Consider the following 72,089-nt stretch of genomic DNA (forward strand, 5'->3'; position numbering starts at 1 on the left):
TTGAGATGGTCATTGCCTGGCACTTATGTGGCATGAATGTTACTGCCACTCATCAGCCCAAGCCTGGATGTTGACCAGGTCTTGCTGCATCTGATCATGGGCTATCTGAGGAGTCACGAATGGTGCTGAACATTGTGAATATCGCCACTTCTGGCCTTGTGATGGAGGGAAGGTCATTGCTGAAGCAGCTGAAGATGGTTGGGCCTAGAACACTAGCCTGAGGAACTCCAGCAGTAATGTGCTGTGACTGAGATGATTGACCTGAACAACCACAGCCATCTTCCTTTGTGCTAGGTCTGACTCCAACCAGCGGAGAGTTTTACTCCTGATTCCCATTTACTCTAGTTTTGCTCGGGCTCCATGGTACCATACACGGTCAAAGGCTGCCTTGATGTCAAAGGCAGTCACTCTCACCTCACAATGCAGTGTTGCTTTAACCCTAAAACAAAAGCAAAATTCTGCAGCTGCTGGAAATTTGAAAAAAAAAACAAAAATGCTGCAAATACTCAGCCCTTCAGGCAGCAAATGTGGAGAGTGAAACACAATTAAGGTTTCAGGTCTGTGTCCTTTCATCTTACGATATGTTTTATGTCCTGGTATGTAAGGTCAGGTGATAGGCGGAGTATAAAGAGTGGTGAGCCGAGGCCCGAGACCAGAAGCAGTGACAGTGTCGGTGGCGAGAGGAGCTGGGGTATAAAGAGCAGTGAGCCAAGGCCCGAGACCAGAAGCAGTGTCAGTGTCGGTGGCGAGAGGAGCTGGGGTATAAAGAGCAGTGAGCCGAGGCCCGAGACCAGAAGCAGTGACAGTGTCGGTGGCGAGAGGAGCTGGGGTATAAAGAGCGGTGAGCCGAGGCCCGAGACCAGAAGCAGTGACAGTGTCGGTGGCGAGAGGAGCTGGGGTATAAAGAGCAGTGAGCCGAGGCCCGAGACCAGAAGCAGTGACAGTGTCGGTGGCGAGAGGAGCTGGGGTATAAAGAGCAGTGAGCCGAGGCCCGAGACCAGAAGCAGTGACAGTGTCGGTGCGAGAGGAGCTGGGGTATAAAGAGCAGTGAGCCGAGGCCCGAGACCAGAAGCAGTGACAGTGTCGGTGGCGAGAGGAGCTGGGGTCTAAAGAGCAGTGAGCCGAGGCCCGAGACCAGAAGCAGTGACAGTGTCGGTGCGAGAGGAGCTGGGGTATAAAGAGCAGTGAGCCGAGGCCCGAGACCAGAAGCAGTGACAGTGTCGGTGGCGAGAGGAGCTGGGGTATAAAGAGCAGTGAGCCGAGGCCCGAGACCAGAAGCAGTGACAGTGTCGGTGGCGAGAGGAGCTGGGGTATAAAGAGCAGTGAGCCGAGGCCCGAGACCAGAAGCAGTGACAGTGTCGGTGGCGAGAGGAGCTGGGGTATAAAGAGCAGCGAGCCGAAGCCCGAGACCAGAAGCAGTGACAGTGTCGGTGGCGAGAGGAGCTGGGGTATAAAGAGCAGCGAGCCGAGGCCCGAGACCAGAAGCAGTGACAGTGTCGGTGGCGAGAGCTCTGTTCAGTTCTGTGGACTTGCTTGACCAGCAATAATTGAAGTGTGACATCACAGGAGAGCCGGTAAGTGATTGGTGGGTATTTCTTCCATGTCTCTGTTTTTTTTTAGATTAGAGATACAGCACTGAAACAGGCCCTTCGGCCCACCAAGTCTGTGCCGAACATCAACCACCCATTTATACTAATCCTACACTAATCCCATATTCCCAACAAACATCCCCACCTGTCCCTATATTACCCTACCCCCTACCTATACTGGTGACAATTTATAATGGCCAATTTACCTATCAACCTGCAAGTCTTTTGGCTTGTGGGAGGAAACCGGAGCAAACCCACGCAGACACAGGGAGAACTTGCAAACTCCACACAGGCAGTACCCGGAAGCGAACCCGGGTCCCTGGAGCTGTGAGGCTGCGGTGCTAACCACTGCGCCACCCTTTTGGCCAAGTGATTTAAATCAGGAGATGTCATTACAGGTTAAGATTACACTTAAATGTTTTTTTTTAAATACTGCAATCCAAATTAATTCATTAAATAGAATAGAGATGGCTGGGCAGGCGATGTGTTACAGCTGTAGTATGTGGGAGCTGGTGGACGCCGATGCAATCCACGGTGACCACATCTGCAGCAAGTGTTAGCTGATTGAGGAACTTCGGCTCAGAGTTGATGAGCTGGAGTCCAAGCTGTGGACACTGCGACGCATCAGGGAGGGGGAAAGCTACCTGGACACTGTTTCAGGAGACAGTCACACCCCTTAGATTAATTACATCCAATTTGGACCATGGTCAGGGACAGGAGGGTGTGACTGCGAGTGAGGCAGGTATGGGGATCCAGAATTTAGCTTTGGAGGAGCCTCAGCCAGTGCCCTTATCCAATAGGTACGAGATTTTTGCTTCCAATGTGGATAAGGGCACAGGCTGCAGGGAGGATGAGTGAACTGACCACCCTGGTTCAGAGCACCATTCAAGTGGGGGAAGAAAAGAGGAATATTGCAGTCATAGTGGGTAGCATAGTTAGGGGAATAGATACTGTTCTCCACAGCAAAGATATAGAGAGTCCCGAAGATTGTGTTGCCTACCTGGTGCCAAGGTTAAGGATATCTCTTCCGGGCTAGAGAGGAATTTGGAGTGGGAAGGAAAGGATCCAGTTGTTGTGATCCACGTAGATACCAATAACATAGGTCGGACTAGAAAAGAGGTTCTGCTGAGGGACTATGAGCAGCTCGAGGCTAAATTAAAAAGCAGAACCACAAAGGTAATAATCTCCGGATTACTATCTGAGCCACGTGCAAATTGGCACAGGGTAAATAAGATTAGAGAGGTAAATGCGTGGCTCAAAGATTGGTGTGGGAGAAATGAGTTCTGATTCATGGGACACTGGCACCAGTACTGGAGAAAGAGAGAGCTGTTCCATTGGGATGGGCTGCACTTGAACCATGCTGGGACCAGTGTCCTGGCGAATCGTACAACTAGGCTTGTAGATAAGGCTTTAAACTAAATAGTGGGGGGGAGGGTTCAATTGAAGGGAGGTTTATAAAGTTGAAAAGTAACGAGAGAACAGAGGTGCAGGGTAGTGAAGGGGCATACATTAATCAGAGTGTGACCGGTAGGAACAGAGAATACAAGCATAAGAGTACAGCAGAAATTAGAACTAGAATAGGTAAAAATGGGAATAAGTCATAGCCTTAGGCTCTTTATCTGAATGCACATCGCATTTGTAACAAGATAGATGAGCTGACGGCACAGAGAGAAATAAATGAATATGATTTGATAGCTATCACTGAGACGTGGTTGCAGGATGACCAGGACTGGAATCTCAATGTTCAAGGATATTCGACGTTCCGGAAGAATAGGCAGAAAGGAAAAGGAGGTGGGGTAGCTTTGTTGTTAAAGGAAGGGATCAGTGTTGTTGTGAGGAATGATATAGGTGTAATAGATGGTGATGTAGAATCAGTTTGGGTGGAAATAAGGAATAGCAAGGGGAAGAAATCACGGATGGGAATGGTCTAGAGGCCCCTGAGGAGTTGCGCCTCTGTAGGACAAAATATTAATCAGGAAATAATGGAGGCGTGTAAGAAGAACACTGCAATTATCGTGGGTGATTTTAATCTTCATATAGACTGGACAAATCAAATTGGCAAGGGTAGCATGGAAGACGAATTTGTAGAGTGCATCAGGGATTGTTTCTTAGAACAATACATTGCAGAACCTACCCGGGAACAGGCTATTTTAGACTTGGTAATGTGTAATGAGGTAGGATTAATAAGATATCTCGTAGTTAAGGATCCTCTAGGGGGAAGTGATCATAACATGGTAGAATTTCAAATTCAGTTTGAGGGTGAGCAACTGGGGTCTCAAACCAATGTCTTCAACTTAAACAAGGGCAATTACAGAGATAGGAAGAATGAGTTGTCTAAAGCAGGCTGGGAAAATAGACTACGAGGGAAGTCAGTCGATGAGCAGTGGCAGACTTTTAAGCAGATATTTCATAACACTCAGCAAACATTTATTCCGGTCAGAAGGAAGGACTCGAGGAAAACGATGAACCATCCGTGGATAACAAAGCAAGTTAAGGAGAGTATCAAATCAAAAGCAAAGGCATACAAAGCAGCAAAAGCTAGTACTAGGCCAGAGGAATGGGAATTTTTTAGAAACCAGCAGTGCATGACTAAAAAACGAATAAAGAGAGAAAATTGATTGAGAGTAAATTGGCAAGAAATATAAAAACAAACAGCAAGAGCTCGGGGGCCGATAGACCACTCCAATGCGTGATTTCTTTCCCTTGCTATTCCTTATTTCCACCCAAACTGATTTTACATCACCATCTATTACACCGATATCATTACTCACAACTGCACTGATCCCTTCCTTTAATAACAAAGCTACCCCACCTCCTTTTCCTTTCTCCCTATTCTTCCGGAATATCGAATATCCTTGAACATAAAAAGGAAAAGTACATGTGGGACCCTTAGAGGATGAGACTGGGGAATAAATAACATGGAACAGGGGAATGGCAGATAATTTAAGCCAATATTTTGCATCGGTCTTCACGGTGGAAGACACTATAAACATCCCAACAATAATAGATGAGCAAGGTGTAAATGGGAGGGAGGAACTTGTAACAATCTCTATCACGAGGGAAAAGGTGCTGGACAAACTGATGGGACTAAAGACAGACAAGTCGCCAAGACCTGATGGCCTCCATCCAAGGGTTTTAAAAGAAGTGGCTGCAGAGATAGTAGGGGCATTGGTCATAATATACCAAAATTCACTGGATTCCAGTAGGGTGTCAGCGGATTGGAAAACCGCTAATGTGACGCCCTTATTCAAGAAAGGAGGGAGACAGAAGGCAGGAAACGATAGACCAATTAGCTTAACATCTGTCATTGGGAAAATGCTAGAGTCCAATATTGAGGAAGAAATAGCAGGACATTTAGAAAAACATAATGCAATCAAACAGAGTCAACATGGTTTTATGAAAGGGAAATCATGTTTGATAAACTTGTTAGAGCTTTTTGAGGATATAACAAGCAGAGTGGATAAAGGGGAACCAGTAGATGTAGTGTATTTGGATTTTCAGAAGGCGTTCACTAAGGTGCCACATAAAAGGTTATTGCACAAAATAGGAGCTCAGGGTATTGGGGGTAATGTGTTAGCATGGATTGAGGATTGGCTAACACACAGAAGGCAGAGTGTCGGGATTAATGGGTCTTTTTCAGGTTGGAAAGCCGTATTTAGTGGGGTGCCACAAGGATCAGTCCTCGGGCCTCAACTATTTACTATCTATATTAATGACTTGGAGGAAGGGACAGAGTGTAGAGTATCCAAATTTGCTGACGATACAAAAATAGGTGGAAAGGCATGTTGTGATGATGACACAAAGAAACTGTAAAGGGATATGTTAAGTGAGTGGGCAAAAACTTGGCAGATGGAGTTCAATGTGGGAAAGTGTGAGGTAATCCACTTTGGCAGGAAGAACAAAAAGGCAGATTATTATTTAGATGGAGAAAAACTACAAAATTCAAAATGCAGTTCAGAGGGATCTGGGTGTTCTTCTGCAGGAAACACAAAGTTAGCATGCAGGTGTAGCAAATAATTAGGAAGGCAAATGGAATTTTGGCCTTTATTGCTAGCGGGTGAGAGTTTAAAAATAGGAAAGTCTTATTACAACTGTACAGGGTGTTGGTGAGGCCACACGTGGAGTACTGCGTACAGTTTTGGTCACTGCATTTAAGGAAGGATATCCTAGCATTGGAGGCAGTTCAGAAAAGGTTCACTAGGCTGATTCCTGGAATGCAGGGGTTGTCTTATCAAGAACAGAATGAGAGGTGATCTTATTGAAACAAATAAGATTCTAAGGGGGCTTGACAGGGTAGATGTTGAGAATATATTTCCACTGGTGGGGGAATCTCGAACTAGGGGACATTGTTACAGAATAAGGGGGCACACATTTAAAACTGAGATGTGTATGAATTTTTTCTCTGAGGGTGGTGAATCTCTGGAATTCTCTACCTCAGAGAGTTGTGGAGGCTAGGTCACTAAATGTATTTAAGGAGGTGGTAGATAGATTTTTGAAATCTCAGGGAGTGGAGGGTTAAGCGGAGCAGGCCCAAAAGAGGAGTTGAGGCATGGGAGAGATCAACCATGATCTTATTGAATGGCGGGCCAGGCTTGAGGGGCTGAATGGCCTACTCCTCCTCCTACTTGTGCTCAGTTTGCAGTAATGGAAGACTATGTCTTCCATTTTTACCATTTATGAGTTTTGTGGAGTAGTGTGTAACATGTAGCTCAGTCTGCAGTCTTACATTATTGAGATTAATTCTGTACTTTACAATCAGGTCCTGTTTGTCTTTCCCATCTGACATAGAATTTGAAGTTCAGGCTGCACTCTTGTGAGAATGACACAGTGCCTTGCAATCTGATAGTGGGTGTGATTTTGTGCGGAGATTGATGTATCTACCTGGGACAGAGTTGGGGTGAAATGGAAACAACCTCAGTCTGTCCTGCGTGACTGTTGGATTGAATAAATGTGTCTGGAACTTGGGATCAGTGCCGGTCTGACTACGTTTGCTGTCGGTGATTGTGGAACTGATGTCTCTGCTCTCTGTGAGTTGATACTGTACTGACTGTGTGTGAGGAGCTGGCTGCACTTCCCCTTGTGTCGAGGAATCACTACACTTATTCTACTTCCTTCAAGTATTTGGCTGTAGAAAGGAAAATATTTATTATAATTCAGGAAGATGTGTGGTAGAAGATACAAATGTGACCAAAACAATTTTTCAATTAATAATCATTATGAACAATCACAAAGGAAACCCAGCAATGTAAACAGAGTCAGTGTCTGATTCCACTGCAGTCCTGCAGCCCCCAGCTACTGCATACCAGGGGCTTTGGCCATTTTACAACAATTAAATGACATCCAGAAACAATCCACTGGGCCATGAATGGGACTGACCGACGGAGCAGGGACTTTTACACAGGTCAGATTTCCAGTTCCCGCTCCCATGGTCTAACCGTTCAAGCGAAACCAAACAGCCGCTGTTTAAAATGTGTCCTTCACACTTCTCACCTGGTGCCTATAATAGATTCTCTTTGTGTAACTCCCCACATCCCACTGTCCAATAACAAACTATGGGATTAGACTGGATTGCTGCCTTTGCATTGGTGTGGATACGATGGGCCAAATGGCCTAATTCTGTGCTGGAACTTTTTGATGTTTCTGTTTGGTGAATTCTTGCAGAAATCTGCGCCTGCGCTCCCCTCCCCCATCTACCTGTCATGGGGCAGTGCAATGGTTAAAGAATGGAGGGTTTCACCAACTGGATGGTGACGTATATTTAATATAACAGTGACGTGCTGTCTACTACACCACAGAGCCATTCACAGACAAAGCCCAACCACCAGCTCCTTCTCTCACACAGGACGTACATTATCACACACACAGCGCAGAGACACAGACAGGTTATCAGTTCCACAGTCTCAGACAGCAGAAATCGTTCCAGAGACACATTTTCAATCCATCAATCAAACAGAGCAGGAGAGACAGACGTTGTTTCCATGTCACCACAACTCAGTACCACTGACAGGTAGATACATAAATCCCAGTCCAAATTCTCTATCAAATTATCAGTGTGTCAATCCCACAATATTGCAAGCGAATAATGCAAGGCTGGATTTCATCTATTTTAACGCAAGGCGTCTTACAAGTAAGGCAGATGAATTGAGGGATAAAAACAAGAAATGCTCAAAATACTCAGCAGGTCTGGCAGCATCTGTGGAGAGAGAAGCAGAGTTACCATTTCAGGGCATTTGGGGCAGCACAGTGGTTAGCACCGCAGCCTCACAGCTCCAGCGACCCGGGTTCAATTCTGGGTGCTGCCTGTGTGGAGTTTGCAAGTTCTCCCTGTGTCTGCGTGGGTTTTCTCCGGGTGCTCCGGTTTCCTCCCACATGCCAAAGACTTGCAGGTTGATAGGTAAAATTGGCCATTATAAATTGCCCCTCGTATAGGTAGGTGGTAGGGAAATATAGGGACAGGTGGGGATGTGGTAGGAATATGGAATTAGTGTAGGATTAGTATAAATGGGTGGTTGATGGTCGGCACAGACTCGGTGGGCCGAAGGGCCTGTTTCAGTGCTGTATCTCTAAATAAAAAAATAAAAGGTCAGTGACCATTCTTCGGAACTCCGAAGATGAATTGAGGGCGTTGATTAACACATGGCAATATGATATTGCTATCACAGAAACATGGTTGAGGGAAGGGCAGGACTGACAGCTCAATATTCCAGGGTATAGAATCTTCAGGTGTGACAAGGACTGGAGTGGGGGCGAGGGCGAGGGGGTGGGGGGAATGTCAAAGAGGAGGTGGCATTGCACTATTGACCAAGGAATCATTTACTGCAGTAAGGAAGGATGATATCTTAAAAGGTTCTTTAAATGAGGCCATATGGTTAGAACTTAAAAACAAAAAGGGGGCAAGCACTTGGCTGGGAGTGTACTACAGGCCTCCAAACAGTCAGGGAGAGATAGAGGAGCAGATATGTAGGCAAATCTAAGAGGGGTGTAAAAATAATAGGGTAATAAGAGGGAATTTCAACTTCCCCAATATTAACTGGGATAGTCGTAGTGCAAAAGATTAAAGGGGGTGGAATTCTGAAAGTGCATTCGGGAGAGCTTTTTGACCAAGCACGTACAGAGTCCTGCAAGAGAAAGTGGTACTGGACCACATCTCGGGGAATGAAGCCGAACAAGTGGTAGAAGTGTCAGTGGGGGAGCATTTCATGGATAGTGACCATAACTCTAAGATTTAAGGCAGTTATGGAAAAGGACAAAAATGAACTGGAAATAAAGGTACTGTTTTGGGGGAAGGTCAATTTCAATATGATAAAACAGGATCTGGCCAAAGTGGACTGGGAGCAGCTACTTCTAGGAAAGTCTACATCAGACCAGTGGGAGTCATTTATAAAGGAGATAGTGAGAGTTCAGGGCCCACATGTTCCCGTAAAGATGAAGGGTAGGACCAACAAGTTCAGGGAACCCTGAATGTCAAGGGATAGCGAGGATTGAATAAGGAAAAAAAAAAAAGGCTTATGGCAGATTCAGAGAGCTGAAAACAGCAAAGGCCCTAGAGGAGTATAGAAAGTGCAGGTGGGGGGGGGGTACAGTAAAAAAAAAGTAATTAAGAGAGCGAAGAGGGGGCATGAAAAAACACTGGTGGGCAAGATAAAGGAAAATCCCAAGGCATTTTATAAGTATATTAAGGACAAGACGATAACCAGGGAAAGAGTAGGGCCCATTAGGGACCAACGTGGCAATCTGTATGTGGAGTCGGAGGATGTAAGCGAGGTTTTGGTTGGTTACTTTTCGTCTGTGTTCACTATAGAGAAGGACGGTGTTGGTGTAGAGATCAGGGAGGGGGATTGTGATATACGTGAACAAATTAGCATTGAAAGGGAGGAGGTGTTAGCGGTTTTAGCGGGCTCAAAAGTGGATAAATCATCAGGCCCAGATGAGATGTATTCCAGGCTGCTATGTGTGGCAAGGGAGGAGATTGCATGGTCTCTGACACAAATTTTCAAATCCTCTCTGGCCACAGGAGAGGTGCCAGAGGACTGGAGGACAGTGAATGTGGTACCATTATTCAAGAAGGGTAGCAGGGATAAACCAGGTAATTACAGGCCAGTGAGTCTAACATCAGTGGTAAGAAAACTATTGGAAAAAATTCTGAGGGACAGGATTAATCTCCATTTGGAGAGGCAGGGATCAATCAGGGATAGTCAGTATGGCTTTGTCAGGGGGAGATCGTGTCTAACAAATTTGATTGAATTTTGTGAGGTGGTGATTAGGCATGTAGATGAGGTTAAAGCAGTTGATGGAGTCTACATGGACTTCAGTAAGGCTTTTGATAAGGTCCCACATGGGAGATTGGTCAAGAAGGTAAGAGTCCATGGGATCCAGGCCAATTTGGCAAATTGGATCCAAAATTGGCTTATTGGCAGGAGGCAGAGGGTGATGGTCGAGGGTTGTTTTTGCGATTGAAAGCCTGTGACCAGTGGTGTACGCAGGGATTGGTGCAGGGACCCTTGCTGTTTGCAGTGTACATTAATGATTTTGATGTGAATATAGGTGATATGATCAGTAAGTTCGCAGATGACATGAAAATTGGTGGGTGTCGTAAATAGTGAGGAGGAAAGCCTTAGATTACGGATGATGTGGATGGGTTGGTAAGGTGGGCAGAGCAGTGGCAGATAAAATTCAATTCTGAGAAGTGTGAGGTGATGCATTTTGGGAGGACTAACAAGGCAAGAGAATATACAATAGATGAAAGGACCACAGGAAGTACAGAGGGACATTGGTATACTTGTCCATTGAACACCGAAGGCAGCAGCACAGGTGGAAAAGGTGGTTAGGAAGACATATGGGATAGTTGCCTTTATTAGCCGAGGCATAGAATATAAGAGCAGGGAGGTTATGATGGAGTTGTATAAAATGCTAGTTCGGCCACAGCTGGAGTACTGTGTACAGTTCTGGTCGCCACACTAGAGGAAGGATGTGATTGCACTGGAGAGGTTGTAGAGGAGATTCACCAGGATGTTGCCTGAGCTGGAACATTTCAGCTGTGAAGAGAGACTGGATAGACCATGGTTGTTTTCCTTAGAACAGAGAAGGCCGAGGGGGGACTTGATTGAGGTATAAAAAATTATGAGTGGCATAGATACGGTAGATAGGAAGAAACTTTTTTTCCCTTAGCAGAGGTGTCAATAACCAGGGGGCATGGATTTAAGGTAAGGGGCAAGAGGTTGAGCGGGGAATTGAGGAAAAACCTTTTCTCCCAGAGAGTGGTTGGAATCTGGAACACACTGCTTGAAGGGGCAGTAGAGGCAGGAACCCTCAACATTTAAGAATAATTTAGATAAGCACTTGAAATGCCATAGCATACAAGGCTACAGGCCAAGTGCTAGAAAATAGGATTAGAATAGATAGGTCCTTGATGGCTGACATGGACACGATGGGCTGAAGGGCCTGTTTCTATGCTGTATAACTCTGACTCTATGACTAACCTCAGCTACAATTTAAATACATATAGAACTGGCACGTGGTTCCCGTTTCAAAGTTACAGAATTAACCTCAATAATGTACTCTGAGATTCAGGTTAAATACCAGCTAAATATTTACACGTTATGAGTTTAGAAGTTGCAGTATTAATTCCCATAATGTATTTATTTTTATTTAGAGATACAGCATTGAAACAGGCCTATCGGCCCACCGGGTCTGTGCCGACCAACAACCACCCATTTATATTAACCCTACATTAATCCCATACTCCCTACCACATCCCCACCATTCTCCTACCACCTACCTACACTAGGGGAAATTTACAATGGCCAATTTACTGATCAACCTGCAAGTCTTTGGCTGTGGGAGGAAACCGGAGCACTCGGCGGAAACCCACGCGGTCACAGGGAGAACTTGCAAACTCCACACAGGCAGTACCCAGAACTGGACCCGGGTCACTGGAGCTGTGAGGCTGCGGTGCTAACCACTGCATCACCCACATTTGGACACTAGTCCATATCTCAACTGCATAATCAGATTGAGAGATTATGAAAAACAGTATAACCTGAGATACAAACTCATATTCCAGTTTAAAACTTATCTGGATTGTGGAACTAAAAGATACAATATAAATTTGATTTGTCTAGTGAGCTATAAGTTTTCTACCAGTCCAAAAACCACATATAGTGTCAGATGGAAGATACTGTACAGTTCCAGACTGAGCTCATTTTACATGCAAGTCCAAAATTATCACTGTCCGACTGAATGGCACTGATCAAATTGCTTCGTACAGTCTGAGTTACACTTGCCCACCAATCCGGTATTAGATTGGAGGATACATTATCTTCCACTATTGTGTTCACAGTGACAGATATTTAATACTAGGCAAAACCTCAAACGTATTGTCTGCTTAAAACCAACCACATCAGTGGCCTGTTGCTGTGCTGACATTTTATGTAGAATGAATCCAGACTTGCAAACAGTCCCAGGGACAGAAGATTATATAATGAATCCCATACTCATACAGAGTACCAGACACTGCCAGATAGAGAGTGATGCTGAAACACATGCTCAGTGCCAGGTGCTGAAAGGCATCAGTTGATGACTGCACTCACTCACAATTCCTCAGCCTGAGTCATCTAAAGCAATCTAACACACAAATAGTAGCACTGAGAGATTGAGAAAGAGTCCAAAACTCACATGGAGCACTCGATGCTGACAGATACAAACTGAAGACTATACACTCATGGATCTAGGATTAGCTAACTCACAGGAAACAGAGAGTGGGGATAAATTGGGCATTTACATTTTCGCAATTTGTAACTAATGGAGTGCCACAGTGATCAGTGCTGGTGCCTCAACTATGTATGGTCTATATTAATAACTTACATGAAGCGATCAAGTGTATTGTTGCCAAATTTATGGATGTGACAAAGATCGATAGGAAAGCAAGTTATGAGGAGGATAAAGTGTCTGCAAAGAGATATAGATAGGTTAAGTCAATGGGCAAAGGTTTGGCAGCTGGAGTATAATGTGGGAAAATGTGAGGTTGTCTAATTTGACAGGAAGAATAGAAAAACAGAATATTACTTACATAGAGAGAGAGACTGCAGAATGCTGCTGTACCGAGGGATCTGGGTGTCCAGGTACATGAATTACAAAAAGTTAGCATGAAGGTATAGCAAGTAATTAGGAAGGAAAATGGAATGTTGGCATTTTTAGCAAGGGGAATGGAGTATAAAAGTAGGGAAGTTTTACTATAACTGTCTAGGGCATTAGTGACAACCCAACTAAAGGACTCCATACAGTTTTGGTCTCCTTACTTAAGGAGGGATATACTTGCATTGGAATCAATTCAGAGAAGGTTCACTAGGCTGATTTCTGTGATGAAGGATTGCCTTATGAGACAATGTTGAGCAGGTTGGGCCTATACCCACTGTAGTTATAAGATTGAGAGGTGATCTTATTGAAACCTATAAGATTCTCAGTGGGCTGGACAGGTAGATGCTGAGAGGATGTTTCTCCTTGTGGGGGAATGTAGGGGCGAGAGTTTCAAGCTAAGTGGTCTTCCATTCAAGAAGGAGATGAAGAGGAATTTCTTCTCTCAGAGGGTTGTTCATCTTTGGAATTCTGTTCCCCAGAGGACTGTGGAGGCTGAGTCATTGAATCAAGGCTCTGTTAGACAAATTTTTGATCTACATGGAAATCAATGGTTGGGAATCAATGGTTATGGGCGCAGGCAGGAAGGTGAAATTAAGGTCACAATCAGAAGAGCCATGATCTTATCGAATGGCAGAGCAGGCTTGGTGGGTCAAATGGCCTATTTCTGCTCCTATTTCGGATGTTATTATATTCTTACACACACACACATACACACACAACCAGTGTGTGGCAGATCTAGAATTCATCTCACTTTCATACACAATACCAGTGACTGAAAGGTACAAAATCAATCCCACAGATGCATACAGTACCACCGACAAGTACAGGATGAATCCCATGCTCACACACACCACTAGGTATCGAAAGATACATGTGATTCCCACTCGCACATGACAATATGAGACGGAGTTACAGAATGATTTCCACATTCACATAGAGCACCACTGACTGCTGATCAATTCATCCCACAATCTCACACACTACCAGAGGCTGAGAGATACAAAATTAATCCCACACTCCGATGTAGTAGCAAAGACTGACACATACAAAATCAATCACAAACACTCCTACAGTACCACTGGCAGATTCAGTAACTGCCAAAATTACCAGAGACTGACAAATAAATCGTGAACTCCTACATATTGTGAGGTGCTGACACAGATAGCTTGAATTCCACACATACAGAACCACTGACAGATTCAGAGCAAGTCCCAAATTCACGTACCATCCCAGAGACCGACAGATACAGAATGGATGTCATACTCAAACACAGCACCAGAGTCTGACAGATAGAGAAGGAATCCATACAGCACCAGAGACCGAGAGCTACCGAATTACATAACATGTGCAAACACAGTACCACAGACTAAAAGCAGTGGAATTAATTACACATTCACATGCAATAGCAGAGACACAACGACACTGAATCTTCAATAAGTGTCCTCCCACCAACAGCCAGGACATTTCCAGGGAGCTGTACACAGGGAGCGGCTCTTTCAATATCAACTGGGGCCGGAGAATCTTCGTGAAATATCCTTCCTGATTGCAGGAAGGGTGTTTGTGATTGGTTGCAAATATTTATTCTGATTGGATGGGGAAAAACACCAATTAGAGAATTACAGTAAAAAAACCTTTATGACATCACTCCCAATCACCCAATCACAATCTTTACTTTCCCCCCATCCCTCATTAGCATAGAGCTGTGGGATTGTCTATTTAATCGGCACTCGGAAGGGGTTTGGTTTATTTCTGTGTCTGAAATTGAATCTGAAGATGGTTGAGGAGAAGAAGAAGAAAACAGCTGCTAAGAAGGGCGCCAAGAAAACTGTGAGTAAACCGTCAGCAAAGGGCGGCAAGAGGCGGAGAAAGTCGAGGAAGGAGAGTTACTCCATCTACATCTACAAAGTGATGAAGCAGGTTCACCCCGACACCGGCATCTCCTCCAAGGCCATGAGCATCATGAACTCGTTTGTGAACGATATTTTCGAGCGCATCGCGGGTGAGGCTTCCCGCCTGGCCCATTACAACAAGCGCAGAACCATCAGCTCCCGGGAGATCCAGACCGCCGTGCGCCTGCTGCTGCCCGGGGAGCTGGCCAAGCACGCCGTGTCGGAAGGGACAAAGGCGGTGACCAAGTACACCAGCTCCAAGTAAAACTGCACAATGGACTGAAAAACAGATCAAACACAACGGCTCTTTTAAGAGCCACCCACAATCTCTCTGAAAAAGCTGCATCCGACATCTCCATTAAATTATTTTAAAACCATGTATAACATAATAACGTTCCCACTGCTGTTCCTGTGTCTCCTGTCCCATAAACTGTACACGGACACATAATCCGGTCGTCCGCCTTCGCTTTTTTGCTTAAAGCTGTTATTATGGCACAGCTCCTGAATGACTGCATTAACAGCTGTTTTTAGCTGCAACGGTCAGACCTTAGTCCCTTCACTCTTTTCCTGAAATGTGAACTGATTCATCGTTTTATTCACAGCAACTCGCCGGAACAGGAACAGAGCAGATTAAGCAGATCCGGCTTCCTCTTTTCAGAGAAGGACACTGGGCTCTGATTGAAGACTAAACTGAGTGTTTTCCTTCAGGGAAATGCTGTGAACAGGGATTTATTCCCACCTGGAACAGTTTGTAAACGATTGTGGAATGAACCACAATTTAAACAACATTTTTAAACCGCGCTTGTGATTGGTGACGGAAAGAATAGAATAAAACAAAAAAAAGAGAAGGGATTTGAAATCTTTGACTAAGGATGACATTTATTTTAATCCGCTCTTTTCCGGAAATGAAATTGGCGGGCTTTGTGAAATTGACAAATTCTCTGCTTCTGGTCGTGTGGCGGGTAAATCCCGCCCTCTTCTGTTTGTGTCCTGATTGGTGAAGAATATAGGCAAATGAGGTGAATTAAGTACCGACCAATGAGATGAGTTCTCAGTCTATAAGTACAGGAAATGCTGCAGAAAATAACCATTCTTTGTGAAAGTATTTGTGAGATTGTGAAAATGACTGGAAGAGGAAAGACCAGCGGGAAAGCTCGGGCCAAGGCCAAGTCTCGCTCCTCCCGGGCTGGACTGCAGTTCCCGGTGGGCCGGGTTCACAGGCTCCTGAGAAAGGGTAACTATGCTGAGCGTGTGGGTGCCGGAGCCCCGGTCTATTTGGCTGCTGTGCTCGAGTATCTGACCGCTGAAATCCTCGAGCTGGCCGGTAACGCGGCCCGGGACAACAAGAAGAGCCGCATCATCCCCAGACACCTGCAGCTGGCCGTCCGCAACGACGAGGAGCTCAACAAGCTGCTGGGAGGAGTGACCATCGCTCAGGGCGGGGTGCTGCCTAATATCCAGGCCGTGCTGCTGCCTAAGAAAACCAGCGCTCAGAGCTCCCAGAAAAAGTAAAGCGGCCATAATGTCATCCAATAAACCAAAGGCTCTTTTCAGAGCCACCCACAGTCTCTGTGAAAGGGCTGGTTACTGTCAGGAGGGAATCAGAGATGGAGTTATTGTAACAGTGGATTGACCTGTTTCGCATACAGACAGTTTGAATTCTGTTTTTTTTCTCTCTCCGGCTTCTCAATGAGAATTTGCTCCCGGAACAGAGTAAATGCAGGAAGGAAGAGGCCATTCTCGGGCTGTGTGTTTCTCTCCTAACCTGATCTGTTTAGACCGCACTGTTCCCAGAGGACGGAATCTGAGAGTTGCTCACACACGGGAGCTGAGTCCATTGCAGCGCTTTAATATGTGCCTTCCCCCCGGCCCTCCGTATTCTCCGGACACAAAGCTGTCTAATCCCCCGGCGGCGGGAGAGTCGGGGATTCTCTCCCCGCAGTGTCAGGGTTTGCAACCCTGGGCAACTGGCGGTTCGAGTCAGTGACCGAGCTGCCTCACCTGTCCTGTGTACCGATTTCCAAGGGATTCAACTATTAGCGAACTCATTGGGTAATGTTTGTAAATAACCCTCATGTGAACGGAGCTGGCTCCATTAATTCCTTCCAAATAAAACTGGGATCTATTTATTTTCCCCAAATGTCAGCTAACGGATCCCAGGAGCAAGGTTGAGATTGTGCTGAACAGCAATGAGTCTCCGGTAATGCTGCTTTCTAAATTCCAGATCAGCTCTCAGTCTTCCAGGCCTTTACCAGAAACCATGTGGCCGCCCCTCCAATCTAATGGGTTTGATGATGAACAGAGATGGCAGCTCTTTCCTTTGCTGATTTGGTGGCTCTGAAAAGAGCCCTTGTTACACTTGTTACTGAAGCCGGGTTTTAGGCGCGTTCCCCGCGGATGCGGCGGGCCAGCTGGATGTCTTTGGGCATGATGGTGACTCGCTTGGCGTGGATGGCGCACAGGTTGGTGTCCTCAAAGAGCCCCACCAGGTAAGACTCGCTGGCCTCCTGCAAGGCCATGACGGCCGAGCTCTGGAAGCGCAGGTCTGTCTTAAAGTCCTGAGCGATCTCTCTGACCAGGCGCTGGAAGGGCAGTTTGCGGATGAGCAGCTCAGTGGATTTCTGGTAGCGGCGGATCTCCCTCAGAGCCACAGTGCCGGGTCTGTAGCGATGAGGCTTCTTTACTCCACCCGTGGCTGGAGCGCTCTTCCGGGCCGCTTTGGTAGCCAGCTGTTTGCGAGGAGCTTTCCCTCCGGTCGATTTACGCGCTGTCTGCTTTGTCCGGGCCATTTTCTCAACGGATTCTGCACAATCTGAGACACACAGACTGTTAATACTGATTCTGCTTCACATCCACCTTTTTAAACTCTGTGAGGAACCGCCCTGAGCAGTAATTGGCTGGAACCCGACACCCAGTCAGTTTAAACCAAACTCCGATAATGAACAGAAACACAGGAAACTGTTGGCTCCGATTGGCCGATTATTACTGATACATCAATTTTTTAAAAACCGCCAATATCAGTGCCGGAAACAACGGTTTTGACAAAGGAAAAATTTGCTTTAATTCATCTTATGAACATGATCAGAACATTTCAAAGATATTTGTCAGCAAAGATCTTTTACAGCAAAGATTTTAAACTCTTTCTCTTGTATTATTCTACACTTTGTCACAAGTTCCAGACACACATTTCCAATCCGGTATCTATTCGGGTTTATTCTCCGTCCTTTTTGAAACAGTCTGTAAGCGGAGGCAGAAAGTCTCATTCACAGCATTCTGCAAGCGGATACATTTCAGATCAATCTTTGTCAAGATACCGCATCACTGATTCTAGATTGAACCTATTTGTGGGAGACAAAAGCGGAGAGAAGATTTTTACTGTCAGGTGTTGAAATGTGAGACTGAGGGTTCCTACAACAGCGGGGTTTCCAGATAATGTACTTATTAATTATTGAGGCCAAGCTTGAACAAGGGAAACAAGTGACTGAGAACTGATGTGTCAGCTTTTATTAACGGAATACAGGAAAGGGGCCGAATATGAACGCGTCCGAAATCAAAGCGCACTTGGGTCAGTGGTCAGTAATTAATTTACACAGCATTATTAAGTAGAGACACAAAGATCTCACAGACAGTGAAAGTGAATTACTCACATATAGCTGGGATAAAACAGATCACAAAGGCAATTAGAAAGTTCCAGACTTTTCATATATAAAAAACAAAACAACCCGATACCATAGAGATGAAGTTGTAGCTTTTTCAGAGAGATTGTGGGTGGCTCTTAAAAGAGCCGTTGTGTTTGGGATGTTTTTCAGTCCATTGTGCAGTTTTACTTGGAGCTGGTGTACTTGGTCACCGCCTTTGTCCCTTCCGACACGGCGTGCTTGGCCAGCTCCCCGGGCAGCAGCAGGCGCACGGCGGTCTGGATCTCCCGGGAGCTGATGGTGCTGCGCTTGTTGTAATGGGCCAGGCGGGAAGCCTCACCCGCGATGCGCTCGAAAATATCGTTCACAAACGAGTTCATGATGCTCATGGCCTTGGAGGAGATGCCGGTGTCGGGGTGAACCTGCTTCATCACTTTGTAGATGTAGATGGAGTAACTCTCCTTCCTCGACTTTCTCCGCTTCTTGCCGCCCTTTGCTGACGGTTTACTCACAGTTTTCTTGGCGCCCTTCTTAGCAGCTGCTTTCTTCTTCTCCTCAACCATCTTCAGTTTCAATTTCAGACACAGAAATAAACCAAACCCCTTCCGAGTGCGGATTAAATAGACAATCCCACAGCTCTATGCTAATGAGGGATGGGGGAAAGTAAAGATTGTGATTGGATGATTGGGAGTGATGTCATAAAGGTTTTTTTACTGTAATTCTCTAATTGGTGTTTTTCCCCATCCAATCAGAATAAATATTTGCAACCAATCACAAACACCCTTCCTGCAATCAGGAAGGATATTTCATAAAGACTCTCTCCAAACCCAGTTTATATTGAAAGAGCCGCTGCCCGTGTACACCTCCCTAGAAATGTCCTGGTGTTGTTGGGAGGACACTTACGTGTCCTTGTGTCTCTGCTATTGCATGTGAGTGTGCAATTAATTCAATTATTTTACTCTCTTTTGTGTTTGAGTGTGTTCTGTCATTCGGTAGCTCTCAGTGTCTGGTGCTGTATGGATTCATTCTGTATCCTCAGACTCTGGTACTGTGTGTGAGTTTGACATCCATTCTATATCTGTCAGACTCTGGTACTGTGCTTGAGTGTGACATCTATTCTGTCTCTCAGTCTCTGGTAATGTGAGTGTGAGGAGATGAGGTGGAGTGTTGTGGCGAGGATGATAGAAAAGAGCATTGGTGTGATGACACAGCCTTGCTTGAGCCCAGTTTATATTAGCATTGGTTCAGTGGTAGGGCTGTTGGGAAGGATTACAGCTTGCATGTCCTCATGCAGTCATCGGAGGATGGTGACGAATTTCTCCAGGCAGCCAAATTTGAGGAGGACGTTCCATAATCCCTCTCGGTTGGTAGAGTCGAAGGCCTTTGTCAGGACAGAGAAGGCCATTTATAAAGGTTGTTGCTGCTCCCTACATTTTCTTGAAGTTGTCTTGCTGTGAAGATTATGTCCACTGTGTCTGTTGATGGACAGAATCCACATTGTGATTCCAGTAGGAGGTCTTCAGCCATGGGGAGGAGGCAGTTGATAAGGACTCTTGTGATGACCTTCCCTGTGGTGGACAGCAGGGATACCCCTCTGTAGTTACCACAGTCTGTCTTGTCACCTTTTTTTGAAGATGATCACAATTACGGCATCTCAGAGATCCCCTGTCATGCTCTCTTCCTTCCAGATGAGAGAAATGAGACCATGTATTTGTGTCAAGAGTGCTTCTCTGCCATATTTTAGAATTTCAGTGGGAATTCCATATACGCAAGCGGCCTTATGGATTTTTAGCTGTCAGTTTGCCTTTTCAGTCTCTGTCAGTCTGGAATTGTGCTGACAGCACGGTGGGTACCATGCATTGGAATGTAGTCAAGGACGGGGGCCCGTCATTTTACTTATATTTTTAGTTCTTTTTTACATATTTTACAATTTTTTTTCTTTTGTTCATTTCATTTCATTTCATTGTAGTTTGTTCAGTTTGCTTACCCACTGATTTTTTTTCATGTTTGTACTTGCTGCTGTTCAATCGTCAGTTCGTTAATACCCTATCTGTACTAATGCTTTGTCTTTCAACACACCATTAACATATTGTTTGCCTTTGCTCCATGACCTCTTGGTCAGCTATGTGGCCTTGTCCAATCTACTCTTTCTCCTTTGTTATCTCTTGCCCCACCCCCGGCTTACTTGCTTATAACCTTTGACATTTCTAATATTTGCCAGTTCCGAAGAAGGGTCACTGACCTGAAACGTTAACTCTGCTTCTCTTTCCACAGATGCTGCCAGACCTGCTGGGAAACTGTTTAACCTATGTTGCCTCCAGTCCAGATGCAAGGCTATTCCAACCTCTGTCATCGAGCTGCAGTATGCTGATGACGCTGGCATATGCACACCCTCAGAGGGCAAGCTTCAAACCCTTATCGATGCATTCACAGAGGCATATGAAATAATTGGCCTTAAGCTAAAGATCCAGAAGACAAAGGTCCTCTACCAACCTGCTCCCTGATACTGCCCCCCGACTATCAAGATCCACGGCGAACCACTGGACAATGTGGATCACTGCTCATATCTTGGGAACCTCCTGTCACCAAGGACAGATATCGACGATGACACTCAGCATCGCCTCCAGTGTGTCAGCGCAGATTTCAGTCATCTGAAGAAAAGAATGTTTGATGACAAAGACCTCAAATCAGACACCAAGCTCTTGGTTGACATGGCTGCAGTGTTACCTGCCCTCCTGTATGTGTCAGAAACATAGATACTGTACAGCAGACATCCCAAAGCCCTGGAGAGATATCACCAGTGGTGCCTCCGCAAGATCCTGCAAATTCAGTTGCAGGACAGGCGCTCCAATATCAGTGTCCTCTCTCAGGCCAACATCCTCAGTATCCAGACACTGGTCATGGTGAGTCAGTTATGTTGGGCAGGCTACATTATTCGCATGCCCGACACCAGAGTCCCAAAACAAGCTTTCTACTCTGAGCTCCGTCAGGGCAAGAGGCTACTAGGAGGGCAGAGCAAACGTTACAAGAATTTCCTTTCAACACTCCCTGAAAAAACGTGACATCTGCACTGATTCATGGGCATCTCTTGCCTGAGACCACCCAAAATGGAGAAGAAGCATCCGCGAAGGTGCCAGCCAGTTCAAAATTCATCGACATGCCCAGTAAGCAACCAAATGCAAACAGTGGAAGGAGTACTTGGAAATTGGAGAATCCCATTATCCCACCTCACCAAGCACCATCTGCCCCACCTGTGGCCGAGTGTCTGGATCCAGAATTGGACTATTCAGTTACCTAAGGACCCACAAACCCTGGAGTGGAAGGAAGTCATCCTCCTTACCGAGGGACTGCCTAAGAAGAAGTTTAGTGTGACATCCATTCTGCATCTGTCAGTCTCTGGTATTGAGTATGAGTGTGGGATTCATTCATTATCTGTCGGTATCTGGTACTGTGTTTGAGTGCAGTTTTCAGGCTGTATCTATTGGTATCTTGTGTGTGAGTTTTGTATTCATCTGTATCTTTTAGCCTCTAACACATTATTTGAGTTTTGCAGTTATTCTGAACTAACCCTTGGTAATGTATGTGTGTTTGAGATTGACGGTTTACCTGTTAATCTGTTGTACTGCACATGAGTGTGAGATTCATTCTGTATAACTCTATCTCTGTTCCTGTTACGTGTGTGTGATTCATTTTGTATGCTCCATCTCTGGTATCACATATGTGTGTGGTATCAATTCCATTTCTGTTATTTCTGGTACTGTATGTGAGTGTTTATTTCATTCTGTAACTATCAGTCTCTGGCACTGTCTGCACGTTCTGGATCCATTTTGTAACGATCAGTCTCTCGCAGAGTGTGAATGTGGAATTAATTTTGTATCTCTCCATCTCTAGTGTCATGTGCAAATTTGGAATTCTTTCTGAATTGGTCATTGGCACTGGATCTGCCATTCTCTAGTACAGTTTGTGAATTTGGGATTCATTCTGTACCTGTCACTCACTAGTACTTTGTGAAAGTGAGCGATACATTCTGTATCTGCCAGCCTCTGGTAGTGTGTGTGATTGTGGGATGAATTAATTAGCAGTCAGTGGTGCTCTATGTGAATGTGGAAATCATTCTGTAACTCAGTCTGATATTGTTCTGTGAGGGTGGGAATCACATGTATCTTTCAATTCCTGATGCTGTGTGTGAGCATGGGATTCATTCTGTCCCTGTCGGTGGCACTGTATATAGCTGTGGGATTAATTCTGTACCTTTCAGTCTCTGGTATTTTGTACGAAAGTGGGATTAATTCTAGATCCGCCACACACTGGTTGAGTGTGTGTGTGTAAGAAGATAATAAGAGACAAAATAGGAGCAGGAGAAGGCCATTTGGCCCATCGAGCCTGCTCCGCCATTCAATAAGATCATAGCTGTTCTGATTGTGGCCTTAATTCCACTTTCCTGCCTGCGCCCATGACCATTGACTCCCTTGTAGGTCAAAAATCTATCTATCACAGCCTTGAATATATTCAATGACCCAGCCTCCACAATCCTCTGGAGAGCAGAATTCCAAAGATGAACAACCCTCTGAGAGAAGAAATTCCTCCTCATCTCCTTCTTGAATGGGAGACCACTTATCTTGAAACTGTGGCCCCTAATTCTACATTCCCCCACAAGGAGAAACATCCTCTCAGCATCTACCTGTCCATCAACTGAGAATCTTATAGGTTTCAATAAGATCACCTCTCAATCTTCTAAACTCCAGTGAGTATAGGCCCAACCTGCTCAACCTTTTCACATAAGACGGCACAGTGGCGGCGCAGTGGCCCAACCTGCTCAACCTTTTCACATAAGACGGCACAGCGGCATATAGGGTGGCACAGTGGCGCAGTGGTTTGCACCGCAGCCTCACAGCTCCAGCGACCCGGGTTCAATTCTGGGTACTGCCTGTGTGGAGTTTGCAAGTTCTCCCTGTGTCTGCGTGGGTTTCCTCCCACATGCCAAAGACTTGCAGGTTGATAGGTAAATTGGCTGTTAAAAATTGCCCCTAGTATAGGTATGTGGTAGGGAAATATAGCGACAGGTGGGGATGTGGTAGGAATATGGAATTAGTGTAGGATTAGTATGGATGGGTGGTTAATGGTCGGCACAGACTCGGTGGGCCGAAGGGCCTGTTTCAGTGCTGTATCTCTAAACTAAACTAAAAATGCCACTCAGCATCACCTCCAGTGTGTCAGCACAGCCTTCAGTTGTCTGAGGAAAAGAATGTTTGATGACAAAGGCCTCAAATCAGACACAAACGCATGGTTGACATGGCTGCATTGTAACCTGCCCTCCTGTATGTGTCGGAAACACCAACACTGTTCAGCAGACATCTCAAAGCCCTGGAGAGATATCACCAGCGGTGCTTCCGCAAGATCCTGCAAATTCAGTGGCAGGACAGGCGCTTCCAATATCAGTGTCCTCTCTCAGGCCAACAACCCCAGTATCGAGACACTGTTCATGGCTAGTCAGTTATGTTGGGTGGGCCACATTATCCGCATGCCTGACACCAGACTTCCAAATCAAGCTTTTTACTCTGAGGTCCGTCAGGGCAAGAGACTACCAGGAGGGCAGAGGAAACGTTACAAGAATTTCCTTAAAGACTCCCTGAAAAAAAAGTAACATCTCCACTGATTCGTGGACATCTCTTACCTGAGACCACCCAAAATGGTGAAGAAGCAACCGTGAAGGTGCCAGCCAATTTGAACAAGGTCGGCATGCCCAGGTAGCAACCAAACGCAAACAGTGGAAGGAGTATTTGGAAATTCAAGTATCCCATTCATCCACCTCACCAAACACCATCTGCCCCACCTGTAGCCGAGTGTGTGGATCAAGAATTGGACTATTCAGTTACTTAAGGACCCACAACCCTGTAGTGGAAGAAAGTCATCCTTGTTCCCAAGGGACTGCCTAAGAAGAAGTTTGAGTGTGACATTCATTCTGCATCTGTCAGTCTCTGGTATTGAGTATGAGTGTGGGATTCATTCTATATTGTCAGTCTCTGGAATTATGTGCGAGTGTGGGATTCATTCTGTATCTGTCGGTCTCCAGTACTGTGTTTGAGTGTGGCTTTCAGGCTGTATCTTGTGTTTGAGCTTTGTATTCATCTGTATCTTTCAGCCTCCAACACATTAATTGAGTTTGTTAGTCATTCTGAACTGACCCTTGGTAATGTATATGTGTTTGAGGTTGATATTTTACCTGTTAATCTGTTGTACTGTACATGAGTGTGAGATTCATACTGTATAACTATCTCTGTTCCAGAATGTGATTCATTCTGTATGCTCCATCGCTGGTATCACATATGTGTGTGTTATCAATTCCATTTCAGTCATCTCTGGTACTGTATGAGAGTGTTTAATTCATTCTGTAATTGTCAGTCTCAGGCACTGTCTGCAAGTTCTGGATCCACTTTGTAACTATCAGTCTCTCGCGGAGTGTGAATGTGGAATTAATTTTGTATCGGTCCATCTCGAATTTCATGTGTAAATTTGGGATTAATTCTGAATTGTCATTGGTACTGTATCTGTCATTCTCTAGGACAGTTTATGAATTTGGGATTCATTCTGTACCTGTCACTCAATTTGTGAAAGTGTGAGATAGATTCTGTATCTGTCAGCCTCTGTAGTGTGTATGATTGTGGGATGAATTAATTAGCCGTCAGTGGTGCTCTATGTGAATGTGGAAATCATTCTGTAACTCAGTCTGATATTTTTTTTAGATTAGAGATACAGCACTGAAACAGGCCCTTCGGCCCACCGAGTCTGTGCTGACCAGCAGCCACCCATGTATACTAATCCTACACTAATCCCATATTCCTACCAAACATCCCCATCTGTCCCTATATTTCCCTACCACCTACCTATACTAGTGACAATTTATAATGGCCAATTTACCTACCAACCTGCAAGTCTTTTGGCTTATGGGAGGAAACCGGAGCACCCGGAGAAAACCCACGCAGACACAGGGAGAACTTGCAAACTCCACACAGGCAGTACCCAGAATCGAACCCGGGTCCCTGGAGCTGTGAGGCTGCAGTGCTAACCACTGCGCCACTGTGCCGCCCTAATTGTTCTGTGAGGGTGGGAATCACATGTTTTTTTCAATCCCTGGTGCTGTGTGTGAGCATGGGATTCATTCTGTACCTGTCACTGGTACTGCGTGCATCTGTGGGATTAATTCTATACCTTTCAGTCACTGCAATTGTGGATGAAAGTGGGATTCATTCTAGGTCCACCACACACTGGTTGAATGTGTGTGTGCAAGAAGATAAGAAGATACAAAATAGGAGCAGGAGAAGACCATTTGGCCCATCGAGCCTGCTCCGCCATTCAATAAGATCATAGCTGTTCTGATTGTGGCCTTAATTCCACTTTCCTGCCTGCGCCCAAAACCATTGACTCCCTTGTAGATCAAAAATCTGTCTGTCACAGCCTTGAATATATTCAATGACCCAGCCTCCACAGTCCTCTGGGGAACAGAATTCCAAACATGAACAACCCTCTGAGAGAAGAAATTCCTCCTCATCTCCTTCTTGAATGGGAGACCACTTATCCTGAAACTGTGGTCCCTAATTCTACTTTTCCCCACAAGTAGAAATATCTTCTCAGCATCTCCCCGGCCAGCAACTGAGAATCTTGTAGGTTTCCAGAAGATCAACTCTCAATGTTCTAAACTCCAGTGAGTATAGGCCCAACTTGCTCAACTTTTTCTCATATGACAATCCAACATCCCAGGAATCAGCCTAGTGAACCTTCTCTGAACTGATTCCAATGCAAGTATATCCCTCCTTAAGTAAGGAGACCAAAACTGTGTGGAGTTGGGATGTCACTAATGCCCTGTAAAGTTATAGCAAAACTTCCTTACTTTGATACTCCGTTCCCCTTGCTAAAAATACCAACATTCCATTTGCCTTCCTAATTACTTGCTCTACCTTCATGCTAACTTTTTTGTAATTCATGTACCTGGACACCCAGATTCCTTGGTACAGCAGCATTCTGCAGTCTGTCACTGTGTAAATAATATTCTGTTTTTCTATTCTACCTGCCTAAGTAGACAATCTCACATTTTCCCATATTATACTCCATCTGCCAAACGTTTGCCCGCTGACTTAACCTATCTATATCTCTTTGCAGACACATTGTGTCCTCCTCACAACTTGTTTTCCTACCTATCTTTGTACCATCCATAAATTTGGCAACAGTACACTCAGTCCCTTCATGCAAGTTATTAATATAGACCATAAATAGTTGAGGCCCCAGCACTGATCCCTGTGACATTCCATTAGTTACAGTTTGCCAATCTGAAAATGCTCCATTTATCCCCACTCTGTTTTCTGTGAGTTAGCCATTCCCATATCCATGTGCGTGTAGTTTTCAGTTTGTATCTGTCAGTGCCTGGTACTCTATGTGAGTTTTGGACTCATTCTCAATGTCTCACTGCAACTATTTGTGTGTTAGGTTGCTTTAGATGACTCAGGCTGCGATACTGTGAGTGAGTGCAGTAATCAACCTATAACTTTCAGCATCTGGCACTGAGCATGTGTATCAGAATCACTCTGTATCTGTCAGTATCTGGTACTCTGTGTGAGTGGGGGATTCATGATATAACCTTCCGTCCCTGGGACTGTTTGCAAGTCTGGATTCATTCTACATAAAATGTCAGCAATGCAACAGGCCACAGATGTGATAGGTTTTAAGCAGACAATATGTTTGAGGTTTTACCTGATATTAAATATCTGTCACTGTGAACACAATAGTGAAAGATAATGTATCCTTCAATCTGATACAGGATTGGTGTGCAAGTGTAACTCAGGCTGTACTAATCAATTTGATCAGTGCCATTCAGTCTGACTGTGAGTGAGAATCTTGGACTTGCATGTAAAATGAACTCAATCTGGAATTGTACAGTATCTTCCAACTGACACAGTATGAGGTTTTCGGACTGGTATGTTATTTATAGCTCAGACTACACAAATCAAATTTATATTGTAACTTTTATTTTCATAATCCAGATGAGTTTTAATGTATATGTCTGGACACATTATGGCAATTAATACTGATAAACTCAGAACGTGTTGGGCTGGTATTTAACTTGAATCTCAGAGTATATTTTTATATTATTTAGAGATACAGCATTGAAACAGGCCCTTCGGCCCACTGAGTCTGTGCCAACCAACAACCACCCATTTATCCTAATCCTACATTAATCCCATATTCTCTCCCACATCCCCACCATTCTCCTACCACCTACCTACACTGGGGGCAATTTACAATGGCCAATTAATCTATCAACCTGCAAGTCTTTGGAGGTGGGAGGAAACCGGAGCAGCCGGCGGAAACCCACGCAGACACAGGGAGAACTCGCAAACTCCGCACAGGCAGTACCCAGAACTGAACCCGGGGGTCGCTGGAACTGTGAGGCTGCGGTGATAACCACTGTGCCGCCCATAAACACACATAATGCCTCCATTATTGAGGTTAATTCTGTAACTTTGAAACGGGAACCATAATTTGTAGCTGAGGTTGCACTATCGTGGGATTGGCACAGTGATAATTTGATAGTCGGTGAGAATTTGGACTGGGATTTATGAATCTACCTGTCAGTGGTACTGAGTTGGGGTGACATGGAAACAACGTCTGTCTCTCCTGCTCTGTTTGATTGAGGGATTGAAAATGTGTCTCTGGATCTATTTCTGCTGTCTGAGACTGTGGAACTGATGACCTGTCTGTGTCTCTGCGCTCTGTGAGTGATAATGTACGGACTGTGTGTGAGAAGGAGCTGGTGACACTCTTCCTTGTAACTTGGGTGGAGGAAACATCACATTTATTCTGGTTCATTCAATTATTTGCCTGTTTGAACAAAAGTATGTTTATAACTGAAATACAGGGAAGGTAGAACATGCAGGATTTTAAAGAATTTAATCTCTCAAATAATAATGATGAACGCCCGCAAAGGAAGCCCAGCCATACAAATATTATCATTGTTTGACTGCACTGCAGTAACAGGTTCTTCCCATTCCGTCTCCTTTCCCTGTCCACACACAGCCCGAGAATGGCCTCTCCCTTCCCCCACTCACTCCATGTTCCGGGACCTGTTCCTGCTCCATTCCACCTCTTACAAACAGCCCCCGCCTCCCCCTGAACTTGCCCCGGACTCGATGCTGATCTCTGAGTCCATCTGCGGACACGCTCCCAAAGCGATGTGCTGCTGGAAGGAGGCTGCTGTTTGCTCCCTTTCCCCGGGACTGGGATCTCTCCATTCGCGGCTGTTTTAAACCATCTCCTTCCGCTCACAGGCGGTGCTGGGGGAGGGGAGCGCAGGCGCAGATTTCTGCAACAATTCAGCAAACAGAAACATGGAAAATTTCCGGCGCAGAATGAGGCCATTCGGCCTATCGTGTCCGCGCCAGCGCAAAGAGAGCGATTCAGCCTCATCCCACAGTTTCTTGTTATTGGACAGTGAAGTGTGGAAACAGAAGCGGACAGTCAGGATGTGGGGAGTTACACAAAGAGAATCTATTATAGGCACCAGGTGAGAAGTGTGAAGGACACATTTTAAACAGCGGCTGTTTGGTTTCGCTTGAACGGTTAGACCATGGGAGCGGGAACTGGAAATCTGACCTGTGTAAAAGTCCCTGTTCCGTCGGTCAGTCCCATTCATGGCCCAGTGGATTGTTTCTGGATGTCATTTAATTGTTGTAAAATGGCCAAAGCCCCTGGTATGCAGTAGCTGGGGGCTGCAGGACTGCAGTGGAATCAGACACTGACTCTGTTTGTGTTGCTGGGTTTCCTTTGTGATTGTTCACAATGATTATTCATTGAAAAATTGTTTTGGTCACTTTTGTATCTTCTACTACATCTCTTCCTGAATTATAATAAATACTTTTTTCTTTCCATAGGCAAATACTTGAAGGAAGCAGAATAAATGTAGTGATTCCTCGACACAAGGGGAAGTGAAGCCAGCTCCTCACACACAGTAAGTACAGTATCAACTCACAGAGAGCAGAGACATCAGTTCCACAATTACCGACAGCAGAAGTAGTCAGACCGGCATTGATCCCAAGTTCCAGAAACATTTATTCAATCCAACAGTCACTCAGAGCAGGAAAGACTGAAGTTGTCTCCATTTCACCCCAACTGACCAGTAGATACATCAATCCCAGTCCAAAATCACACCCACTATCAGATTGCAAGGCACTGTGTCACTCTCACAAGTGTGCAGCCTGAACTACAAATTCAATGTCAGATACAGCAGACAAACAGAACCTGATTGTAAAGTACAGAATTTATCCCAATAATGTACCCAGACTGCAGACTGAGCTCCATGTTACACACCACTCCACAAATCTCACAAATAGTCAGAGTGGAAGACACAGTATTAATTCCATTACTGCAAACTGAATGAACCTGACCATTACATACCAGGACATAAAACATATTGTAAGATGAAAGGACACAGACGTGAAATGTTAATTCTGTTTCTCTCTCCACATACGCTGCCTGAACTGCTAAGTATTTCCAGCAATTTTGTTTTTTTTAATTTCAGATTTGCAGCATCTGCAGAATTTTGCTTTTATTTTAGAGTTAAAGAAACATTGCCTTGTGAGGTGAGAGTGACTGCCCTTGATATCAAGGCAGCTATTGACCATGTATGGCATCAAGGAGCCCAAGCAAAACTGGAGTAAATGGGAATCGGGCAAAACTCTCTGCTGGTTGGAGTCATGCCTAGCACAAAGGAAGATGGCTGTGGTTGTTCAGGTCAATCATCTCAGTCTCAGGACATTACAGCTGGAATTCCTCAGGCTCATGTTCTAGGCCCAACCATCTTCAGCTGCTTCATCAATGACCTTCCCTCCATCACAAGGCTGAAAGTGGAGATGTTCACTGATGATTGTGCAATGTTCAGCACCATTCATGACTCCTCAGATACTGAAGCAGCCCGTGCCCAGATGCAGCAAGACCTGGACAACATCCAGGCTTAGGCTGATAAGTGGCAAGTAACATTCACGTCACATAACAAATGAAAAAAGTGAGGAAATACTGAAGGGCTTTTATGGAATACACGGAGACATGTTTCCACTTGTGGTGGTGTCTGAAACAAGAGCCAAAAATATAAAATCATCATTCCTAAAGCCAATGAGGAATTCATGAAAATTGTATTTACGCAGTGAATGGATAGAATCTGGAATTTTCTATCACATGGAGAGATTGAGGTGATGCACTTAAGGGGAGGTGGAACAAGTGAGCAAGTGTATGGGGAGAAATGAATTGAGCAATATACATATCAGGCTTTATTTTTCTTTATTTGTGCAAATGATGCAGGATGGCTGGAAATATTGTGTAGAGCATAGAGCAGTTGGGACGATCCCAGTGCAGTGTTTTGTCTGGATGGATCTGCCCAGAATACATGTGATGCAGGAGCTGGGAGCTTCAGTACTTCAGTGGAGGCAGATACTGACACGGGTTTTCAATTGTGTGTGTTCTTAATAATTATTAATTCAGAAAGTAAATTCACATCTTTGATATTTTGCACCTCACCTGTTCTTGAGTTATGAGATGTATTTTTTCTTCATACAGGCAAATACTTGAAGATATTGTGATGAATGTGATGGTTGCTGCACTCGAGGCACAAGGAACAGTGCAGCCAGCTCCTCTCACACACAGTAGGTACATTATCACTCAGAGTACAGAGGTACAGATGGTTCATCAATTCCCTAGTCTCAGACTGTAGAAGTAGTCAGGCCCACATGGATCCCAAGTTCCAGAAACACATTTTCAATCCAACAATCAAACAAAGCAGGAGAGAAAGAAGTTGTTTCCATTTCGCCCCAATTCAGTCCCACTGATAGTCAGATACATCAATCCCAGGTCAAAATCACACCCACTAGCAGATTGAAATACAATGTGTCAATCTAAATATAATGCAGACTTAGCTAGCAATTAAATATCAGATAGAATTGGTACACGTTACTGTTTGTTATTGATTCCATCAATATCGGCGACCACACTCTGGAAGTGGTTCAAGAGTTCACCTACCTAGGCTCAACTATCACTAGTAACCTATCTCTCGATGCAGAAATCAACAAGCGCATGGGAAAGGCATCTGCTGCTATATCCAGACTGGCCAAGAGGGTGTGGGAAAATGATGCACTGACACGGAACACAAAAGTCCAAGTTTATCAAGCCTGTGTCCTCAGTACCTTGCTCTACAGCAGCAAGGCTAGACAACGTACATCAGCCAAGAGTGACATCTCAACTCATTCCATATTTGCTGCCACCGTAGAATCCTTGGCATCAGGTGGCAGGACTGTATCTCCAATGCAGAAGTCCTCGTGACGGTCAGCATTCCCAGCATATACACCCTACTGAGCCAGCGGCGCTTGAGATGGCTTGGCCATGTGAGCCACATGGAAGATGACAGGATCCCCATCTCGCATTGTGCAGGAACTCGTCACTGGTATCAGACCCACCGGCCATCCATGTCTCCGCTTTAAGGACGTGTGCAAACGCGACATGAAGTCCTGTGACACTGACCACAAGTCATGGGAGTCAGTTGCCAGAGATTGCCAGAGCTGGCGGGCAGCCATAAAAGCGGGGCTAAAGAGTGGCGAGTCGAAGAGATTTAGCAGATGGCAGGAAAAAAGACAGAAGCACAAGGAGAGAGCCAACTGTGTAACAGCCCCGACAACCAATTTTATCTGCAGTGCCTGTGGAAGAGTTTGTCACTCTAGAATTGGCCTTTCTAGCCACTCCAGGCGCTGCTTCACAAACCACTGACCGCCTCTAGGCACTTACCCATTGTCTCTCGAGACAACGAGGCCAAAGAAGAAGAAGACTGATTGATTGGCACAGAATCTAACCGAATGATGTACCCTGAGATTTAAATTAAATACCATACCCAAAGCTCACACCCATTGATTATAAAGGATGTTGAAACATCCCCATGGTGTACCCTGAGATACAAGTCCAACATTCATTACAGTGAAAGTTTCAAAGGTGCTGAAAGATATTGTAAGCTGAGACACAAATTAGATACCAGTTCAGAACTCACCCACACTGTGAAATGGAAAGATACAGAATCAATTCCATTAGTGTAGATTGGTCTAAACATTATATACCATTCTAAAAACTCATACAATACCAAACTGAAATACAGTATCAATACTATTCATGTAGATTGATCTGAACATTGTATATCATTCTAAAAACTCATACAGTATCAATTCCATGAGTGCAGATTGATCTAAACATTACATACCATTCTAAAAACTGATACAATATCAAACTGAAATACAGTATCAATTCCATTACTGTAAATTTATCTAAACATTGCCAGTCCAAAAATCACATACAGTATCAGACTGAGCAATGCTGATACGAAGTGTAAACTGTGATGTAAATTAGATGCCTGGGTAGAACTCACCCAGACTGCAGAATTGAAAAATACAGTTGACTGTGATCCACATTATTTACCAGCCAAAAACATCTCATACATGATCAGAGTGAAATAGATTATCAATTCCATTTGTGTAGACTGAACTCCACATTACAAACCAGTAAAAACTCTCATACAGAGGTATGGTGATTTTGTGGTTACATTAAAGGACGAGTAATCCAAAAGTCTCCACTAATGGTCCAGAGACATGAGTTCAAATTCCACTGCAGCAGCTGGATAATTTATAGAATCAAAGCAAGTTTATGGCACAGCAAGAGGCCATTTGGCCCATCATGTCTGTGCCAGATGAAAAACTTTCCACCCATTCTAATCCCACATTTCAGCATTTGGTCGGTACCCCTGCAGATTACGGCATTTGAGGTGTATATCCTTTTGAATGAGCTGAGGGTTTCTGCCTCAACTACCCTTTCAGGCAGTGAGTTCCAGACACCCACCACCCTCTGGCTGAAAAAATGTTTTCCTCATCTCCCCTGTAATCTTTCTGCCAATCACTTTAAATCTATTCCCCGAGTCACTGATTTCTTTGCTAAGGTAAACAGGCCCTTCACTTCAACTCTATCCAGACTCCACAAAATTTTGTACATTTCAGTCAGATCTCCCCTCAGCCTTCTCTGTGCCAAGGAGAACAGCCCCAGCCTATCCAATCTTTCCTCACAGCTGCATTGTTCCAGTCCCAGCAACATCCTCGTAAATCTCCTCTGTACTCTCTCTAGGGCAATTACATCCTTTCTGTAATGAGGTGCTCAGAACTGCACACAGTACTCAAGTTGTGGCCTGACTAATGATTTATACGGTTCCAGCATAACCTCTCTGCTCTTATATCTATCCCTCGGCTAATAAAGGAAAGGATTCCATATGCCTTCTTACCACCTTATCGACCTGTCCTGCTACCTTCAGGGATCTGTGGACATTTACCCCAAGGTCCCTCACTTTCTCTACACCTTTCAGCATTTTCCTATTAATTGTGTATTCCTTTGCCTTGTTTGACCTCCCCAAATGCATCACCTCACACTTCTCTGGATTGAATTCCATTTGCCATTTTTCTGCCCATCTGGCCAAACCATGAAGATCTTCCTGCAGCCTACAGTTATCCTCCTTGCTATTTACCACATGGCCAATCTTTGTGTCATCTGCAAACTTCTTGATCATGCCTCCTACATTTAAGTGCATGTAGACTACATCAGCTGCACTGCCCTCAACTATCTTCCTTTTTAATTCTTCAAAATTTTGATCAAGTTGGTCAGACAAGATCTTCCCTTAACAAATCCATGCTGACTATCCTTGATTAATCTGTGCCTTTCTGAGTGACATTTTATCCTGTCTCTCTGAATAGATTCCAATAATTTTCCCACTACTGAGGTCAGACTGACTGTCCTGGAATTATTCGGTCTAGCCCTCACTCCCTTTTTAAACAGAGGTACAATTTTAGCAGTCCTCCAATCCTCCAGCACAACACCTGTATCCAGTGAGGTCTGAAAAACGATGGTCAGACCTTCCGCTATTTCCTCTCTTGCTTTTGAAGAGCCTGGGGTTCATTTCATCCGGCCCTGGTGATTTATCAATTTTCAAATAAGCTAATTCCATTAATATGTCCTCTCTCCCTCTGTTGATCACATCTAATACTTCACACCCCTCTTCGTTATCTACAGTATCTGCATCATCCCCCTCTTTTGTGAAGACAGATGCAAATTATTCATTAAGAACAATGCCAGCATCTTCTGCCTCTACACATAGGTTGCCTTTTTGGTCTTTTCTGTGCCCAACTCTTTCCTTAGTTCTCCTTTTACTCTTACTGCATTGATAAAACATTTTTGTGTTCACCTTGATTTTGATTGCCAATATTCTTCCATGCCCGCTCTTAGTTTCCCTAATTTCGATGTTGATTCCGCATCCCCATTCCCCCCCCCCCGCTCCACTCCACATTCTATACCCCTCTCGGCTTACTGTAGTATTGAGTTCTCTATGTCGGGCATAATTTTTCCTTTACTGTCTTATCATACCCATAAGCTCCTTGACATCCATGGGGCTCTAGATTTGGCCGTCCCACCCTTTTTCTTTGAGGGAACATGTTGACTCCGAACCCCTTGAATCTCCCCTTTGAATTCTTCCCACTGCTCTGACACTGATTTACCTTCAAGTACCTGTTTCCAGTCCACTTTTGCTAAATCACTCTTCAGCTTAGTAAAGTTGGCCTTGCCCCAACTGAGAACTTTAACTCCTGTTCTATCCTTGTCCTTTAATAATTATGTTAACTCTGACTGAATTATGATCACTCCCACCAAAATGCTCTCCCACTGCCACTCCTTCCACCTGCCCATCTTCATTTCCTAAAACTACATCTAAAACTTCACCCTCTCTTGTTGCACTTGCTACATATTGGCTAAAAAAAAGTTCTCCTGAATGCATCACAAGAATTCTGCTCCCTCAATTCCTTTCACACTAAAAGTATCCCAGTTCATGTTGGGGTGGTTAAAATCCCCTACTGTTATTGCCCTATTGTTCTTGCACTTCTTAGAGATTTGCCAACATATCTGCTCTTCTATCTCCCTCTGACTGTTTGGGGGTCTTTAGTACACTCCCAGCAGTGTGATAGCACCGTTTTTTTTCCTTCGCTCAATCTATACGGCCTCATTTGATAAACCTTCCAACATATCATTCCTTCTCACAGCTGTATTAGTTTCTTTGACCAAAATTGCCACTCCCCCTCCTTTCTTATCCTCCTCCCTATCGTGTCTGAAAACCCTGTAACCAGTAATGTTGAGCTGCCATTCCTGTCCCTCCTTAAGCCATGTTTCTATAATAGCTATGATATCATACTGCTACGTGTCTATCTGTGCCCTCAGCTCATCTGCTTCGTTTTCTATACTCCTTGCGTTGAACTTGATACTCTTGAGCACTGCCAAACTTTAAAAAAATTTTCTAACCTTTGTTTCCTCTGTCTTCCAGACTCATCCATTAATTTTCTGCCTTCCATTTTCATTTTTAATTTTGTCCCATCTGAGTCTACCTTCCAGTCCCCACCCCCCTGCCAAATGAGTTTAAACCCTCCCCAACAGGACTGGAAAATGTCCCACAAGGAACTCCATCCAGGCTCTGTTCAGGTGTAACCCATCCGAGCTGTCCCAAGAATCTAAAGCCCTCCCTCCTGCACCATCTTTCCAGCCAGGCATTTATCTGTCTTATCCTTCTATTCCTGTACTCATTTTTGCCTGGCACTGGGAGTAATCCGGAGAATACTGCTTTTGATGCTAATTTCTTACCTAGCTCCCTAAATTCTGACTGGAGGACAACATCCTTCTTTCAACTTTGTCATTGGTTCCGATGTGGACCACAACTGCTGGCTGTTCACCCTCCCCCTTTAGGATGCTCTGTAACTGCTTAATGACATCCTTGACCCTGGCAGCAGGGAGGCACCACAGTTTTCTGGGATTCACGTCTACAGCCACAGAAATGCCTGATTGTTCCCTTGACTATTGAATCATCTATCACTATGGCTTTTCCAGTCTGTACTCCCCTTTGCAGCTGAGCCACCCGTGGTGCCATGGATTTGGCTCTGGCTGCACTCCCCAACTGAAGCATCACTGTCCTCTGTATTCAGAACCTGTTGGAGAGTGTGATGCACTCAGGGTGTCCTGCACTACCTGCCTGATTCTCTTTGACTGCCTAGTGGTCACCCATTCCCTCTCTCCCTGCATACTCTTAATCTGTGGGGTGACCACATCTATAAACATGCTATCCATATAACTCACTTCTCACGAATGCACCGCAGTTTCACCAGCTGCCGCTTAAGTTCCAAACCCAGAGCTTAAGCAGCTGCAATTGACAATACTTCCTGGCACAAATGGTTCTCCAGGATACGGGAAGCATCCTGGAGCTCCCACATAGCACAAGAGGTGCATTCTCGAGGTTGAAGCACCCCTGCCATTCCTTTATGTTAGCCCTTTTTCTGCTGCCACAGATCATGATGGGCCAAGTGGCCTCTTTCTCTGCCTTAAACCTTCTATGATTCTATCATGTTCACTAACATTATCCCCCTTCATATACAGCACCACAGAGAGAGAATAAGTCCGACCATTCCTAACAGTGTGCCCATATCACACTGTATTACACATTCATATGTATCATCAGAGACAGTATCAGTAACACAATAAAGTGCACACGTATCACACTCAATAACTTTGATAACAATAATGTATCCCAAACATATGTACAGCATTTAGAGAGGAAGAGAGACAGTATCAATAGTGCATTTTCTATCAGTATGTCCATATCACACCCAATAACTGGATCCCACGTTTATAGAGAGCACTCGAAACAGAGCTGATAGTGAAAAATTGAGAGAGACGGGGGCAGGGTGGAAACGGGCGGGGGGTGATGTGAAGTGAGACAGAGAGAGATCCCCATCAGCAGTTACAGGCTGACCTGGAAGCCTCATTTTATCTTGAAAGATCCGTGGGAGACAGACGGTGCAGTCTCATCTCTAACTGATACTATGTCATAAACAGACACATTATTATTCCTCGACTCTGTGAAACAGTTCGTGAGTTGAACAATGTTCCAAATTTAACGCTCTTGGCCCTGTTGATCTCTGCAATCTTTCAGCTCACACCGTTCGATATGACTGTCAGTGAGGGACAGTTTCAATGTGATGACATTAATCTGGGACTGTTACTGTCAGATATTAACTCCTGCGCGATCACAGCAAACACAGCGACTCCCTCGGAGGATTGCTTTGAGAAGACGGGTGAATGAAGAGCAAACACACTGCAGGGAATGATCTCAAACTGAGCTTCAGAAAGGGGGAATCCCCCAGCTTGAAACGTTCTCTGACCTTTCCCCAAAGCCCCAGTTCCTTTGCTCAAACTCGGAGAAAACTGAACTGGGGAAAGTTCCAATTTATTTTTGTTTTCTGAATGATTGGGGAAAGAAGCGCATGCGCGATGCAGTCCCGCCCGCCTCGCTGATTGTTCAGGAGCATCCCCTTGCCGTGTCCTTTCGCGTCATTTACTCTGTGAGCGGAAGAAGTTTGTTTGAAACAGATGGGAGTCCTGGTGTAAGCGAGTAAACAGCAGTCTCCTTCCAGCAGCACGTTGTTTTGTGAACCTGTCCGCAGAGGGGCTCAGAGATCAACAAGGGCGGCACAGTGGCGCAGTGGTTAGCACCGCAGCCTCACAGCTCCAGGGACCCGGGTTCGATTCCGGGTACTGCCTGTGTGGAGTTTGCAAGTTCTCCCTGTGTCTGCGTGGGTTTTCTCCGGGTGCTCCGGTTTCCTCCCACAAGCCAAAAGACTTGCAGATTGATAGGTAAATTGGCCGTTATAAATTGTCACTAGTATAGGTAGGTGGTAGGGAAATATAGGGACAGGTGGGGATGTTTGGTAGGAATATGGGATTAGTGTCGGATTAGTATAAATGGGTGGTTGATGTTCGGCACAGACTCGGTGGGCCGAAGGGCCTGTTTCAGTGCTGTATCTCTAATCTAATCAAATTGACTCTGGAGCAAGTTCGGGGGCTGTTTGTAAGAGGCGGAGTTGAGCAGGAACTGGTCCCGGAACATGGAGTGAGCGCGGAAGGAGAAGCCTTTCTCAGGCGATTTGTGGACAAGGGAAGGGAGACAGAACGGGAAGAAGCTGCTGTTGAAAATAATTGTTGTTTTCTATCCTCAAACCTGTAATGCATGTTCCTGGTTTAGCTCCAGTTTCAAACTGTTTGTTGTTATTGAGCAGTGAATAGAGGGAACAGAGCCGGACAGTAGGGATGGGGACAGTTATGCAAACGACACTTATGGCTGGCACCAGGTGAGAAGTGTCAAGGGTTTGAACAGCGGCTGTTGGTTTCGGTTGAATGGTTGGTGGAATGAGAAACAAGGAAATGGCAGAGACTTTGAACAAGAATTTTGCATGTCTTCACTGAAGACACTAAAAGCATCCCAAGAATAGTAGAAAATCAAGGCGGAAAAGGAGGGAGGAATTTGAAACAATCACTATCACTAGAGAAAATGTACGAAGAAAACTAATGGGACTAAAGGCTGACGGGTCCCCTGGACCTGATGGCTTGCATCGGTTTAAAAGAAGTGGCGACAGAGATAGTGGACGCATTGGTTGTAATCTTCTTAAATTCCCTAGATTCTGGAACAGTTCCAGTGGATATTAAAACCACAAATGTAACGCCCCTATTCAGGAAAGGAGGAAGAGAGAAAGCAGGCAATGACAGGCCTGCTAGCCTAATGGGTGTCATTGGGAAAATGCTGGAATCCATGATGAAGTAAGGAGCAAAAGAACATTTATAATACAATCATGCAGAGTCAACATGGATTTATGAAAGGGAAATCATGTTTGACAAAATTAGTAGAGTTCTTTGAGGATGTAACAAGCAGGGTAGATGCAGGGGAACCAGTAGATGTAGTGTATTTGGACTTTTAAAAGGTATTTGCTAAAGTGCCATGTATAAGATTACAACACAAGGTAAGAGCTCATGGTATTGAGGGGTAATATATCAGCATGGATAGAGGATTGACTATTGAACAAGAAACAGAACTGGGATAAATGGGTCATTTTCAGGTTGGCAAACTGTAACTAGTGGGGTGCCACAGGGATCAGTGCTGGGGCCTCAACTACTTACAATCTATATTAATGATTTGGATGAAGGGACCGAGTGTGAAAGGGAGTTCAGTCACCCTCTGTCCATAATAGACCACACGAGACTCAAGCTCTTTGTTCACCGGTTTATTGCATGCATCTGCAAGGGAGACCGTACCCATTCGAGATGGTGTACGAACTCCCCAAATAGTTCCAAAAACATCATTTTTATACCATTTTACAGATAGCAGCTCATTTACATTTACCAATCATTCTGTTACACAGTCTTGTCTCTTATCTCAATCCAGTTGTGTCTACTTGTACATAGCTAGGTTACCCAATTACATTCTAAGCAGGTATACATTATACTATCCAATCATTAGCAAGGCACGAACACATGAAACTTTCACCCTTGTCTGGTTTATGTCAGACATGACTACTCGTGGTTCATCAGGCCTTCTCCTTTGTTCACTGTTACATGTCCTTTTCCCTTTCACCTCCCCCTTCAGAATGTATTGTAACTAAATTTACTGATACAAAGATAGGTGGGAAAGCAAGTTGTGAGGAGGACACAAAGAGTCTGCAAAGGGATAAAGACAGGTTAAATGTGTGGGCAAAAATTTGGCAAATTAAGTATAGTGTGGGGAAAATGTGAGGTTATCCACTTTGGTAGACTGTATAGAAAAGCAGAATATTATTTAAATGGAGAGAGACTGCAGAATGCTGTGGTACAGAGGGATCTGGGTGTCCTTGTGTATGCATCCCAAAAAGTTAGCATGAAAGTACAGCAAGTAATTAGGAAGGCTAATGGAATGTTGGCCGTTATTGCAAGGGGGATGTGGTATAAATGTAGGAAAGTCTTGCTGCAACTGAACAGGGTGTTGGTGAGACCTCACCTTGAGTGTTGCCTACAGTTTTGGTCTCCTTATTTAAGGAGGAATATATTTGCATTGGAGGTAGTTCAGGCAAGTGTCACGAGGTTGATTCCTGGGATGAATGGTTCTCTTGTGAGGAAAGGTTGACTTGGTTGTGCTACACTCATTGGAGTTCAGAAGAATGAGAGGTGATCTTTTGAAACATATAGGATACTGAGGGGCTTGATGATGTTGAGATGATGTTTCCCCTCAAGAGGGGAAACAAGAACTCGGGGGAACAGTTTCAACATAAGGGATCTCCCATTTTCGATGGAATTGAGGAGGAATTTCTTCTCTCAAAGGGTTGTTGTTCTTTGGAATTCTCTACCCAAGAGGATGGTGGAAGCTGGTCATTGAATATATTCAAGGCTGAGTTAGACTGACTTTTGATTTACAAGGGAGTGAAGTGTTATGGGGACAGGCAGGACAGTGGAGTTGAGACTATGATCAGATCTGCCATGATCTGATTGAATGGTGGAACAGACTCGACTGGCAGATGGCCTAATCCTGCTCCTAGTTCTTGCATTATAATGCCAGCTGGAATTAAAAACCTGACTTGTGCAAATATCCCTGCTCCAGCAGGTATTCCCATTATTGGAGCAGTGCAGATGTTGGGTTGTTCCTGGATGTCACTAAATTGTTATAAAACTACCAAAGAAGACCTGATCAGCAGAAGCTGAGTGCTGCAGTGGAATCAGACACTGACACTCTTTGTATTACTGATCATCCTGTGTGGTTGGTCATAATGATTATTAATTGAAATATTACATTCATGTCTTTTCTAGTTTCCACCTCAATTGATCTTGAGTTACAAGAGATATTTTTCTTTCTTTCTGTCGGCAAATACTTGAAGGAACCAGAAGGAATGTGATGATTCCCCGGCACAAGGACATGTACAGTCCACTCCTTCTAACACAGAGTAGGTACATTATCACTCCCAGAGCTCAGAGACACAGACAGGCCATGAGTTCCACAGTCACAGAGAGCAGAAGCAGTCAGACTCACACTGATCCCAAGTTCCAGAGACACATTTTCAATCCAGCAGACAATCAAACAAAGCAGGAGAGGCAGAAGTTGTTTCCAATTCACCCCAACTCAGTCCTGCTGAAAGGTAGATCCATCAATCTCAGTTCAAAATCACACCCACTATCAGATTGAAAGGCACCGGATCAATCCCACAAGAGTGCAGCCTAAGCTACAAATTAAATATCAGGTAGAGCAGCTGATGGAAAGGTACAGAATGAATCCGAATAATTTAGCACAGACCCACAGCAATGTGGTTAACTCTTACATGCCCTCTGAAATGGCCCAGCAAGCCACTCAGTTGTACCTAACCGCTACGAAGTCAATAAAAAGGAATGAAACTGGACGGACCACCCGGCATCGACCCAGGCACCGGAAGCGACAATGGCAAACCCAGCCCTGTCGACCCTGCAAAGTCCTCCTTACTAACATCTGGGGGCTTGTACCAAAGTTGGGAGAGCTGTCCCACTGACTAGTCAAGCAACAGCACGACATAGTCATACTCACGGAATCATACCTGACAGACAGTGTCCCAGACACTGCCATCACCATCCCCGTGTATGTCCTGTCCCACCGGCAGGACAGACCCACCAGAGGTGGCGGCATAGTGGTATACAGTAGGGAGGGAGTTGCTCTGGGAGTCCTCAACATTGACTCTGGACCCCATGAAGTCTCATGGCATCAGATCAAACATGGACAAGGAAACCTCCTGCTGATTACCACCTACTGCCCTCCCTCAGCTGATGAGTCAGTACTCCTCCATGTTGAACAGCACTTGGAGGAAGCACTGAGGGTGGCGAGGGCACAGAATGTGCTCTGGGTGGTGACCTCAATGTCCATCACCAACAGTGGCTCGGTAGCACCACTACGGACCGAGCTGGCCGAGTCCTAAAGGACATATCTGCTAGACTGGGTATGTGGCAGGTGGTGAGGGAACCAACAAGAGGGGAAAACATACTTGACTTCGTCCTGACCAATCTGCCTGCTGCAGATGCATCTGTTCATGACTGTATTGATAGGAGTGACCACCGCACAGTCCTTGTGGAGACGAAGTCCCGCCTTCACATTGAGGATACCGTCCACCGTGTTGTGTGGCACTACCACCGTGCTAAATGGGATTGATTTTGAACAGATCTCGCAATGCAAAACTGGGCATCCATGAGGCGCTGTGGGCCATCAGCAGCAGCAGAATTGTACTCAACCACAATCTGTAACCTCATGGCCCGGCATATCCCCCACTCTACTCCATCAAGCCAGGAGACCAACCCTAATTCAATGAAGAGTGCAGGAGGGCATGCCAGGAGCAGCACCAGGCATACCTCAAAATGAGGTGTCAACCTGGTGAAGCTACAACACAGGACTATCTGCGTGCCAAACTGCGTAAGCAGCATGCAATAGACAGAGCTAAGTGATCCCATAACCAACGGATCAGATCTAAGCTCTGCTATCCTGCCACATGCAGCCATGAATGGTGGTGGACAACTAAACAACTAACTGGAGGAGGTGGCTCCACAAATATCCCCATCCTCAATGATGCAGGAGCCCAGCACATCAGTGTGAAAGATAAGGCTGAAGCATTTGCAACAATCCTCAGCCAGAAGTGCCGAGTTGATGATCCATCTCGGCCTCCTCCTGAAGTCCCCAGCATCACGGATGCCAGACTTCAGCCAATTCGATTCACTCCACATGATATCAAGAAACGACTGAAGGCACTGGATACGGAAGACACGTAAATCTCAATGGAGAAAAGACTGCTACATCAGAACCTGTGCCCCAACAAATTGCAAGACCTATCGACAACCAAAGACTCCACATTGAACTTAAAGGACTGTAACTACCAGATATTGCCTCAAACTTTTCCCATTTATTCCTTCTACTTTTTCTGTCTCTATCTGCGTGTGTTTATCGTATATGCATGCTTGCCTGGTCGCATCGCATGTTCATAATCGTTAACCTGATTAGAGGTTAAGATTAATAAACTTTTACCTTGTTTAAATCTAAGGAAACCTATTTGATTTCTTTGCCTTACAATTGGAGCAGTGAACAAAGATTCACTAAGGGGGAGCTAAAAACACAGTGTTTTAAAAATTAACCCCTGTTACAGTTAAACCAGGCAAAGGCTGAGAGGGAACCCCTCGACCCCTTCTCACCTAGTCATAAGAGAAATTTGGGGGCGAGCATCTGAGATTTTACCCATAGACAAAAGGGAAATTGGAAGTGGGAAGCCAATATTTTCCCAATCAACAAAGAGAAAAGATTTCAATACAGGTTTTCTCGTGGTTGTGTGTGCTGGAATACTAACATGTCTGCGATGGAAGCTAGTAGCTCCCCAAGCCAGGGGGAAGTAACTTGGAATAAGTTAAAAGCACTGACTATGGAGGAGTTGAGGAAAATGGCTGAGCAGTGTGGGATCACTGTACGTGACAAGGTGAGGAAGTCTGAACTCCTAAGACCAGTGGCCAATCATTTTTCCCTTGAATCTGAAGAAGCAGAAACAGGGTTAGAAGTAGACTCTGACAGGGTATTGCTAGCAAAGGTACAATTGGAACAGAGGAAACTTGAATTAGAAGACAGGGAAAGAGAGAGAGAGGAGAGGGAAAGAGAAAGAACCTTCCAGAAAGAATGCAAAGAAAGAGAGCTGAGATGGATTGAGTTAACTCAGGGGCGACAGAGTAACCACAGTGAAAGCATGGCCAATATGGAGGAACACAATTCAGGGCTGGGTACAGGATTGTTAAAACTTTCCCAACTGATCCCAAAATTCAATGAGGGAGACATGGAAGCATTTTCTGTGTCTTTTGAAAAACTGGTAAGGCAGTTAAAGTGACCAGCTGAGGCTTGGACTCTGTTGTTACAGAGCAAATTAGTGGGAAAAGCTGATGAGGTTTATTCCATGTTGCCAGATGAGAGTTCATGAAATTATGAACTGACAAAAAATGCTATCTTCGGGTCATATGAGTTAGTACCAGAAGCCTATCGCCAAATATTTAGAACCCTCAAAAACAAGCTGATCAAAATTACCTGGAGTTTGAGAGAAATAAGCAGGTGGCTTTTGACCAGTGGCTGAGGGCTCTTAAAATACAGCTCAGCTATGAAAATCTCAGAGAGGTAATTTTGTTAGAGGAATTTAAAAACTCTCTCCTGCTCTCCATAAAGACACATGTGGAGGAACAAAAGGCTCATAAAGCACAGCAGGCAGCAGTCCTGGCCGATGAGTTTGCTCTCATTTATAAATCAGTTTCCCAGGGGAAAACCTTTCCTAATCACCCCTACAAATCCGAAAAGGACAGAGGGTGGGAAGGTGATAGAAGCCCAAGCAATCCTGGGAGGGGAAGAAAAGCAGGAAACACAGGGGACCCTCCTTCAGCCAAAAAGGAAAGTGCTGTAAGTAGGAGTGAGACCCGGAGACCTGTGTGCTTCCATTTGTAATAAAGCAGGGCATTTAAGAGCTGACTGCTGGAAACTAAAAGGAAAACCTGTAGGGTTAATCAGGGCACACCCGCTCAGTGAAGAAAGGACCCTGATGGAAAGCACAGCAGAACAAGTTATGGCTTTAACTGCAGTAAGAGTGAGACCCAGGAAGTCTACCGTTGCAAATGCAGGAAAATGTAATAGGATTCCTGAAGGTTATCAGGGTTTTGTGTCTGAAGGAAGAGTAACCCCATACCACTGGAGTGGGGCCAGCAAGCCCATAGTAATTCTCAGGGACACAGGGTCACTAGATCCCTTTTACTGGGAAAAGGCCTGACCTTTGCCCCAGAGAGTGCAGTAAACTACGGAATGGTGGTAAATGGTATAGGAGGGCAGCGTATGCCTGTACCTTTACACCAGGTGCACTTGGAGTGCGACCTATTTTTAGGACCGGTGACCATAGGGATTGTCCCTAGTTTGCCTGTGGATGGGGTTGACCTGCTCCTAGGTAATGATCGGGCAGGGACAAAGGTGGTAGCTTCCCCAGTAGTGAAAGAGAGACCGCAGGAGGTGAGAGAGACAGGGCAGTGGCAGGAGATGGTCCTCTGCAGTTTCTCTGAATGTAATGAGTGAGGCCATGATCAAACCAGCTCCCCCAGAGGAGACTGAATTGGCACTGCAGGCAGATGACCATGAGGTCTGCCTGTCCGAGACTTTCTTTGGGAAGTTAGAAGACCCAGGGAATCAGTTAAATAGATCTTCCCTAGCTGAGGCTCAGCGAGCTGACCCAGTATTGAGAGAGTTAGCACAGGCTACCTATTCTGAAATTGAAGCAGAGGGAGTCCCTGATTGCTACTGTTTAAAGAATGAGGTACTGATGAAGAAGTGGAGTTCTCGTCACAGACCTGAGAGCAAGGAGTGGACAGTGGTTCACCAGTTAGTGCTGCCACAGAGGGACCGGAGAGAAATATTAAGAATGGCCCACGGGACTACAGTGGCTGTATATGTCGGTATACAAAAACCCAGAGCCCACATAGCACAGCGGTTTGACTGGCTAAAACTCTACAAAGATGTAGTGGAGTACTGTAGGAGTTTCCACATGTGCCAGGTTGAGGGGAAACCCCAGCCTGCAGTGAAATCTACACCTCTAAGTCCTGTATCGGTGTTTGGAGGCCCCGACAGCAGAAGGCTGGTGAACTGTAAGGGACTCCTGCTGAGAACAAAAGGGAATAGGCCAGGCACCAGGCTGGCAAAAGGTTAGAAAGGAACGGGGGAAAAGGGACCAAGAGGGCAGGTTAAAGGAAGTCTGGAAAGAATCCCGGATGAAACCCCCACTGTCCAGTCAGCAAACCCCAAAATGTTTGAAAAATTAAACACCACATCCTCCTATGTAAATGCAGACACTAGAAGCACCCCGCCAGAGTTGCTAGCAGCATTTGCAGGCACCTGCAGAGACAAATAAAGTTCTCAAGAGGCAGAGAAACATTGCAGGTGATGCCTCACCTAGTCGAAGTAACGTAGGGGATTGCAGCAGAAATTGGACAAATAGCTGCAGGCAGGACTGTCCCAGAGGAGAATGGGGGGGATTAGCAAACAATCCACCCCCACAGTCAGGAAAAAAGGGAATCAGCCGTTCCCTGAGTGAAGAGCCCTTGCATGACTCATCAAAGCACTGAAAGAGAATTCAGAGTGGAACTGCCCACTGCCCCCACCCCTGAGCAGAACTCTCACCGAGGGCTACTTAAACCTAACCCTCCCCTCTGCAGACCTCAACATAAAGGCCTGCTCAGATCACAAAAAAAAACCCAACCCGAATCCGACAGAATCACATTGGACCCAACCCGGCCTGAGTTCCCTCCATTTTCCCCCCGAGCCCAGCCCGACCCGACCCGACCCCCGCAATGTTCTCTTTACTTCCCTTCCGACTCCCAATCTTCAGGAAGCTGCAGCACAAGCGTGATGACGTCATAAAGATGCTCACTGCGCAGATTCAGAGTTTCCCTGCTTGACATTCTGGACTCGCAGCTCAGGTACGTTTTTAACTCTTAACACTTACCTGCAATTCTTGCAGTGTGCGTCCGGCCCGACCCGGACCCAGCCCAACCCAACCCGAGCCCAAAGGCGGACCCGGAAGAGCGGCCTGACCCGAACCCGACACGTCGTCGGGTCCCGTCAGGTTCGGGTTGGGTCGCAGGCTTTTACCTCAATTGGAACAAAGACACCTTAGACAATCTTGGAAATATGTAAACTGTAAAAAAACTTCCCCAAAATCCACATGTTTATTGGGATGTCAAAAAATGCCGTTTAAAGCAGCACTGCTACCAAGAAAAGACAGCCTGTAACAATCGTTCGGGTTCTGAATGAGTGGGAGAGATGAGTGTATGTGTTCCATTCCTAATTTTCTCTCTAGTACCTTTTAATGAAATGCACTTTAAAAACAATTTGCATTTCATTTCGCTGGCCCCCACCTGCCAAGAATGAGGCATATTACTTTTGTCAAATGAACATTGATTTTAAACTGTTGCTGGAATGAAGAAATAACTTGCTTGAAGATCACCAGACACTGGGCTGGAAGGTTATTTACATACTAAGAGATGCTGCATGTGGAGATAAAGGACTGTTTCCCTGCTCTAATTAACCCCAAATGGATTTTGATCACCAGACATTGAAGGTGTAAGGAAGCACATTCCAGGCCCTGCTAAGATGATGCAATTCACAGAGCCAGGACCGGTTAAACCAGCTGGTCACATGACTAACTGGCTGGTCCAGGTTTTTTGAACTTGCCACAGGACAGTTTGAATTCAGAAGGCGGTGTGCAACTGTAGTTGAAACAAACAAGTCTCTCGCCTGGCTCTCCTCCTTTCACCCAAGCCACCAGACCCACAGAAGACACATAAACCTCAAGAGAGAAAAGACTCCTACATCGGAACAAGTTGAAGTGTGAAATCAGCCCCAACAAATTGCAAGACTTACTGGCAACCAAAGACTCCATGTTGAACCTAAAGGACTGTAAATACCAGATATTGCCTCAAACTGTTCCCCCTTTATTCCTTCTATGTATTCTGTCTCTATCTGCATCTGTGTTTATCGGGTATGCTAGCCTGGTCACTTCGCGTATTCATAGTCATTAACCAGATTAGAGTTTAAGGTTAATAAACTTCTAACTTTCTTGTTTAAGTCTAAGGAAATCTGTTTGATTTCTTTGCCTTACAACTGGAGCAATGAACAAGGATTCACTAAGGGGGAGCTAAAAGCACGGTGTTTTAAAAATTGAACCCTGTTACGACTAAACCAGGCAAAGACTGAGAGGGAACCCCTGGACCCCTTCTCACCTGGTCGTGACAGTATACAACCAATTTAGTCAGCTCTCATCATAGTACAACACTCTAATCTCCGGAATCAATCGAGTGAATATTCATTTCACCATCTCCAATGCAAGTATATCCTTCCTTAAATATGGAAACCAGGAAGAGTGCACACAGCTGCATGTGTGGTCTCATCAAAACCCTCCACAATTGTAGCAAGTCTTCCTTATGCTTGGACTCCAATGTCCTTTTAATAAAGGCTAACATGCCATCTGCCTTCCTAATTGGTTGCAGTATTTGCAAGCTGACTTTGTGTTCCTTGTACGACTGCACCCAAGACTCTGAACTTCAAGATTTAAAAGTTTCACAAAGAGTAACAGAGACTGTCAGACCCAGAAATAAATCCCACAAAACATGCAGTAACAGTGAGTGACAGTTGGAGAATAAATCTCATATTGACATACATCACCACAGCTTGACAGAGATACAAAATGAATGACTAATTAACATACAATAGCACAGAAGAACATTTGGAAAAATGTGACAGACTCACATACAGCACATTGCGGACAAGCACAGATTTAATTTCATACTAACGTACAGCACTGGAGACTATGTTGTACAGATTTAATCTAACTCTCACACAGTACGAGAGACTCACAATTACATATTCACACATTCACATGTAGTACCAGAGACTGACAGATTAAAATTAATCCCACAATGGCACATAGCAATACGGACTGGCAAATATAAAAATATTCACACTCTGACACACATTAACACAGAAAGACACAGAATAGATCAAGTTCAAGCGACTGACTGACACTTAATGAATCTCACACACACAAGCTGCCTCAATGAGTATCAGATATAGAACTGTGACAGTTATCAAACAACTGAAAGCTGAGTTGGTATTTAATGGACAGAAATTGTGGTAGTAATTCACAATTAAAAATCTGAAAATTAGCAGGATTCTGTGAATGTAATTGAATTTTAGATATTTTGACAAATGCAAGAGTTAGAAATAGGTGAGGGGTTGGGTGTAGATGTGGTTGGTGTTCTGGTCATTGAAAGTAAATACTAAACACACACACACACAGAAATAATCATTTAAATGAGACTAACAGATATAGATTAAAATAAACATGCCCACATCAGGGACTGACAGATACAGAGGAGTTTAACTGAGAGACACATTCCAAGGTGAAGATACAAGATTTGTACACAATAAAACACACACTTATCTACTGGAAACTGACAGATACAGTGTGAAAAGCACATTAAAAAGTATTTGAAAAGTTTAAATAAAGATTAAAATCCTCACTCACAAAACAGAAACTGACATGTACAGTGAATAAAATAAACCACTCATATACCAGAGACTGCCAGATACAGAATAAACCAGTTTCCCAAAACAAAGATGGACAATTACAATGTAAAACACACAGACATATACCAAAAACAGAGAGGTCCAGAGTAGAATCAATTCCTCTATAACAAAAATTGAAAGGTAAGAATGACACGCAGACGTTGATAGCTACAGAAAAACACATACACATGAATCAGAAACTGAAAGATGCAAATTAAAACACACAGTCACATACCAGAAACCAACAGATACAGAGAAGAGCTGCTACTCATATGCTGGAGATTGAATGATACAGAATAAACCCACGCTCACATACCCAAAACCTACAAGCACAGATTAAAACTGATACTCAGATACCAGAAACTGACAGGTACAAAGTAAAACGCACTCAAGTAACAGATACTGAGAGGTACAGATCAAAAGCCCCAACCATATACCAGAAAAATGACAGGTACAGATTAAAATAGCAGACACGTACCAGAACCTGGCAGATACAGATTGAAACCCAGACTCACATACCAGAAACAGGCAGTAAAATTGACATTTGCATCCCAGAAAATGAGAGATACAGAATAAAACACACATTTACACACTGACAGATGCAGAGTGAAATCCATACTGAAATACTGGAAATTGACAGGTATAGAATAAAAATCTCTCATACATACCAGAACCTGACATGTACAAAGAAAACCCTATTCTCACACTTCAGACTCTGACAGATACAGAGTAAAACCCACACACAATTAAGCAGATTTATATACCAGATACAGATCCAGACTACAACTTGCACTCACATATTAGAAACTGACAGGTATGGAATAAAATCTACAGTCCGATACCAGAGAATGAAATGTATGGAGTAAAAATCACACCAACATGTCAGAAACTGGGACACAATGATTAAAAATCACAATCACATCCTAGACAATAAGAGATATGGTGTAAAATCCACACACGTACCAGAATAAAACCCCTACTCCCATCAGAGAATGACATGCACAGATTAAAAATCACACCCACACATTAGCAGTGGACGGGTACTGGTCAAAATTCAAAATCCAGACAATAAAAGATAAAAAGTGAATCCCCACTCATAAACCAGAAATGAAAAATAAAGAGATAGACCCATACTCATACCAGAAACTGACCAGGACAGAGTACAAGCCATAAACACACATCAGAAGCTGAAAGATACAGAATAAGACCTTTCTCACAAAATAGAATTTGACAGGTACAGATAACACCGCACTTAAAATCAGAAACTGACAGATATCGAGAAGCCGTAGACCAGAGATTGAGAGATATGGAGTGAAACACACACTCACAGACCAGAAATTGAATGATAACAGTAGAAAAAGAAAGAAAACATAACTCACCTCCCAGAAAAGTATAAAACCATGCTGACATACCAGAAACTGACCGGGATGAAGCAAAACCCACACCCATTGCAGAAAGTGACAGGTACGGAACAAAATACACATTTACAAAAACTGACAGGTCCAGACAAAATACACATTTATATACCAGAAACTGACAGGTATGAGTACAACCCATATCTACATACTAGAAACTGACAGGTACAGAGTAAAATTTATACTCATATTCCAGAGACTGACAGATACAGAGTGAGCCCACAATTGATTAGCAGGAGTTGGCAGATCCAGTGTAAAAGCTGTAAAACTCTATGACTCTCATCCACATCCATACAGTAAGGTCTTCTTCTTCTTTGGCCTCCTTGTCTCGGGAGACAATGGGTAAGCGCCTGGAGGTGGTCAGTGGTTTGTGGAGCAGCGCCTGGAGTGGCTATAAAGGCCAATACTCGAGTGACAGACTCTTCCACAGGTGCTACAGAAAAAATTGGTTGTCGGGGCTGTTACACAGTTGGCTCTCCCCTTGCGCTTCTGTCTTTTTTCCTGCCAACTGCTAAGTCTCTTCGACTCACCACACTTTAGCCCCGCCTTTCTGGCTGCCCGCCAGCTCTGGCAAATGCCGGCAACTGATTCCCACGACTTGTGATCAATGTCACAGGACTTCATGTCGCGTTTGCAGACTTCTTTAAAGCGGAGACATGGACGGCTGGTAGGTCTGATACCAGTGGCGAGCTCACTGTACAATGTGTCCTTGGGGATCCTGCCATCTTCCATGCGGCTCACATAGCCAAGCCATCTCAAGCGCCGCTGACTCAGTAGTGTGCATAAGCTGGGGATGTTGGCCGCCTCGAGGACTTCCGTGTTGGAGATGCGGTCCTGCCACCTGATGCCAAGGATTCTCCGGAGGCTGCAAAGATGGAATGAATTGAGACGTCGCTCTTGGCTGACATACGTTGTCCGGGCCTCGCTGCCATAGAGCAAGGTACTGAGGACACAGACTTGATACACTCGGACTTTTGTGTTCCGTGTCAGTGCGCCATTTTCCCACACTCTCTTGGCCAGTCTGGACATAGCAGTGGAAGCCTTTCCCATGCGCTTGTTGATTTCTGCATCGAGAGACAGGTTACTGGTGATATTTGAGCCTAGGTAGGTGAACTCTTGAACCACTTCCAGAGCGTGGTCGCTGATATTGATGGATGGAGCATTTCTGACGTCCTGTCCCATGATGTTCGTTTTCTTGAGGCTGATGGTTAGGCCAAATTTGTTGCAGGCAGCCTCAAACCTGTCGATGAGACTCTGCAGACACTCTTCAGTGTGAGATGTTAATGCAGCATCGTCAGCAAAGAGGAGTTCCCTGATGAGGACTTTCCGTACTTTGGTCTTCGCTCTTAGGTGGGCAAGGTTGAACAACCTGCCACCTGATCTTGTGTGGAGGAAAATTCCTTCTTCTGAAGACTTGAACGCATGTGAGAGCAGCAGGGAGAAGAAAATCCCAAACAGTGTAGGTGCGAGAACACAGCCCTGTTTCACGCCACTCAGGATAGGAAAGGGGTCTGATGAGGCGCCACTATGCTGAATTGTGCCTTTCATATTGTCATGTAATCAGGTGATGATACTTAGTAGCTTTGGTGGACATCCGATCTTTGCTAGTAGTCTGAAGAGACCACGTCTGCTGACGAGATCAAAGGCTTTGATGACATCAATGAAAGCAATGTAGAGGGGCATCTGTTGTTCGCGGCATTTCTCCTGTAGCTGACGAAGGGAGAACAGCATGTCAATGGTTGATCTCTCTGCTTGAAAGCCACACTGTGCCTCAGGGTAGACATGCTGGGCCAGCTTCTGGAGTCTGTTTAAAGCAACTCGAGTGAAGACTTTCCCCACTATGCTGAACAGGGAGATTCCACGGTAGTTGTTGCAGTCACCGCGGTCACCTTTGTTTTTATAGAGGGTGATGATATTGGCATCGCGCATGTCCTGTGTACTGCTCCCTCGTCCCAGCACAGGCAAAGCAGTTCATAGAGTGCTGAAAGTATGGCAGGCTTAGCACTCTTGATTATTTCAGGGGTAATGCAGTCCTTCCCAGGGGCTTTTCCGCTGGCTAGAGAATCAATGGATTCACTGAGTTCCGATTTTGTTGGCTGTAAGGTACAAAGGAAAAAAGGCTCACAAAGAACAAAAAGAACAAAGAACAGTACATTCGGCCCTCCAAGCCTGCGCCGATGTTGATGCCTGCTGAAACTAACACCTTCTGCACTTCCGGGGCCCATATCCCTCTATTTCCTTCCTATTCATATATTTGTCAAGATGTCTCTTAAACGTCTCTATCGTATCTGCTTCCACCACCTCCCCTGGCAGCAAGTTCCAGGCACTCACCACCCTCTGTGTAAAAAACTTGCCTCTCACATCCCCTCTAAACTTTGCCCCTCGCACCTTAAACCTATGTCCCCTAGTAACTGACTCTTCCACCCTGGGAAAAAGCTTCTGACTATCCACTCTGTCCATGCCGCTCAGAACTTTGTAAACCTCTATCATGTCGCCCCTCCACCTCCGTCGTTCCAGTGAAAACAATCCGAGTTTTTCCAACCTCTCCTCATAGCTAATGCCCTCCAGACCAGGCAACATCCTGGTAAACCTCCTCTGTACCGTCTCCAAAGCCTCCACATCCTTCTGGTAGTGTGGCGACCAGAATTGCACGCAATATTCTAAGTATGGCCTAACTAAGGTTCTGTACAGCTGCCACATGACTTGCCAATTTTTATACTCTATGCCCCGACCGATGAAGGCAAGCATGCCGAATGCCTTCTTGACTACCTTATCCACCTGCGTTGCCACTTTCAGTGACCTGTGGACCTGTACGCCCAGATCTCTCTGCCTGTCAATACTCCTAAGGGTTCTGCCATTTACTGTATACCTCCCACCTGCATTAGACCTTCCAAAATGCATTACCTCACATTTGTCCGGATTAAACTCCATCTGCCATTTCTCCGCCCAAGTCTCCAACCGATCTATATCCACACTTCAGAGACAGACAGATACAGAGCAAAACCCAGACTCATATACCAGAAACTGACAGGTACATAACAACATACGGATTTACATAACAGAAATTGACAGGTACAGGATAATATACATTTGTATAAAGCAGAAACTGACAGGTACAGTGTAGAACTCACAAATCAGAAACTAGCAGATATACATTTACATACTAAAAACTGCCACGTACAGAGTAAAACCCATACTCACATACAAGAGACTGACAGATACAGAGTGAAACCTAGATTCGAGTAGCAGAAACTGGCAGATAGAGAATAAAATGCATATTTACATACCACAAACTGCCAGTGTTACAGCCATGTGGTTTGATGTGAGTGGTTCCCATTCTTCAACTCCCCACCTGACCACAGCAAGTGTATTTGAATTTGTGTTTAGCATCTTGATGTTTTATTTTGCAAATAAACAGAAAGCGACAGATTTTCTTGTAGATTCTAAAAACAGAAAATCAATTGTTTATTGATAACTATGCTTTATCCTGAAATTGTGGCAACCACATCCACTCATGCATTCGCGCGCACACACACAAGAAGATAGATCGAGAAGGGCAAATGGAAGATGGTTTTTAGTGGGGGAAAGGTTATGATAAACCTGTTGAATACTCTTGGAAATCAAGTTCTCGATGAATTCAGGCCTGAGATGAGTGTAGATTTCTCTCTTGATTGAAGGTTCTGTTGAAAACGATGGGTTACTTCCAGCTCTCACTGCTAAAAAAGGGAGATGTTGGATTTTTTCAGCAGGGCACGTGCTTCTTTGCTTGGCTGGAATGAAAGCTGTTCTGATGTTGCTTTTTGCTCCTGGGTGAGTCTCTCTCTCTCTGGCTCTTTTTCAAGGAAATGCTGTTATCTCTCAACTCTTGTTGGGAGGAACTCTGGTTTCCTCCGCATGGTGATTGCACAATGGACCAGGACATGGATACTTCACACCTCCTTTGTTTCATAAGAAGACATTCAATTCTGGAATGTTTTAGGATAGATGTAGGATGGGTTACCTCAACACCTTTTAGATTCGAAGATTTGTCCTTTGCCTTTGTCAGACAGTTTGAGCACACAAAAGGCCAATCCCCTTTTTCTTCGGTGGCCATTTTGGACCATTGTTCACTTTCTAACATAAAGGTTTATTTTTTAAAGACAAAGTCCGTTTGTCATAACACTTCAGAGCTATTCCATGGTTGTGTATCATCGCAGTTCCGGTGTGCATGACAGCAGGTACAGTGCATTACACACCAGAGACTGGCATATACATTGATAGATTAGAGGAGTTTTGTCTGTTCCACTTAGAGAAGAGATGGTTGGAGGGGATTTGATAGAGCTATTCAAAATCATGAGAGCTCTGGACAGAGTGCATAGGGAGAAACTGTTCTCGTTGGTGGAGAGTTTGAGAACCAAAGTACACTAATCTAAGGTGACTGGTAAAAGAACCAAAGCCAACATGAGAAAAAACTTTTTTTTTATGCAGCGACTGGTTAAGATCTGATATGCACTACCTGAGATTGTAACAGAGGTAGATTCAACCATGCCTTTCAAAAGGGTATCAGATAATTATCTGAAGAGAAAAGAAAATTGCAGAGCTTCATGAATACATGAGGATGTGTCCTGAGCTGAGTAGCTTGTGCAGAGAGGCAGCACAAGCACGACAGGCTGAATGGCCTCCTTTTGTGCTGTAACTACTCTACGATCTATGATTCAATACAGAGTAAAACCAACACTCCGAGACCAGAAACTAACAGTTACAGTGTAAACCTTACACTAACATACCAGAGACTGACAGATACAGTGTGAAACCCACAAACCCATACGTTGAGGAACCGGCTAGAGAGCAGGTCATCCTAGACTGGGTATTGTCTAATGAGAGAGGAATAATTGACAGTCAAGTTGTGCGAGACCCCTTGGGGGTGAGCGACCATAATATGATAGAATTCTTCATCAAGATGGAGAGTGACGTAGTTGATTCTGAGACTAGATCCTGAATCTTAAAAAATGAAAGTACGAAAGTATGGGCGGCACAGTGGCGCAGCGGTTAGCACCGCAGCCTCACAGCTCCAGGGACCCGGGTTCGATTCTGGGTACTGCCTGTGCGGAGTTTGCAAGTTCTCCCTGTGTCTGCGTGGGTTTTCGCCGGGTGCTCCGGTTTCCTCCCACAAGCCAAAAGACTTGCAGGTTGATTGGTAAATTGGCCATTATAAATTGTCACTAGTATAGGTAGGTGGGAGGGAAATATAGGGACAGGTGGGGATGTTTGGTAGGAATATGGGATTAGTGTAGGATTAGTATAAATGGGTGGTTGATGTTCGGCACAGACTCGGTGGGCCGAAGGGCCTGTTTCAGTGCTGTATCTCTAATCTAAAACAGCAATACAGAACATTTTTGAAATTAGTGAGAGAATGGGAAATGTTTACATTCAGAGGGACCCGAGTGTCCTTGTCCAGGAATCACAGAAAGTTAACGTGCAGGTACTCAACCAATTAGGAAAGCAAATGATATGTTTGTCTTTATTGCAAAGAGATTAGAGTATGAGTATTTATTGCAATTATACAGCGTGAGATCACACTTGGAGTGCTGTGCAGTTTTGGTCCCCTTATCTAAGGAAGGATATACTTTCCTTAGAGGGAGTACAGAGACGTGCCACTAGGCTGCTTCCTAGGATGAGGGGATTGTCCTATGAGAAGAGATTGAATAGACTAGGCCTCTATTCCCCAGAACTCAGTAGAGTGAGAGGTAATCTCACTGGCAGATAAAATGCTCAGTGGCTTGACATGGTAAATGCTGGGAGGATGTTTCCTCTAGCTGGGCAATCTAGAATGAAGGGTTACAGTCTCAGTATAAAGGGCTTGGTCATATTTGACTGAGAAGAGGAGATTTTCTTTTCAGTCAAAGGGTTATGAATCTTTGGAATTCTCTATCCCAGAGAGCTCTGGATGCTCAATCATTGTGTATATTCAAGAGAAATCGATAGGTTTTTGGATATTAAGGGAATCAAGGGGGCTGTGCCAGTGTGGTAAGATGGAGTTGAGGTAGGAGAACAGCTGTTATATTATTGAATGGTGGAACTATTTCGATGGGCAGAGTGGCCACTCCTGCTCTTATTTCTTATGTAAACTTTCATTCCCTCCCAGGGATTGTTTTATTCTTCAAAAAGAGAAATACTGCAGCCGCTAGAAATCTGAATAACAGAAGATTCTGGAAACACTCAGCAGTTCCAGCAGTATCTGTGGAGAGAGGAAGGGAGGAGCAATGTTTCAGGTCTATAGAAGGGTCACAGAACTGGACCATTAACCCGAGCTTCTCTTCTCCACAGTTGTTTCCGGACTGGCTGAGTGTTTTCAGTATTTTAGCTTTTTTTCTTTCTATATGTTATCTCTTTCCCTTTTGACTGTTTGCTGTGAAACTTTCAGCATTGTGCTCAGTTCTTTGTGTAGTTATGTTTTCTTTAGTTGAAGTAATGCAAATAGTATCCTGAAAAATCAGACAGAAATACAGCTCAATGTAGTGTAATATATAACAGGGCACATTTACAAATATCAGATCAATATAGTAAACATTTTTATTAAGAATTGATTACTTTTATTTTCAGTATAAAAATGTGAAGCAATATGAGTTTATTACAAAGTTTATTACCTCACATTACCTGTTTATTAACCCTGACAGGCTGTGCCAATTTCTGCTTCTATTTTGCAGTTCTCACTTTCAGCTAGCAAATGTCAGCAATCTGTGATCCAGTGCAGTTTACAGATCAGACAGTCAACACGACATGCAATAATTGTTCAGATTATGGAGGACAGGTGGGATTTAGAAATACTGGGAATGGAGATGAGTTGTTATTACACTGAGTTTGCCCAAAGATTAGAGACACCATTGTGGCAAAGCAGTCTGTTGTCCTGTACATGAGAATGAGAATCATTCTTTATTTGTGGCTATCTGTCAGTCTCTATTACTGAGTGGGAGTGTGGGATTCATGCTGCATTGGTCAGTCTCTGGTACAAAGTGTCATATTCACTCTGAATGTATAAGGCTCTGGAACTGTTTGTGTGTGTGGAATTAATTCTGTATCTGTCAATCTCTGGTACTATATATGAATGTGGCATATATGTTATAGCTCTCAGTGTCACTGTATGTGTGTGTGGGTTTCATTTGATATCTGTCAGCCTCTGTTTCTGTACACGACTGTCAGATTCATACTGTGCCAAAATGTCCCTGTTGCTGTATGTGACTGTGTGATTCATTCTGTATCTGTCATTCCCTGGTATTATGTGTCAGTATAGACTCATTCTGTATCCCAGTCACATGCACTATATTTGAGAGTGCGATTAATTCTGTACCTTTAAGTCACTGGTATTATATGTAAGTGTTGGATTTCTGTTGGATCTCTCAGTTATTTTTTCTGTTGTGAATTTGGGATGGACATAACATCTGTCAGTCTCTGGTACTGCCTGTGAGTGTGTGTTTTGTTCAGTATCTGTCAGTCTCAGGTACTGTCCGCGTGTGTACTTTTTGTTCAATATTTTCAGTTTCTGGTACTGCCTGTGAGTGTAGGTTATGTTCAATGTCTGTCAGTCTCTGGCACTGCCTGCGAGTGTAGGTTAAGTTCAGTATCTGTCAGTCTCTGGTACTTCCTGTGAGTGTGGGTTTTGTTCAGTATCTGTCAGTCTCTGGTACTGCCTGTGAGTGTAGGTTATGTTCAGTATCTGTCAGTCTCTGGTACTGCCTGTGAGTGTGGGTTTTGTTCAGTATCTGTCAGTCTCTGGTACTTCCTGTGAGTGTGGGTTTTGTTCAGTATCTGTCAGTCTCTGGTACTGCCTGTGAGTGTGGGTTTTGTTCAGTATCTGTCAGTCTCTGGTACTGCCTGTGTGTGGGATGCATTCAGTAGCCATTAATCTCTGGGTTAGTTTGTCATTCTGGATTCACTCTACACAGAATTACATAGTATTTACAGCACAGAGACAGGCTTTTCTGCCCAAGTGCTGGTAGTTCCAATGAGGTTACTCCAACCCTACTTCATCTAATCCTATCAGCAAATCTCTCAAATTGTTTCTGCCTCATTTAATCATTTAGCTTGATGTTAAATGTAACAATGTTCAGCAGCTCAAGTGCTGTCAAAGCAGGGGAAAGAAGTTTCCCCTGAGTTATTTATTTAATTTATTACTGACTATTTCATATCGACAGCTTTGGACTCCGCCACAAGTGGGAAACATCTCTACCTCTACCCTAACAAAACCCTTCATATTATGCAATGCTTCTATTAGGTGACCACTCAGAGAAAAGAGCCCAGGCTTGTTCAATAGTATGAACTCCTGTGGAACATATAGTTCGGTTTGCATTTATGGAATAAATACTGTATCTCAGTCTGAAACTGTATGTGATTTTAGATTGGCATATAATGTGTAGCTCAGGCTGCAATAAATAACTGAGACAATATCTGTCACTCTAACACTATAGTTTTGTGGAGTGCTATGTTATCTGTCATTCAGTCTGTTCTGATAGAATATATAATGTTACCTTTAAGTCTGAGGCAATGGGGGGGTCAGGTACAGGGTCCGGAGGTGCCCAATCGGGGTGGTTGGAGCTTTGAGGGTGGCTCTCCATGGGGAACAGGGTGCCTAATCAGGAGGACCCCCCCCCCTCCGCAGCCCGCAAGAAAGACGCCTGGTTTTATCAGGCAGGGTTCTTGGTGCCTTTGCCACACTGCCTCCCCGCCCCCAACCCAACCGAGGATAAAATACCTGCAGCAGAGAGAGGAGGCCCATAAGTGGCTGTTAATTGGCCAATTAAGGGCCTTGATTGGCCTGGGGCAGACAGGCTGTTTCTCCCCACCGCCGTTCCGTGTAATATTGCAGTGGGTGTGGGAGGGGGTCAGAAAATTTCCATCAGATTGGAAGTTGGCAAATGTTACACTGCTTTTCAGGAAAGGAGGGAGCGAGAAAACTGTGAACTACAGGTCAGTTAGCCTAATATCAGTCCTTGGGAAAATGCAGGAAGTCTGAACAATGCACTGAGAAAAGCATTCAAACAAGTCAACATGATTTTCCTGGAGGGAAATCTTGTTTGACAAATTTATGAGAGTTTTTTGAGGATGTAACTAGCAGGGTAAAGGGAAACTAGTCGTATTCCTGGATTTCCAAAAGGCATTCAATAAGTTTAGTTTAGTTTAGAGATACAGCACTGAAACAGGCCCTTCGGCCCACCAAGTCCGTGCCGACCATCAACCACCCATTTATACTAATCCTACACTAATTCCATATCCCTGCCACATCCCCACCTGTCCCTATATTTTCCCTACCACCTACCTATACTAGGGGCAATTTATAATGGCCAATTTACCTATCAACCTGCAAGTCTTTTGGCATGTGGGAGGAAACCGGAGCACCCGGAGGAAACCCACGCAGACACAGGGAGAACTTGCAAACTCCACACAGGCAGTACCCAGGATTGAACCCGGGTCGCTGGAGCTGTGAGGCTGCGATGCTAACCACTGCGCCACCGTGCCGCCCCTGGACATTAAGGTGCTACATAAAAGGTTAATGGAGAAGATAAGGGACTCATGGAATTGTGGGTAATATATTAGCATGGATAGAGGATTGGTTAATGGACAGGAAGCAAAGAGTGGGTATAAACAGATTGGCAGGCAGTGAATAATGGAGTGTCGCAAGGATAAGTGCTGGGGTCTCAGCTATTTACAATCTAAATTAATGACTTAGATGAAGAGACAGAGAGTAATGTATCTAAGTTTGCTGATGATACAAAGGTAGGTGGAAAGGGAAGCTGTGGGAGGACATAGAGAGGCTGCAAAGAGATATAGACAAGTTCAGTGAGTGGGCAAGAAGATGGTAGATGGAGTATAATGTAGGGAAGTGTGAAGTTCTTCACTTTGGTCATAAGAATAGAAAAGTAGAATATTTGATAAAAGGTGTGAAACTTGTAACTGTTGGTGTTCAAAGAGACTTGAGTGTACTTGTCCAAGGAATACAGAAAGTTAGCATGCAGGTACAACAAGCAATTAGGAAGGCAAATGGCGTGTTGGCCTTTATTGCGAGGGGATTAGAATACAGCAATAAAGAAGTGAGTTACAATTGTACAGGATTTCGGTGAGACCACATCTGGAATACAGTGTGAAGTTTGAGTCTGCACACTTAAGAAAGGATATATGTGCATTGGAGGCGGTGCAGCAAATGTTCACTAAATTAGTCCCTGGGATGAGGGGATTGTCCTATGATGAGAGGCTGAGTAAATTGGGCCTATACTCTGGAGTTTAGAAGAATGAGAGGTGATCTCATTGAAACATACAAAATTCCAAAGGGGCTGGATAGGGGAGACACTGAGAGATTGTTTCTGCTGGTCAGAGAATCTAAAACATGGGGACACAGTCCCACGAAAAGGGGATGATCATTTAGGACTGAGATGAGGAGAAATTACTTCACTCAAAGGGTTGTGAAACTTTGGAATTTTCTACTCCAGAGGATTGTGGATGCTCCATCATTGAATACATGTAAAGCTGCGATAGACAGATTTTTGATCTCTCAGAGAATCAGGGGATAAGGCGAGCAGGCGGGAAAGTGGAATTGAAGCCTAAGATCATCCATGATGGTACTGAATGGCGGAGCAGGCTCCACGGGCCACATGATCTACTCCTGCTCCTATTGTGTGTGTTTTTATGTTCTGACTACTTCTGCTGTCGGTGATTGTGGAATTGATGTCTCTGCTCTCTGTGAGTGATACTGCACTTACTGTGTGTGAGGAGCTGGCTGCACTTCCCCTTGTGTCGAGGAATCACTACATTTATTCAGCTTCCTCAAGTGTTGCCTGTGGAAAGAAAAAGTATTAATTATAATTCAGGAAGAGATGTGGTGGAAGTTACAAGAGAGACCAAAACAATTTTTCAATGAATAATCATTGTGAACAATCACAAAGGAAACCCAGCAATACAAACAGAGTGTCTGATTCCACTGCAGTCCTGCAGCCCCCAGCTACTGCATACCAGGGGCTTTGGCCATTTTACAACAATTTAATAACATCCAGAAACAATCCACTGGGCCATGAATGGGACTGACCGACGGAGCAGGGACTTTTACACAGGTCAGATTTCCTGTTCCCGCTCCCATGGTCGAACCGTTCAAATGAAACCAAACAGCCGCTGTTTAAAATGTGTCCTTCACACTTCTCACCTGGTGCCAATAATAGATCCTCTTTGTGTAACTCCCCACATCCTGACTGTCCGCTTCTGTTTCCACACTTCACTGTCCAATAACAATAAACTGTGGGAACAGGCTATATCCCTCTCATTCCGCTGGCGCGGACATGATGGGCCGAATGGACTCATTCTGTGCCGGAAGTTTTCCACGTTTCTGGCTGAAGTGCTGCAGAAATCTGGGCCTGCGCTCCCCTCCCCCAGCACTGCCTGTGAGCGGAAGAAAATGGTTTAAAACAGCCGCGAATGGAGAGATCCCGGTCCTGGGGGAAGAGAGAAAACAGCAGCCTCCTTCCAGCAGCACATCGCTTTGGGAGCATGTCCGCAGAAAGACTCAGATATCAGCATCGAGTCCGGGGCAAGTTCAGGGGCAGGCGGAGTGGATCTGGAACTGGTCTCGGAACATGGAGTGAGTGGAGAGGCCATTCTCCGGTTGTGTGTGGACAAGGGGATGGAGACAGAATGGGAAGAAACTTATTGTAGTGGAGTGAAACAGTGACAATATTTGTGTTGCGGTGGTTCTTTTGCGGGTATCCATAATGATTATTATTTGAGAGATTAAATTCATTAAAACTCAATATCTTTGATCTCACCTGTATTTTAGTTACAAACATACTTTTGTTCAAACAGGCAAATGATTGAATGAACCAGAATAAATGGGCTATTTCCTCCACCCAAGTTACAAGGAAGAGTGTCATCAGCTCCTTCTCACACACAATACGTACATTATAACTCACAAAGCGCAGAGACACAGACAGGTCATCAGTTCCACAGTCTCAGACAGCAGAAATAGTTCCAGAGACACATTTTCAATCCATCAATCAAATAGAGCAGGAAAGACAGACGTTGTTTCCATGTCATCCCAACTCATTACCACTGACAGGTAGATACATAAATCCCAGTCCAACATCTCACCCACAATCAAATTATCAGTGTGTCAATCCCACAATAGTGCAACCTCAGCTACAAATTAAACACACAGAGAACTGACACGTTGTTCCTGTTTCAAAGTTACAGAATTAACCTCAATAATGTACTCTGAGATTCAAGTTAAATACCAGCCCAATATTTACACAGGTTATGAGTTTATTATCAGTATTAATTCCCATCATGTTTCCAGACATAAACATTAGACTCAAGTCCATAATCAGATTGAGAGATTCTGAAATATCGTATAACCTGAGATCCAAACTCAGATGCCAGTTTAAAACTCATCCGGATTGTGAAACTAAAAGATACATTATAAATTTGATCAGTATAGTCTGAGCTCTAAATTACATAGCAGTCCTGAAACCTCGTACAGTGGCAGATGGAAGATACTGTACAATTCCAGACTGAGCTCATTTTACATGCAAGTCCAAGATACTCACTCAGACTGAATGGCACTGATCAAATTGATCAGTACAGCCTGAGTTACACTTGCACACCAATCCTGTATCAGATTGTAGGATACATTATCTTTCACTATTGTGTTCACAGTGACAGATATTTTATACTAAGCAAAACCTCAAATATATTGTCTGCTTAAAACCTACCACATCAATGGCCTGTTGCTGTGCTGACATTTTATGGAGAATAAATCCAGACTTGCCATCAGTCCCAGGGACGGAAGATTATATAATGAATCCCACACTCACACAGAGTACCAGATACTGATAGATAGAGAGTGATGCTGAAACACATGCTCAGTGCCAGATGCTGAAAGATAGAGGTTGATTACTGCACTCACTCACAGTACTTCAGCCTGAGTCATCTAAAGCAACCTAACACACAAAAAATAGCAGTGAGAGAGTAAGAAAGAGTTCAAAACTCACATAGAGTACCAGACACTGATAGATACAAACTGAATACGACACACACATGGATATCGGATTGGCGAACTCACAGGAAACAGAGAGTGGGGACAAATGGGGCATATTCAGATTGACAAACTGTAACTAATGGATTGTCACAGGGATCAGTGCTGGTGCCTCAACTATTTATGGTCTATATTAATAATTGCATGAAGGGACCGAGTGTACTGTTGCCAAATTTATGGATGGTACAAAGATAGGTAGGAAAGAAAGCTGTGAGGAGGACATAAAGTGTCTGCAAAGAGATATAGATAGGTTAAGTCAGTGGGCAAAAGTTTGGCAGATGGAGTATAATATAGGAAAATGTGAGATTGTCTACTTTGGCAGGAAGAATAGAAAAACAGAATATTACTTACATAGAGACAGACTGCAGAATGCTGCTGTACTGAGGGATCTGGGTGCCAGGTACATGAATTACAGAAAAGTTAGCATGAAGGTACAGCAAGTAATTAGGAATGCAAATGGAATGTTGGAATTTCTAGCAAGGGGAATGGGGTATAAAAGTAGGGAAGTTTTGCTGTAACTGTACAGGGCATTAGTGGCATCCCAACTAAAGTACTCCATACAGTTTTGGTCTCCTTACTTAAGGAGGGATATACTTGTATTGGAATCAGTTCAAAGAATGTTCACTAGGCTGATTCCTGGGATGAAGGGTTGACTTGTGAGAAAAAGTTGAGCAGATTGGGCCTCTACTCACTGGAGTTTAGAAGATTGAGAGGTGATCTTATTGAAACCTATAAGATTCTCAGTGGGCTGGACAGGTAGATGCTGGGAAGATGTTTCTCCTTGTGGGGGAATGTAGAATTATGGGCCACAGTTTCAAGATAAGAGGTCTCCCATTCAAGAAAGAGATGAGGAGGAATTTCTTCTGTCAGAGGGTTGCTCATCTTTGGAATTCTGTTCTCCAGAGGACTGTGGAGGCTGGGTCATTGAATATATTCAAGGCTGTGACAGACAGATTTTTTGATGTACAAGGGAGTCATTGGTCAATGGGCACAGGCAGGAAAGTGGAATTAAGGCCTCAATCAGAACAGGCATGATCTTATTGAATGGCAGAGCAGGATTTATGGGCCACATGGCCTTCTGGAAGCGATCCTGAGTGTCATTGTCGATATCTGCCCTTGGTGACAGGAGGTTCCCAAAGTATGAGCAGTGATCCACATTGTCCAGTGATTCGCCGTGGATCTTAATAGTCGGGGGCAGTGTCGGGGAGCAGGCTGGCAGAGGACCTTAGCTTTCCGGATGTTTTGCTTCAAGCCAATTCTTTCATACGCCTCCATGAATGCATCGATGAGGGTTTGAAGCTTGGCCTCTGAGTGTGCGCATATGCAAGCATTGTCAGCATACTGCAGCCCGATGACAGATGTTGGAGTGGCCTTGCTTCAGGACTGCAGGCAATGTAGTTTCAATAGTTTCCCACTCGTCCTGTAGAGTAGATCTGCTTACACGAACTAAAGAACAGCTGATGGGCTGAAAGAGTGCAGGAAATACAGCAACTTGCTGACAGCCACGACATGTGTGGATTCTTCAGCACCATCAAGACCATTTATGGCCCAAATTACCAAGGACCTACCCTACTGAGAGTAAAGAATGGAGTGACACTGATCAAGGTCAGAGAGGCAGTCAGCACTCGTTGGAAGTAGCACTTTGAAGATCTCCTCAATCGCAACTCAGTCCTTGATGCAAGTGCCACATTCCACAGCTTGTTACCCACCATGACGTCAGCACAATCCCAGCCCAACAGAAATTGAAAAGGCAATCTAACAGGTAAAAAAAAATGAAGGCCACCGGCATCGATGGAATTCTCTCTGAAAATCTAAAATACGACAGAGAAGAACACTTAACACAAATACATGGTCTCATTTCCTTCAGCTGGAAGGACGAGAGCACGCCAGGGATCTCTGAGATGCTGTCATTGTGATCATCACCAAAAATGGTGACAAGACCGACTGTGGTAATGACAGAGGGGTATCCCAGCTGTTCACTACAGAGAAGGTCATCACAAGAGTCCTTCTCAACTGTCTCTTCCCCGTGGCTGAAGATCTCCCACTGGAATCACAATGTGGATTCTGTCCATCAAGAGACACAGTGGACATGATCTTCACAGCAAGACAACTCCAAGAAAATGTAGGGAGCAGCAGCAACCTTTCTACCTGGTCTTCTCTGACCTGACAAAGGCCTTCGACTCTACCAACCAGGAGGGATTATGGAACGTCTTCCTCAAATTTGGCTGCCGGAAAAATTCGTCACCAACCTCCAACGACTGCATGATGACATGCAAGCTGAAATCCTTCCCAACGGACCTACCACTGACCCAATCCCAATGCAAACTGGGGTCAACTAAGTCTGTGTCATCGCACCAACGCTCTTTTCCATCTTCCTCGCCGCAACACTCCACCTCAACTCCTCACACTCAAACACAGCAACAGAGACTGACAGATACAGAATGGATGTCATACTCAAACCCAGTACCAGAGTCTGACAGATACAGTGGTGCAGTGGTTAGCACTGCAGCCTCACAGCTCCAGGGACCCGGGTTCGATTCTGGGTACTGCCTGTGCGGAGTTTGCAAGTTCTCCCTGTGACCGCGTGGGTTTTCGCCGGGTGCTCCGGTTTCCTCCCACCGCCAAAGACTTGCAGGTTGATAAGTAAATTGGTCATTGTAAATTGCTCCTAGTGTAGATTGGGATTACTGCAGGGCTAGTATAAATGGGTGATTGTTGGTCGGCACAGACTCGGTGGCCCGAAGGGCCTGTTTCAGTGCTATATTCTCGAAATAAATAAATACGGAATAAATCCATACAGCACCAGAGACTGAGAACTGCTGAATGACAGAACACATTCAAACACAGGAGCAGAGAATAAAAGAAATGGAATTAATTGCACACTCACATGCAATAGCAACGACACAGAATCATCAATAAGCGTCCTCTCAACAACATGCAGAACATTTCCAGAGAGCTTGACACAGGGAGCGGCTCTTTCAATGTAAACTGCAGCTGGAGAGAGTCTTTGTGAAACAGACTTCCTGGTTGCAGTCCGAATGTTTGTGATTGGCTGCAAAGTTTGAATGTGATTGGATGGTGAAGGACACCAATTATATTATTACAATATAAAATCATTGTGACATCACTCCCAATCACCATCTTTACTTTCCCCCATCCCTCATTAGCATAGAGCTGTGGGATTGTCTATTTAATCCGCACTCGGAGGGGGTTTGGTTTATTTCTGTGTCTGAAATTGAAACTGAAGATGGTTGAGGAGAAGAAGAAAGCAGCTGCTAAGAAGGGCGCCAAGAAAACTGTGAGTAAACCATCAGCAAAGGGCGGTAAGAGGCGGAGAAAGTCGAGGAAGGAGAGTTACTCCATCTACATCTACAAAGTGATGAAGCAGGTTCACCCCGACACCGGCATCTCTTCCAAGGCCATGAGCATCATGAACTCGTTTGTGAACGATATTTTCGGGCGCATCGCGGGTGAGGCTTCCCGCCTGGCCCATTACAACAAGCGCAGAACCATCAGCACCCGGGAGATCCAGACCGCTGTGCGCCTGCTGCTGCCCGGGGAGTTGGCCAAGCACGCCGTGTCGGAAGGGACAAAGGCGGTGACCAAGTACACCAGCTCCAAGTAAAACTGCACAATGGACTGAAAAACATCCCAAACACAACGGCTCTTTTAAGAGCCACCCACAATCTCTCTGAAAAAGCTACATCATCTCTCTGGTTTTAATTTGTTTTGTTTTTTTTATACGGAGAGTCTGGTACTTTCTATTTGCCTTTCTGATCTCTTTTAACCCCATGGATTCTGGGTGATTCAGTTTCACTGTCTGAGATCTTTGTTTCTCTACTTAATAATGCGGCGTAAATTAATTACTGATCACTGAGCCCATGTGCGCTTTGATCTCGGACTATTCTCCGTCCTTTTTGAAACAGTCTGTAAGCGGCGGCAGAAAGTCTCTCACAGCATTCTGGAAGCGGACACATTTCAGGTCAATCTTTGTCAAGATACCGCATCACTGATTCTAGATTGAACCTATTTGTGGGAGACAAAAGCGGAGAGAAGATTTTTACTGTCGAGTTGAAATGAGAGACTGAGGTTTCCTACAACAGCGGGGTTTCTGGTAAATGTACTTATTATTGAGGCCGAGCTTGAACAAGGGAAACAAGTGACTGAGAACTGATCTGTCAGCTTATTGACGAAATAGTACAATAACGAAAATGAACGCGCACATGGGGTCAGTGATCAGTAATTAATTTACACGGCATTATTAAGTAGAGACACAAAGATCTCAACAGTGAAGGTGAATCACCCAGAATCCATGGGGTTAAAACAGATATCACAAAGGCAATTAGAAAGTTCCAGACCCTTTGTATAAAAAAAAACAAATTGATACTATCGGGATGATGGTGTAGCTTTTTCAGAGAGATTGTGGGTGGCTCTTAAAAGAGCCGTTGTGTTTGATCTGTTTTTCAGTCCATTGTGCAGTTTTACTTGGAGCTGGTGTACTTGGTCACCGCCTTTGTCCCTTCCGACACGGCGTGCTTGGCCAGCTCCCCGGGCAGCAGCAGGCGCACGGCGGTCTGGATCTCCCGAGAGCTGATGGTGCTGCGTTTGTTGTAATGGGCCAGGCGGGAAGCCTCACCCGCGATGCGCTCGAAAATATCGTTCACAAACGAGTTCATGATGCTCATGGCCTTGGAGGAGATGCCGGTGTCGGGGTGAACCTGCTTCATCACTTTGTAGATGTAGATGGAGTAACTCTCCTTCCTCGACTTTCTCCGCCTTTTGCCTCCCTTTGCTGGTGGTTTACTCACAGTTTTCTTGGCGCCCTTCTTAGCAGCTGCTTTCTTCTTCTCCTCAACCATCTTCAGTTTCAAATTCAAACACAGAAATAAACCAAACCCCTTCCGAGTGCGGATTAAATAGACAATCCCACAGCTCTATGCTAATGAGGGATGGGAGAAAGTAAAGATTGTGATTGGGTGATTGGGAGTGATGTCAAAACGATTTTATATTGGAATTCTACAATTGGTCTCTTTCGCCATCCAATCAGAATAAATATTTGCAACCAATCACAAACACCCGTACTGGAATCTGTAAGTATATTTCACAAAGACTCTCTCCAGTCCCAGTTTATAGTAAAACAGTCGCTCCCTGTGTAAAGCTCCCTGGAAATGTCCTGGCTGTTGTTGGGAGGACACTTTTTGACTGATTCTGTGTCGTTGTGTCTCTGCTATTGCATGTGAGTGTGCAATTAATTCCGTTTATTTTACTCTCTGCTACTGTGTTTGAGTGTTTTATGTAATTTGGTCGCTCTCAGTCTCTGGTCCCGTGTCAGTGCGCCATTTTCCCACACTCTTGGCCAGTCTGGACATAGCAGTGGAAGCCTTTCCCATGCACTTGTTGACTTCTGCATCGGGAGACAGGTTACTGGTGATAGTTGAGCCTGGATAGGTAAACTCTTGAACCACTTCCAGAGCGTGTTCGCCCATATTGATGGATGGAGTATTTATAATGACCTGTCCCATGATGTTCGTTTTCATGAGGCTGATGGTTAGGCCAAATTCGTTGCAGGCAGCCGCAATGCTGTCAATGAGTCTCTGCAGACACTCTTCAGTGTGGGATGTTAATGCAGCATTGTCAGCAAAGAGGAGTTCCCTGATGCGGACTTTCTGTACTTTGCTCTTCGCTCTTAGACGGGCAAGGTTGAACAAACTGCCATCTGATCTTGTGTGGAGGAAAATTCCTTCTTCTGAAGACTTGAACGCATGTGAGAGCAGCAGGGAGAAGAAGATCCCAAACAGTGTAGGTGCGAGAACACTGCTATGTCCAGACTGGCCAAGTGAGTGTGGGGAAATGGCACACTGACACGGAACACAAAAGTCCAAGTATATCAAGCCTGTGTCCTCAGTACTTTGCTCTACGGCAGCGAGGCCTGGACAACGTATGTCAGCCAAGAGCGACGTCTCAATACATTCCATCTTTGCTGCCTCTGGAGAATCCTTGGCATCAGGTGGCAGGACCGTATCTCCAACACAGACGTCCTTGAGGCGGTCAACATCCCCAGCACATACACCCTACGGAGCCAGCGGCGCTTGAGATGGATTGGCCATGTGAGCCGCATGAAAGATGGCAGGATCCCCAAGGACACATTGTACAGCAACCTCGTCACTGGTATCAGAACCACCGACCATCCATGTCTCTGCTTTAAAGTCGTTTGCAAACACGACATGAAGTCCTGTGACATCGATCACAGGTCGTGGGAGTCAGTTGCCAGTGATCGCCAGAGATGGCGGACAGCCATAAATGCGGAGCTAAAGTATGGTGAGTCGAAGAAACATAGCAGTTGGCAGGAAAAAAGACAGAAGCTCAAGGGGAGAGACAACTGTGTAACAGCCCCGACAACCAATTTTATCTGCAGCACCTGTGGAAGAGTCTGTCACTCTAGAATTTGCCTTTATAGCCATTCCAGACACTGCTTCACAAACCACTGACAAGCTCCAGGCGCTGACCCATTGTCTCTCGAGACAAGGAGGCCAAAGAAGAAGAAGAAGAAAAGAAGTCTCCGGTGCTGTGTGGATTCATTCTGTATCTATCAGACTCGAGGACTGTGAGTGTGATATCCATTCTGTATCTGTCAGTCTCTGGTACTGTGAGTGTGACATCCATTCTGTATCTATCAGACTCTAGGACTGTGAGTGTGAGGAGATGAGGTGGAGTGTTGCGGCAAGGATGATGGAAAAGAGCATTGGTGCAATGACACAGCCTTGCTCGACCCCAGTTTGCATTGGGATTGGGTCAGTGGTAGGTCCGTTGGAAGGATTACAGCTTGCATGTCATCATGCAGTCGTCAGAGGATGATGATGAATTTCTCTGGGCAGCCAAATTTGAGGACGTTCCATAATCCCTCCTGGTTGGGAGAGTCGAAGGCCTTTGTCAGGTCAGAGAAGACCAGGTAGAAAGGTTGTTGCTGCTCCCTACATTTTCTTGGAGTTGTCTTGCTGTGAAGATCATGTCCATTGTGCTTCTTGATGGACAGAATCCACATTGTGATTCCAGGAGGAGCTCTTCAGCCACGGGGAGGAGGCAGTTGAGAAGGACTCTTGTGATGGCCTTCCCTGTGGCGGACAGCAGGGATACCCCTCTGTAGTTACCACAGTCAGTCTTGTCACCTTCTTTAAAGATGATCACTATTACAGTGTCTCGGAGATCCCCTGTCATGCTCTCCTCCTTCCAAATGAGGGAAATGAGACCATGTATTTGTGTCAAGAGTGCTTCTCTGCCAGATTTTAGAATTTTGATGGGAATTCCATCTGTGCCAGCGGCCTTATTGTTTTTTAGCTGTCAGATGGCCTTTTCAATCTCTGTCAGCCTGGGATTGTGCTGACAGCACGGTGGGTAGCATGCTGTGGAATGCGGTCAAGGGCACTCGCATCAAGGACTGAGTCACGATTGAGGAGATCTTCAAAGTGCTCCTTGCAACGAGTGCAGACTGCCTATCTGTCCTTGATCAGTGTCACTCCATTCTTTTGCTCTCAGTAGGGTAGGTCCTTGGGTACGTGGGCCGTGAATGGTCTTGACTGTGCTGAAGAATCCACACATGTCGTGGCTGTCAGCAAGTTTTTGTTGTTCCAGTGTTCTTTCAGCCCATCAGCTGTTCTTTAGGTCGCATGTGTAGATCTACTCTACAGGACGAGTGGGAAACTATTTAACCTATGTTGCCTCCAGTCCAGATGTAAGGCCACTCCAACCTCTGTCATCAAGCTGCAGTATGCTGACGATGCCTGCATATGCGCACACTCAGAGGCCAAGCGTCAAACCCTGATCAATGCATTCACGGAGGTGTATGAAATAATTGGCCTTAAGCAAAACATCCAGAAGACAAAGGTCCTCTACCAGCCTGCTCCCCGACACTGCCCCTCGACTATCAAGATCCACAGCGAACCACTGGGCAATGTGGATCACTGCTCATACCTTGGGAACCTCCTGTCACCAAGGGCAGATATCGACAATGACACTCAGCATCACGTCTAGTGTGTCAGCGTAGCCTTCAGTCCTCTGAGGAAAAGAATGTTTGATGACAAAGAACTCAAATCAGACACCAAGCTCATGGTTGACATGGCTGCAGTGTTACCTGCCCTCCTGTATGTGTCAGAAACATGGATATTGTACAGCAGACATCTCAAAGCCCTGGAGAGATATCACCGGTGGTGATTCCGCAAGATCCTGCAAATTCAGTTGCAGGACAGGCGCTGCAATATCAGTGTCCTCTCTCAGGCCAACATCCCCAGTATCCAGA

General features: G+C 44.8%; 4 protein-coding genes across 8 annotated transcripts; 1 reads left to right on the forward strand and 3 right to left on the reverse strand.

Annotated features, from left to right (window-relative positions):
* The first annotated feature begins 15,660 nt into the window (after positions 1 to 15,660).
* Positions 15,661 to 30,934, forward strand: LOC137350560 (histone H2A-like). Of its 5 annotated transcripts, none has more exons than XR_010969448.1 (4): positions 15,661 to 16,122; positions 20,527 to 21,651; positions 29,175 to 29,251; positions 30,853 to 30,934. XR_010969448.1 is itself a non-coding variant. In XM_068015218.1 (2 exons), the coding sequence occupies exons 1-2, from the start codon at positions 15,686 to 15,688 to the stop codon at positions 20,555 to 20,557; spliced, it is 468 nt and encodes a 155-aa protein (XP_067871319.1). In that variant the 5' UTR covers positions 15,661 to 15,685; the 3' UTR covers positions 20,558 to 27,361. The 5 variants fall into 5 exon arrangements, 1 of the variants encoding a protein (XP_067871319.1); XR_010969449.1 differs by lacking the exon at positions 30,853 to 30,934 and adding an exon at positions 29,822 to 29,925; XR_010969450.1 differs by lacking the exons at positions 29,175 to 29,251; positions 30,853 to 30,934 and having other exon boundaries at positions 15,661 to 17,103; positions 20,527 to 27,361.
* On the reverse strand, positions 16,190 to 17,461 carry LOC137350561 (histone H3-like). The gene has a single exon (XM_068015219.1). It carries the CDS (start codon positions 17,401 to 17,403, stop codon positions 16,993 to 16,995), a length of 411 nt encoding a protein of 136 aa, XP_067871320.1. The 5' UTR covers positions 17,404 to 17,461; the 3' UTR covers positions 16,190 to 16,992.
* Positions 17,705 to 19,779, reverse strand: LOC137350734 (histone H2B 1/2-like). The gene is made up of 3 exons (XM_068015711.1): positions 19,684 to 19,779; positions 18,262 to 18,806; positions 17,705 to 17,952 (listed from the first exon to the last, which is right to left on the reverse strand). Exons 1-2 carry the CDS (start codon positions 19,777 to 19,779, stop codon positions 18,438 to 18,440), a joined length of 465 nt encoding a protein of 154 aa, XP_067871812.1. The 3' UTR covers positions 17,705 to 17,952; positions 18,262 to 18,437.
* A 37,312-nt stretch (positions 30,935 to 68,246) lies between the features above and the next one.
* On the reverse strand, positions 68,247 to 68,619 carry LOC137350454 (histone H2B 1.2-like; the record flags this gene model as incomplete). The annotated part of the gene is made up of 1 exon (XM_068015099.1): positions 68,247 to 68,619. A coding segment is annotated over one exon (342 nt), but the record flags the coding sequence as incomplete, so codon positions are not given.
* Positions 68,620 to 72,089: the final 3,470 nt, after the last annotated feature.

This window comes from Heterodontus francisci, chromosome 35 (assembly GCF_036365525.1).
Source record: "Heterodontus francisci isolate sHetFra1 chromosome 35, sHetFra1.hap1, whole genome shotgun sequence".
NCBI lineage: Eukaryota > Metazoa > Chordata > Chondrichthyes > Heterodontiformes > Heterodontidae > Heterodontus > Heterodontus francisci.

Coding starts and splice junctions, on each gene's coding strand:
- LOC137350561 (XM_068015219.1), bottom strand. CDS start 17,403: ATGGCCCGGACAAAGCAGACAGCGCGTAAATCGACCGGAGGGAAAGCT.
- LOC137350734 (XM_068015711.1), bottom strand. CDS start 19,779: ATGGCTGAAGACCTCCTACTGGAATCACAATGTGGATTCTGTCCATCA. Junction 18,807..19,683: donor CAAGACAACTTCAAGAAAAT/GTAGGGAGCAGC, acceptor AAGATGGTTGAG/GAGAAGAAGAAAGCAGCTGC.
- LOC137350560 (XM_068015218.1), top strand. CDS start 15,686: ATGCTGCAGAAAATAACCATTCTTTGTGAAAGTATTTGTGAGATTGTG. Junction 16,123..20,526: donor GCTCAGAGCTCCCAGAAAAA/GTAAAGCGGCCA, acceptor CTCTTTCCACAG/ATGCTGCCAGACCTGCTGGG.